General features: G+C 42.3%; 3 protein-coding genes and 1 non-coding gene across 4 annotated transcripts; 3 read left to right on the top strand and 1 right to left on the bottom strand.

Annotated features, from left to right (window-relative positions):
* Positions 1–2505: 2505 nt before the first annotated feature.
* Positions 2506–2720, top strand: LOC133453192 (small nucleolar RNA U3). Its single transcript, XR_009783316.1, has one exon. It is a non-coding gene; the product is annotated as a small nucleolar RNA U3 (small nucleolar RNA).
* Positions 2721–21937: 19217 nt separating this feature from the next.
* On the top strand, positions 21938–24502 carry LOC133452099 (immunoglobulin lambda-1 light chain-like). The gene is made up of 4 exons (XM_061731298.1): positions 21938–22018; positions 22108–22447; positions 23116–23150; positions 24007–24502. Exons 1-4 carry the CDS (start codon positions 21979–21981, stop codon positions 24330–24332), a joined length of 741 nt encoding a protein of 246 aa, XP_061587282.1. The 5' UTR covers positions 21938–21978; the 3' UTR covers positions 24333–24502.
* A 2746-nt stretch (positions 24503–27248) lies between these two features.
* On the bottom strand, positions 27249–32524 carry LOC133452098 (immunoglobulin lambda-1 light chain-like). Its single transcript, XM_061731297.1, has 4 exons — positions 32479–32524; positions 32066–32388; positions 28454–28490; positions 27249–27679 (listed from the first exon to the last, which is right to left on the bottom strand). Exons 1-4 carry the CDS (start codon positions 32516–32518, stop codon positions 27354–27356), a joined length of 726 nt encoding a protein of 241 aa, XP_061587281.1. The 5' UTR covers positions 32519–32524; the 3' UTR covers positions 27249–27353.
* Positions 32525–41741: 9217 nt separating this feature from the next.
* LOC133453070 (NACHT, LRR and PYD domains-containing protein 4-like) lies at positions 41742–55396 on the top strand. The gene is made up of 11 exons (XM_061732925.1): positions 41742–41767; positions 42354–42490; positions 42573–42770; positions 42900–43016; positions 43476–43554; positions 44874–45084; positions 49377–51144; positions 51455–51628; positions 52701–52874; positions 53346–53392; positions 53523–55396. The coding sequence occupies exons 2-11, from the start codon at positions 42402–42404 to the stop codon at positions 54050–54052; spliced, it is 3387 nt and encodes a 1128-aa protein (XP_061588909.1). The 5' UTR covers positions 41742–41767; positions 42354–42401; the 3' UTR covers positions 54053–55396.
* Positions 55397–71785: the final 16389 nt, after the last annotated feature.

The raw sequence follows: 71785 nt of genomic DNA, 5'->3' as shown, positions 1-71785 counted from the left end.
AATTAAAGTGATGAGGACACCGAACTTTATGATTTGATCGTTTAACGTTAGCTACCCAAAAATCCAACATTACCTGATACAAAATGGGAACCACAAATCCACGTTTCTGTGTCTGGAATCCAGTTGTTTCTGTGAATTGCAGCGAACCATTTGTCTCTCTTAAGCTTTTTTTCGGCAGTCTGTAAAACGATAACTCTGATTTCTTGCTAAATCTATGAGTACAGTCGATCGCACAACAGCTCTTTCACATTTTAGATGTTTTCCAGTTGCTCAAACTGAAAGTTTACGCTGACACTCAGTCTTTCTGACACTCAGTCTTTCTGACACTCGTAACCCGCTGTGAAGTCGCATCTGTGATGTCATGTGCATTCCCTCTGTTATCCAGTTCAGGCACACATGACGCTGCGTTTCCTCAGCGACGGGTAGCACAAGCCTCAATGTCAGTTTCAGGGGAGGCAGGTGAGGCGGCCTGTCGGGTAAACAATCCTACGCTCTGACGAGCCACAACCATCAGCACTACGCCTGTGTTGAAAAGATCTATTTTCTGATTCTAGATCGATTCTCATATTCATTCCTAAAAATCGATTTGATTGTCTAAAGATTGATTTTTTTTCATCATTACATTACAACTTTTGGTATTTTTTTGTTTATGCCCAAAAAAGGAATGTTTTGTTGGACACGAGAATAACTGGTGCCATGTTTTTGTCTTTAAATGTGTTTAAAGTTATGAAAACGTTTTCAGTTATAAATGCATAAATTGTCTATATCTCATTACTTTATACACTGTCTTGGAGTTACATTTGCATAAAATGCTATAAACCAAATTCTCAAAAATGTAAAACCGAAATAGACCGAAAATGGAAAAAATTAAAACGGAATGTGGGAAAAAATAAAACCGATTTAATACGTCCTCTGTTGCCCTGGATCTGTTTGGTAATTCTGACCCACGATGTTTCTGTTTGCAGTTCTATCAGCATTCTGGGAGCTGATTGGTCCTTACAGCATCATTAGCTGCAATACTTGCTGTTGAATCTCAATATAATACTAGTATTAATATGTTGCACAACTACAGTCATATAATTCATTCAACAGCTCAAAAAACTGTTTTAATAACACTAACCCAAATCAATATCGGAATAGAATCGGATTGAATCAAATCTTGATAATCGATTCTGAATCTTAAGAATCGGAATCTAATCGATTCTTGACATTTGAATGGATCCCCAGCCCTAATCAGCGTTATGTATAAAGTCTTTCAGTACCTGTGAGCAGGAGCTGCTCTTCAGCTTCCCTCCATCAAAGTGAACCAACGACGCCACCGAGTGGCCAGAGGCGTCACATCCCAACATCTGGGAGGAATCTTCAGGTGGGGGATTTTAGCCGCTGTCCTTTTAAAAAAGCATCCCATTTGATGATCGTGACTTTAAACATCAGAACTGAAGAGATTATTACCACAAATGTACACATCACGGCCTGCAGCTCCAATGGTTTCACATTTTTATGTTTTCTGCATATTGCTTGAAGACATAAATGTGTACTTTTACTAACCTTTACTCTTTGAGGAAGTCGGTAAAAACATAAATGGGGAATCTTTTGATGAGGTAAGATGCTGCTTGTGTTTCCAACCTGCTGCCATCAGTTCAACAGTATTTATTTTTACCCTAAAGAGGCGTGGTCACCCTGGGGGCTTTAACAGAGAGCAGAGCTGTTTCTCATCTTCTATGAGCAAAGCAGCAACGATATGGTTGAATTCCTGAATTACTGGGTTGTTTTTTTCAATTATTATTTTTATACGCTATTATAGCAGTATTTTTTTGACAACCTTGAATGAGGAACATATGACTGGAAAAAAAAGTATTTTATTTAAAAGACAAAATACAAAACAATGCTGTGCGTTTGCCCAAGTACAAATATTTTGCCACAAACTGAATAGTTTTTCTCATGTATGATTTGACTTTTTTCTTTTCCAGAAATTTAACAACTAAAATTAAATAAATAAATGAAAGTAAATAAGTAAACTATGAAAAAGTCCCAAACACATGCTCCAGCCTGAGGCCGGCGCGGTCGTCACGTGATCCCGCTGCACCAATAGGATGCGCGTTACTAGTAAACACAATATATTAATATTAATAACCCAATATCGCGCTACAGTTTGTCACCGTGACGTTTTTGTATCGCGAAATTCCGTGGCACGATACATGGTTACACCCATAGACATATATACGTATATATGTCTATGGTTACACTCCTAATATATTTTAAACTTTAAAATCCACACAACCGTAGTCGCAAAGGATTGTGGGTAATCTCAAATAGAGTAACACAATCTAATTTACTGTATTTGTTTCTGTACCGTTCAGACCGAAATAACATTGTTAAAGTTTGTTTTTAATTCTTTATTGTATATTAACTTGCCGTTTTGGGACTACTTGTCAACAGAATTGCACCCTTACTGAGAAGGATGTGTCCGTGCATGACCTTCTGTTTCCGGGTGCTGAGGGGGTTAAGACTATACTTTCAGGGATCATTTCTATAGTTCTTGACTTGAGAAATGTTTTTCTAAAGTGTTTGGTCTCGCTGTCCACGATGATGAGTCGTGATACCCCCTTTTGAGCGTGAAGCGGGCAAGAAATAATGATTTATTTCATATGTTTCTTGGCATTGATGACCGTTCTGTGCTCCTCCTGGAGTATTGAGGGAGGGGGTATGATCAGAGTGGTAGCTCATTGCTGTTAAATAAATTAATACAATAATAATATGCTTACCGGTGTATTGAAGATGTGATCCTTGATATTGTCAAAAGTTTTGTTTTCATAGGGATCTAAGGAATTTCTGTCTTAATTTCATGAAGGAGCATCATCATACGGAAGCGTAGTGTTGCTTGCTACCACAGAAAAAGAAAAAAATCAGTTTCACGTTATAACGTGAAAAGTTATAAAAAGTTATATTTTTCACGTATTACAATATACAAACTTATCACGTTATAACTTGATGATTTATTGTTAGAACAATATAATATTGATCACATTATAATGTGATATTTTTCACGTTATTACAATATACACACTAATGTTATAACGTGATAAATAGTATATTGTCCTAACAAACTATCACGTTATAACGTGATAAGTTTATTGTTATAACGTGATATTTTTCTCATTATTACAATATACACACTAATCACGTTATAACGTGATAATTTATTGTTCTAACAATAAACCTTTCACATTATAACGTGATACTGATATATTTTTTATTCTGGGGTGGCAGCACTACGCTTCCGTATCATCATGTAGTGATGTATATATAAAGATAAGATTCTCTGCAAGACGAATATGCTTCCATGTGTCATTGTGAACTAGTATTATTGTTTTTTATTTTGCCAGTCAGGCGTTAAAATGTCTGTCACAAGTATTTTTATTCCTTCATCCTTCACTTCAATTTACAATGTGACTTAATGGTGATGCCGTTTTTTAAACTGAACGGCTAGACTGGACATGTATATTTGTGAATCAGCATTTTCTAACTACTTTGATCTTTTTAAGTGTGCATAATATCATTCTTCCTAGATCAAATGTAATTATATAACATTACAGTAATACAGCAGTCAACATTTGAAGTGGATCAAAACTACACTTATGCCATGCAAATTTTTTAATACAATTTTTAACTTTAACTTTTATGAAACGTTCTTTATATATACACCGGTACATATATCTGAATATACAGTTCAGTATAGTACATTGCAGGTTGAAATCAAAAGTTGTCCTAAATGTGTCATACACTGTTAACCCAAATAAGTTCACAGAACTCAACATTTGTTTTAAGTTTCCACAACTTAAAACTTTCTATTTTCCTCAACTCATAATCTGTGGGAAATACACTCAAAATTTTTAATATTCCTCAGCTCAGTCAATAATGTTTGAAAAAAATGAAAGCGACACCACTGTTACAATTCAACCATTTTTTATTCAACAATGTGCCTTTTAAAAAAGGCATTGCACAGCCTTAACAATCAGTGCAAAATCTACAATTACATTTGTTTTTTACCATTTACATTGCAAGTGTTACTTTTATTCTGTGCAAACCAATAAAAAAGAATAAAAAAATAAAAGTACAAATCTGAGGTAGAAGAGGCAAACAGTGCAACAGCCATTTGTATACAGATAAATGAAATAAATGTACCTGGGCTTGGTGGGTTCTTCTCATGCCACACACTGATATTATACTGTATATCATCGGCTCATGGAGAGTAACTGCTCTTTATTACTAAAATACTGTTTTGCTGGACAGAAAACTTGAATGAGGTGGTTTGTCTTTTTAAGGTCAATTTTAATATCTTTGAGATCACTGAACACATCCACCAATCAGAAAACACAACGGAGCAGCTTATAAGATCTTATTTGTTGAGTGGTTGAGATTTGCAGGATTATGTGACATCACCGACTCAGATCATCCAGGATGTGGTTTGCACATCACCGACCTCAGGAAACATCCCACCCTGCAGAAGTGAGCGATGCACTCGAGCCGTTGCTGACTCCAACCCCTGAAACCAGCTGCCGTGAACAGAGCTGCAAAGACATGGTTGAAAAAGGAGCTGTTGTACTGTATCTGTGATATCATGTCATGAACATTTCATTAAGTCGTCATTTGAAAAAAAATTCTCTGTCAGCTCTTTTAACAAACTGAAAACTGAACTCGACAGCTATAGTATTTAAAAGCTCTGGTTATCAGGCGATTGTCTCAACGATCACATCTTTGCATTAGTGTTTTAATTGTCAAATTGGTTTAATTCACCGTACGAATTGTCACAGATTACTTTTGTAATACTGTATTTGACCCGGTCTTTGTACGTAGAAACGTAATTCTTGCCATTTTAAGAATGAGATGTACCTGCTGTACTCTGCTGCCCTTACTTTTTAACAACTTATTATTTTACCTCTTTTCTGATCATTTTATTTCATTTTATTTGTTATTTACTGTTTAATTGTCTTGCATAACCTTGAATAACCTTGTGTTGATGTGCTATACAAATAAACTTGCCTTGCCTTAATGAGACCCCTGTGATTCTTTGTGTCTGCTGCTGCCGTATCACCCACAATTGTGAGTTTATGAGTTTATTTCTTCAATCAGTCTCATTGGTCGTTCTTTTTCTGAAAATCTACGATGATTAAGCGAAAACCTTTTTCTCACTCCGAGTTCAGAAACTTGCAGACACACACTGGATCCGCTGTGTCATCTGTGAAGCGTCTCGGGGAGTTTTTACAGTCTCTGTAAACGTGGATCCACCAGCAAACCCCCAGACAGAAGAGGGCTGAGGGTTTTTGTGATGTTATGCATGCTGAAGCAGCAAAACGCACAAAAATGATCGGTTTTGAATGAATGAATGAAGTTTATTCAGTCATGACAACACAAAACAACACCAAAAAAACATTGTGCACAGCATTAACATTTCATACAAAACCAAAAATGTGTTGAACAATGACTGAAAAGGCTGAAGCAAACTGCGTATAAAAGCCTATCCTTTATTACCAACTTTCTTTTTGTGGCTACCGACCTCAAGAAAACCAAAAAGAGAACAGAAAAGCAAAAACAACAAAAGGCAAAGAAACAATAGAAAAGCAAATAAACATTTACAGATAGTCAATTGCACTTATAAGCTTCAAAAATAGCTTTACAAACCATTTTCTTAAAAACAAAAAGAGAATGACATGTTTTTAAATTTATGTTGGCATCATTCCAGAATTTAACTCCAGTGATGGAGACACATCTCCTTTTCATACCTTTTTTAGCTTTTTGTACAGTAAAATTGTAGACACCTCTGAGATTATAGGGAGTCTCCTGAATTGAAAAGAACCTCTGTATTGGGTCAGGGAGCATTTTTGATTTTGCTCTGAACATAATTTGCATGATTCTATAATAAAACAAATCATAAAATTTAATAACATGAGAATCTAGAAAAAGTGGATCTGTGTGAGCGTAGTAATCAGCCTTATTGATGATACGTATGGCTCGTTTTTGAAGTTTTATTATTGAATTTAAGGTGGTTTTAAAGGTGGATCCCCACAATTCCACACAGTAACATAGGGAACAATCAATGAGTAGTAAATCAAATGCAAGGCCTTGGAATTCAGTACATTTCTGGATTTATACAGGATTGCGAGTGATTTTGAAATTTTCCCTTTAATGTATTCAATGTTCAATGTTCAATGTTTTGAGTTTGTTTGTTCATTTCACTCCCTGCAGACTGTAGCTGCAGCAAACCCGTGGTGCAGAAATAAAAGCCCTCGCTGAACAGCACATAATCACATGGCCCCCTCCGTCGATGGAGCAGACGTTTAATCAGGAGACAGAAAAACCGCTGCAGACATATGATTAAAGTGAAGACAGGGACATGTTTTTAAACTCAGCCTCCTTGTAGGACCGAGCCCCATTAAGGTTTTTATGTTTTATTTTGTTTGGTTGGTGCCACTAGAGACAGAGGAGGTGTCACCGGTGATCACCGCTGAGATCGGCCTCTTTATTCACTGTGACACCGAGGCCTGATTTGGTCTTATTTTTGTCCTGTGGACGTACACATGCTGTTCTCTAGAAGATGATAATTTACCAGACATCTTCATTGTGCTGCTCTGCAGATAGTGCCTGGTGAAAGGGTTTGATTTGATGGAGTTTCTCTTGTTTTATTATTGTCATGTTTGTGTGTGGATCCCGTCTGTGACAACTTGAGTAATAGAAAAGAGGCCGAGTCCAACTATGTCTGCTTTTACACCAGATCATTCCAGCGGGACAGCCAAGCGCGGCTGTAAGAAATCCTCAGGGGAAATGAGATGGCTCTGGCCTGTCAGACACAAATCCTGCATCTATCCTCATCTCTGCTCCCAAATCCTCTTTGTCTTGTGTCACAGAGACGAGTGTTTGCAGTTCATCTAACCCTTTCCCCCTCAGTGTTTCCTAGAGGAACAAAGAGCAAACAGACCTGCCTTCACAACGGACTGAGCCATCACAGCTGTCTCACCGCTGGCTCGCCGCTGGATCTCATCACGTCCATCACAGGGGAACAATTAACACACATCTGTGGCCGTTTATGATTCCATGTCACACTTGGAAGGGATTAAATGTAATCCCTTAGACATGCTTATTTGAAAATAGTCTATTCCTGTAATGATTGTTTTGTACAGTGATTAATTTGTCTGTGGTGCTGGCGTGGAGGAACGGTGCCACCTGCTGGTCACCTGGATTTTATCATATGGGGACAGATAATTTGTGCTGATTACAAATAATATAATATATTACAAATAATAGCAGTGACCAAAACACCTGCAGAAATACTGCAGGAATGACATAGCAGCAGTTAAATGCAGCCTTCTGTAAGCTTTAAATATCCACTGGGCTTACATCAAATACATCAAAACACAACAATAAAAAACAGTTTTCTGAACTTATCAATATGACTCTGTCCTTCACAGGATAAGTAACATGGATCACTGCAAAAACTCAAAATCTTAACAAGAATATTTGTCTTATTTCTAGTTAAAATGTCTCATTTTAGTAAAAAAATCTCATTACACTTAAAACAAGACTCATCACTGGAAAAAAACAAAGATTTTCACCTGTTTCAAGTAGATTTTCACTTGAAATAAATAGAAAAATCTGCCAGTGGAACAAGATTTTTCAGCTTGTAATGAGAAGATAAATATTGTCCCACTGGCAGATTTTTCTACTTATTTCAAGTGAAAATGTACTTGAAACAGGTGAAAATTGTCAAATAAGTTATTTTTCTGGTGTTATTTTTCTGGTGATGACTCTAAATGTTGAAATAGCAGTAAAACGAAAGTTACGCCTGTAACTACGGTTCTATGAGTCCCGGATGACCGCCAGGCGGTGCTGTAAGCACTGGATATCTCCCCTCGCGCATGCGCATGTCGAGTACAATACCAACAATGTCACGTCACCCGTGACCCCTGCATGACCCCCGGAAGGGGTATATCTTCCGGGGTCAAGCATGGGATTGGCTCCTAGAATCTTCTCGCGAGAGCACGAGGATTCGGAGTGACCGGCAGGCCTGGCGGTCATCCGGGACTCATAGAACCGTAGTTACAGGCGTAACTTTCGTTCTATTTCGTCCCTACTGACCGCCAGGCGGTGCTGTAAGCACTGGATGACGAATACCAACAATGTCACATAGAATCCCGGTCACATACCTCACTGACCAGGGGCAGAAGGACCCGGGAGTAGAACCACGCCCAATGGTTGGGGAGTGGCGACATTGATCCGGTAAAACCTGGAGAACGTGTCCGGCGACGTCCACGAAGCTGCTGCGCAGATGTCCTCCAGAGGCACCCCCTTCAGGGCAGCCCAAGAAGCTGCAACGCTTCTGGTCGAGTGGCACCTCACCCCCACTGGTAAGGGGCGGCCACTGGCCCTGTAGGCGTGCTCGATGGTGTCCACCACCCAGTGGGACAGGCGCTGTCTAGAAATAGCACGCCCCCTGTTAGGGCCACCATGACAGATAAAAAGCTGCTCCGACCGTCGCACAGGCGCGGTGGCAGCAACATAAGCAGCAAGGGCCCGTACGGGGCACAAAGGGCTTGGCCCACCCTCCGCAGGCTCGGGGTTGAACCGGGCAAGCTGGATAGGCCGATTAGCATGATCGCGTGGCAGGACCTTGGGCAGGAACGCCACGTTTGGCCACAACGTAACCCCTGAGCCAACCGGGTTCCACCTCAGGCAGTACCCGCTGACTGACAGGGCATGTAACTCACTGACTCGCTTTGCTGACGTCATAGCGAGGAGAAAAGCCGTCTTCATAGAGAGACACTTCAGGTCCACCTGGGCCAAGGGCTCAAAAGGTGGAGAAGAGAGGGCACCTAGTACCATAGACAGGTCCCACACCGGGGCCCTTGGGGTCCTCGGGGGGCGCAGCCTCAGAGCCCCCCTAAGAAAGAGAGCAACCAGCCGGTGGCACCCCACGGTGGCATTCTCGACCAGGGCATGTCATGATGAAATGGCCGCCACGTACACCCTTAAGGTGGACTGAGCACGGCCATCATCCAGGAGGGACTGAAGGAACTCCAGGATCGTGGCCACAGGGCAAAGCATAGGGTCCTCTGCCCTGTCCGCACACCAGGCAGAGAATCTCCTCCACTTGCACTCATACTGGAGGCGGGTGGAGGGCGCACGAGCGTTCAAGATGGTAGCCCTGACGGGCTCAGTACAGCTTGACACTAACGGGTCGGGCCCTGCAGTGGCCAGACCCAGAGTTGAAGGCGACGGGGGTCGGGATGCCAAATCCGACCCCCCAGCTGGGACAGAAGGTCCCTCCGGTCGGGTAGGCGCCATGGCGTGCCGCAGCAGAGCCTCCGGAGTAGTGGGAACCACGGTCTCCCCGGCCAGAAGGGGGCCACCAAGAGGAGCCTGTGACCTCTCTGGAGGACCCTCTGCAACGTCGGCAGGATTAAAGGTAGTGGGGGGAACGCGTACAGGAGCCCGTCGGGCCACTCGTGCCCTAGGGCATCCTGACCCAGAGGACTGGTCTCCTCTGTCCAGGAGAACCAGAGGGGGCAGTGAGCCGAGACGCCCGAGGCGAAGAGGTCCACCACCGCTCTGCCGAAGAGGACCCAAATCATCCCCACTACCTCCGGATGAAGCCGCCACTCTCCTGGGGGAGGCTTGTGTCGGGACAGGAAGTCTGCCACCTGATTCCTGACCCCTGGCAGGTATATCGCCCGCAGGCTGAGGAGGCGAGGAGCGGCCCACGTCAGAAGGCCCCGAGACACCCGCAGCAGCTGTGCAGACCCGGTGCCCCCCTGGTGATTGATCTGGGAGACAGTGGACACATTGTCCGACCGAACCAGTACGTGCCTCCCCCATAGGTGAGGTAAAAAGTGCTCGAGTGCTCGGTGTACAGCACGGAGCTCCAGCACATTGATGTGGCGTGTGCGGTCCCGCGCAGACCACTGCCCTTGGGCAGGCCTGCCGCGCCAAACAGCACCCCACCCCGAGAGGGAGGCATCTGCGGTGACAGTCTCCCGGAAGGAGGTGATAGTGCCCAAGGGCACACCCCCCAGCAGGAATGCCCCGTCTTTCCAGGGTGCCAGGGCATGGACACACACCCGCGACACCCTGACTAGCCTGTGCCTGTGCCTTTCGGCATCCAGGCGAAGGCTGTTCAGCCACATCTGCAGGGGGCGTAGCCTCAGCAGGCCCAAAGGCACAACAGCCGAGGCGGCTGTTAATCTGCCCAAAAGCTGCAGGAACTGGAGGTAAGGCAGCCGTCTGCCCCTCCTGAATCGGGCGAGGAGCCGCAGGATGTCGCTCACACGCCGCGGTGAGAGACAGGCCCTCATGGTCACCGAGTCGAGTACCAATCCTAAGTAGGCGACTCGCTGGGAGGGAGCCAGACAGCTCTTCCCTCTGTTCACTGTGAGCCCTAGTTTGGCCACATGCGACAAAAGGAGGGCCGTGTCTGCCACCACTTGTTCTCGGGACGGCGCGCATATCAGCCAGTCGTCCAGGTACGGCAGAACCTTCATACCCTGTGCTTGCAGGGGAGCGAGGGCTGCCGCCACGCACCTGGTGAAAACTCTTGGGGACAGGGAGAGCCCGAACGGGAGCACCCTGAACTGGTAATGGCGGTCCTGATAGGCGAACCTCAGGAACCGCTGGTGCTGTGCCGCAATCGGCACGTGAAAGTAAGCGTCCTGTAGATCTACCGTCGTAAACCACTCCCCCTGACCGACCGCATGCAGAACATCTGCTGTGGTCAGCATCCGGAAGGGCAGGGCCTTCATGTAATCGTTGAGGCCTCTCAGGTCCAAGATGGGACGAAGGCCGCCGTCTTTCTTGCTGACGAGAAAGTAGGTTGAGTAGAACCCCTGGGGCTGCAGCAGGGGGTCTACCGGCACAATGGCGCCCTTGGCCAGCAGGACGGACAACTCCTGAGTCAGAGCCAGAATGTTCGCCGGGTCTCTGATGACAGTCATCTTGACCCGGCCGGAGGTAGGGGGCCGGTGTCGGAACTGCAGTACGTACCCGTGGGTTAAGGTGGAAATTACCCAGGGGTCCGACGAGCAGGCAGCCCAGTGACTGAGCTGCTGCCGGGAAAAGCAGCCGACGACCGGCCCCGTGGCCCTAGCGCCGTCTCCCCCGGCCTCTGGACGTGCCGGGGGGGCGATGGTCGAGGCCAACACCCCGACGCTGCTGGGGCGGTCCGCGCACAGGGGGGCGAAACCCCCCGGCAGGCTGTCCAACGGGCCGTTGGGAGCTGCGCTGGCTCCTGCGGGCAGGAGGCTGGGGGCGACGTCCAGGGGCGGACGAAGGGCCCCTCGGTGTACTGGAAGCGGGCGCCCTCCTGTGAAGGTGCACCAGTCGCTGCCTGGTCTCATCGGCCAGGGCGGTGCGGTTCAGAGCTTCCAGGACAGTTGCCCCAAACAGCTCCCCCGGTTCTGCCGGTGCCTGACGAAGAACCCTACGAGCAGTCTCCGTCAGGGGTGACTGCGCCAGCCAGACATGACGGCGCGTGTGCACCAGGGTGGACATCAGCCGCCCCAGTTCCCTCGTCTGGGAGGCAAAAGCCTGTAGGGACACATCACACAAGTCCCGTGTGGAATCATCCACCTGTGCATCCTGCAGGGAGGTGGAGAGAGCCAGTAGCAGATGAGAAAGGGTGTTCCCCAGCCGGCCGATGCGCGCCGCTGTTTCATAAGCCCTACAAATATGCCCATCAGTAACCCTACACTGGGTAGAGGGGCACTTGGGATCTGGCTTCAGAGCCTCATCAGGAGCCACTATCAGTGCTGCAATGGAGGGCTTGATGGGGGGCATGTGGTGGAGACCAGCCACTGCAGCGTCCTCCATCGCCGTCAGAGCACGGTCATCAGCTGTTAGCCTGGAGAGGGCTGTGACATCTCTCCAGCATGAGTGCAGCTCCCTCAAAAAATCCGACGAAGGCGGAATGGTGAATTCCACCGGAGAAGGATTGCGCCTGTGGAAGGCGCTAGAGGCCACCTCCGCACGCGGTGCATCCAGCTGCAAGTGTGCCAGGGCAGTGCGGATAATGCTCTGCACGGAGGAACAAACCGTCCCCTCCCGAGAGCTCTGGGCAGATGAGTGCGAGGAGAACCCCGAGCGCTGTGAGGCCGGGTCCCCTGATGACACGTTGAAGTGGCTCGCCGAGGCTGCAATGGAGATTGCGTCCTCTGACAGCGGCGGTGGCGACCCCAGAGCAAACTCTGGCACGGCAGGTTCCACCTGGCCAGTACCAGGTTGCAGATTGAGGAGGAGCGCCTTCATCTGCTCCATGTCGGCAGCCAAGCGATCTACCTTCGAGGAGAGCTGGCTCGTCATCCGCCGTCGTTTGGGGGCCCCCACCACTCTCTTCGCCGATCGCTTCAGCGAAGACCCCGGCTGGGATGAGGGGAGGCTGGCCGACGGCCCCGGCTGCTCAGGGCCCAGGCATGACACGCAGAGGTCCTGGTCAACCGCAGGATCCAGGGCGGCCATGCACCCTGGGCATGAACGCTCCATCACAGGGACCGGTGGGAGAGGGAGCGGACATGCTGCCGTCACCACGGATGTGCTGGCAGGAGAGAGGAGCGGACACGCTGCCGTCCACACGAATGTGTCGGTGGGAGCGGTCACGCTGCCGTCACCACGGATGTGCCGGTGGGAGAGGGGAGCGGACGCGCTGCAGTCACCACGTAGGTGTCGGTGGGAGAGGGGAGCGGAAACGCTGCCGTCACCACAGCGAGCACGCTGCCGTCACCACCAATATGAAGGCGGGAGAGGGGAGGGCCACGCTACCGTCAGCACGGATGTGTCAGTGGGAGAGGGGAGCGGAAACGCTGCCGTCACCACAGCGAGCACGCTGCCGTCACCACCGATATGCAGGTGGGAGAGGGGAGCAGCCACGCTACCGTCAATACGGGTGTGTCAGTGGGAGAGGGGAGCGGAAACGCTGCCGTCACCACAGCGAGCACGCTGCCGTCACCACCGATATGCAGGTGGGAGAGGGGAGCAGCCACGCTACCGTCACCACGGCTATGAGAAAAGGCAAAAAAGGCGTCTTTACTCAAAAAGAAGAGAACAATCCTCTCTTGTTTCTTTTCCTTTTTTTTTTTTTTTTTTAAGTAAAAAATAAAAAATAACTGCAAGGAAAAATAATAATATCACATCAGTAAGTGGGAGAGGGAGCGAATGCTGCCGTCACCCTGAACGAGCCGGTGGGAGAGGGAGCGGAAACGCTGCCGTCACCATGGCCGCAAAACAGGCAAAAAGGCGCTGTTCTTTTCCTTTCTTATATTATTTTTTCTTTTTTAAAGAAAAAATAATCTGCAAGGAAAAAAATAATGTTGTCACATTAATAAAGTGGGAGAGGGAGCGAAACGCTGCCGTCACCACAAGTGTGCCGGTGGGAGAGGGGCGTACCACGGCTGTAAGAAGGACAAAAAAAAAAAAAGGTGTTTTTTTTTTTTTTTTTTAGAAAAAAAAAATAATCCCTTTCTGTCTTCTTCTTTTTTTTTTTTTTTTTTTTAAGCAGAAAAAATAACTGCACAGAATATTCAGGTGTCGGGCGCAGCCAACAGCTTACCTTCTGCCAGCTGGCCCAGGGGGGCGGGGCGGGGAGACGCCGCCGCCGCCGCAACGAACACCAATAAATACCGCGTGGCCACAGCCTCTCGGAGGACGACAGAGATCGTTACTCCTACCTGACGGCACGAAGCTGCACCGGGGCCGGCGGTTTTAGGGAGGAAAGGAAGAAGCTTTCAACCAGCCTTCTATTTCCGTCCTGTACTTCAGCGCGATGCGAGAAGAATAAGGAGCCGATCCCATGCTTGACCCCGGAAGATATACCCCTTCCGGGGGTCATGCAGGGGTCACGGGTGACGTGACATTGTTGGTATTGTACTCGACATGCGCATGCGCGAGGGGAGATATCCAGTGCTTACAGCACCGCCTGGCGGTCAGTCGGGACGAAATAGAACCACATTCATTGATGAAATGAAATAAGGGATGGAAAGGGGGGATGGTTTGGTCCGTTTTTATTTATTTCAGGGGGGCCATCCCCCCTCAACTCCAGTACTGCTGGGAACACAGGGGCAAACTCTGAGAAGAGAACAGTTGAAAAGTGTTCTTTTTAGGTAATGCTTAGTCATCTGGCTCTAATCTGGCTGTACAACTCATTCCCCTCTCTTTCTTTCTTTCTTTCTTTCTTTCTTTCTTTCTTTCTTTCTTTCTTTCTTTCTTTCTTTCTTTCTTTCTTTCTTTCTCTGTCACAGGCTGACACAATTCAAAGTGCTGACTCAGGGGTTAGAAGAGAGAACGACATGACGGTGAGAGACAAGAGAAGGCACACAGAAAGAAAAACAAAGTTAAAAGCTAACCTATAAAGCTGTAAAACTACATATAAATAGGGTCATTCTGGATTCAGTGAAGGTTTTGATTATAGAAGTGAAACGTAGTACATCAGAGTGAAACAATGATGGTGTCTGATTATGTAATAAAGTAATAAACAGATTCAAGAGGGGAAATCCTTGATCCAAGGTTGGAGGGCATGAAAGCTGGGAAAGAGTTTCACCCAAATTATAATATAATATGATAAAAATGAATAAATAAAATAAAATAAAAATCAATACTGTTGTTCTTACATTTACTTGTCATTTCACAGGGTATGAAAACAACATCCATCCATATTCTACACCTGCTTGATCCTCTAGGCTATACAAGTAAAATTATATTAAACAAAAAAAAAAGAAAAGAAAATATTAAAAATAAATAAATAAATAAACAAGCATGTCAGGCACAGGAAAACTTACAGTTCGAAAGCAGGTTGCCACTAGTGATGAAAATGATTCCCAAGAACTTCCTGAAAGGAGCGACGTTGGTGACATTGCTGAAAATGAGAAGTTAAGACGGAGTGAAAAACCAAGAACTCTGACAGAGAAGGGCAAAGGAATGCTGGAGGAGAAGATTAAAGGTCTTCAGAGAAGGTTCAGTTTCACTTATGAGAAATGGAAATTCAGCAAGAGATTTGCCAAGAAGACACTTTCACAAGAAGAGCCAATAACTGATGAGGAGCTCCATGAAATAATTAGTGAAGACCATGGTCTATCTTCAGATGTGCAGCGTGCATATGAAGAACTAAGGAAAGTAATCACACCAGACCAGGAAACACGTCGAAGAGCAGATCAGTGCATCCAAGTATCTCATCTCATTTTCAACAGAGCCTCCAAACGACTTGGTGGACATGTGCCTGAAAAAGACGATTGGCCCGAAGGAGGATCTCTGTTTGCTTCTAGTGTCAATTCTCTCATCTCTGGCTCAAAAAGAAGCTCGTCACGTACGACTGGATCTATAGAAAGACGTCAAGAAGCTGCCGCCGAGGCCGCTGCTATTCAAGCTGTTATGAAAGTATCACAAGAGCAAGAACGTGAACGTCAAGAAATACAGCGACTGGAAGAAGTAGCTCAGAAAAGAATTGCTGAGGAAGAGGCAGCAGCGGTGAAAACGTCGCTTGGAACGAGAAGCTGAAGAGCTTAAACTTAGACCCCGTCCACACGTAGCCGGGTATTTTTAAAAACGAATATTTCCCCCCCTCCGTTTATAAAAAAATGTGCATCCACATTACATCGTTTTTAAAAAAAAAACCCTTCTACACATAACCGAAGATCTGCGTTTTCGACCACATTCATAAGCATTCAAACCTGTAGATCATCTGCGGCTCCCGGGGAAGCTGCACCTCCGCGGCTCTGCGGGCTCCGCGGCTCCGCGGGCACCCTATTCCCTACGGTGTAGGGTGCGCGGAGCCTACGGTGTAGCCTCTGTGTCGGTGTAACGCAGTAAGCGGTGGTCAAGACCAGAGACCATTTATTTAATAAATAGCTTGGAGAACAGATGCTGGATCATCTGTAGTAAACAAAAGTCGCACGTCAGAGCAGATTTGTTGTTGTTTTGGCGCATAATGTGACGTTCGAAAACGCAAAACTCCGGTTGTGTGTGTCTACACGCATCTACATAAACAGAGTTTTCAAAAATCTTCACTTTGCCCGGAGTTTTTTTAAACCTTCGTTTATTTGCGTTTTCAGTGTGGATGACAGGTCCAAACGTAGGAAAATATCTCCGGTTTAGCAGATATCCGCAGATATCCGGCTACGTGTGGACGGGGTATTAGAATCCAAAGAGAGGAGAACGAAGCTAAGATCAAAGCTCAGCTGATGGAAGAACATGCTGCTCTCCAAAGAACGCTTGATGAAAAGAAAAGAAAGGTACAGCAATTGGAGGCAGTCAAAAACCTAAATGCAGCACAAGCAAGAATACAAGTCTACGATCACATGGATGTCACAGAAGAAAAGAGAGACATACTAGAGAGAGAGCTGAGAACAGTAAAACAAGCAGCTGCTCCCACAAGTGTTACTTCGCCATATGTGCTCTCTGCCCCAAGAACCATGATCCCCTCCCCGGCTGATGGTATAGCAGAGCTTGTCAAAGTGCTAGCAGATGCTGTGAGTACCAGTAGAATCCCAATTCCTGAACCTACAGTATTCAGTGGGGATCCATTGATGTACAACGACTGGTGACTGTCATTTCAAACACTGATAGATCAGAAGAACATCCAAGAAAATGAGAAGATCTACTACCTCCGCGGATATGTGAATGGAGATGCAAAGAAAGCGATCGAAGGCTATTTCCTGATGGGCACCCCTTCAGCCTATGTTGCAGCATGGGAACTCTTGGATGAGAGGTATGGGAATCCATTCACCATCGCACAGTCCTATCGCGACAAGCTCCACACGTGGCCCAAGATAGGACCCAGAGATAGCCTTGAGCTCAGAAGATTCACAGATTTCCTCCGCAGTTGTGAAGCAGCTATGACTCACATAAAGACTCTGGGAATCCTCAATGATAGCAATGAAAACAGGAAGATTCTAGTGAAGCTACCAGACTGGCTAACTGCTAGATGGAATTGCAAGTCGACAGAAATTGAAGAACCCAGGCCAGTTCCCTAATTTCAGTCAGTTCGTTGCATTCCTTATCAAAGAAGTCAAGATCGTCTGTCATCCTATCACCTCTTTGCAGTCACTCAAGCAAGGCGACGCAGAGCAAGCAAGAGGCAGAAGTAGCCGGATGGTAGGAGCCAAGGTCCTGGCCACACGCTCAGATGACAAAGAGGTCATCACATGTGTCTTCTGCAAGAGGAATGGACACACCTTGCTTAAATGTTGGAAGTTCATGAAGGAAGAAGTTCAAGAGAGAACAACCTTTGTCAAAGATAATAAGTTATGCTTTGGTTGTCTCAGGCCTGGCCACCATTCGAAGAAATGCAGCAACAGAAGTGAGTGTGATGTGTGCCACAAGCAGCACCCCACCTGCTTGCACTTAGATAGAGCCAAAGGACACAACAGACCAGCTCAAGCTAAAGAGAAGCAAAGCCAAGAGGAGCCTGAATCGTCGCCTCCTGAAGAAAGTACAGCAGCTACTTCACACAGAGCAATAGTTGGGAATCCTGGCACACATACGTCAGCAATACTTCCCGTCTGGCTTTAATCTACGTTTCCGGAAGAAAAATTTCTTGTGTATGCGCTGCTGGACTCCCAAAGCGACTCGACGTTCATTTTAAGTGAAGTAGTCGATAAGTTAAAGGCTAACAAGGACCAGATCAAGCTCAAGCTCACCACGATGACCGCAACTACCACAGTCAACTCACAAAGAGTGAAAGAACTACAAGTACGTGGCTTCCACTCAAAAAAGATCTCTCTACCCCCAGCCTACACAAGGGAGTTCATTCCAGCCAACCGAGCTCACATACCAACCAACGAAAAGGCTAAAGCCTGGCCTCACCTGCAACACCTTCAGGAGAAGATTGCACCCCTACTAGACTGCGAGGTAGGTCTGCTCATTGGGTACAACTGCTCCCAAGCACTTTTACCAAGAGACGTTGTATCTGGTAAAGCCAACCAGCCTTATACACAACATACTGTCCTAGGGTGGAGCATCGTGGGATGTGGAAGTCCTTGTGTAGAATATGGAGATGCCATTGGTATGAGTCATCATGTAGAAGTGAGACAGGTCACTCCTGAGTCTTCTATCAACCTTCGGACAGTGAAAGAAGTCACTGCCACGGAAATCAAGAACGGTCCAATTCAGAGAGAATGCAAGGTGGGAGAAGTCAATGAAGATGACCCTGAACTCCGCAAGGCTTTTGTTTTCAAGACTGAGACAAAGGAAGCAAGATCTTTACTAGATAACCTGAAGAAGTTCTCTGACTGGAAAAGAGCTGTAAGAGCAGTGCCAAGATTACGGCGTGTGGTCAAGGAATACAAAGGTCTGAAGCAACACACCAATGAAGGGACAAGCATAGAAGAACGAAAGGAAGCAGAGCTTGCTATCATTAAGAAACTTCAAGAACAAGCATTTCCAGCTGAAATCAAAAGACTCAAGCAAAAGCAGGAAATTGCCAAGACAAAGGAAAACAAGCTACAAAGGTTAAGCCCTTTCCTTGATGAAGATGGAATCCTCAGGGTGGGAAGACGTCTAGGTCAAGCTGCACTACACCCACACATAAAGCATCCGGCAATACTTCCACAAAAAGGCCACATATCATCCTTGCTCATCAAGCACCACCATGAAAAGATACAACACCAAGGCCGTGGAATGACTACAAATACACTCGGAGCTAATGGATGGTGGATCCTGGGATGCAGCAGTGCTGTCTCATCGCACATTTACAAATGTATCAAATGTCGAACATACAGACGACACACTGAAGAACAAAGAATGGGCGACCTACCTTCAGATCGCATGGAAGCAACCCCACCTTTCACCTATGCAAGCATGGATTGCTTTGGCCCTATCTACATCAAGGAAGGAAGAAAGGATCTGAAAAGATATGGACTCATACTCACTTGTCTATGTTCAAGATCCATTCACATAGAGGTGATTGATGACATGACAACTGATGCATTCATTAATGTGCTCAGGTCGTTCATTGCCATCAGAGGAAATGTTCGCCAGCTCAGATGTGACCAAGGAACAAATTTTGTTGGTGCAAGAAGAGAGTTTGCGGAACTCATGAAAGGAATGGATGAAGAAAGACTAAAGGCTCTAGGATGTGAGTTTCTTATGAATCCTCCAGCTGCAAGCCACATGGGTGGTATATGGGAGAGGCAGATCCGAACCATACGGAGCATTCTTAGTGCGATTCTTGACCACTCATGTCTATGTCATGTCTATCATCAACAGCCGACCAGTTACCGCTGAGCATTTACTGTAAATGACCCAGCTGGACCTGAACCGTTAACCCCAAACCATATTCTAACGATGAAGTCAACGATCATTCTGCCCCCACCTGGAAAATTAATTGAACAAGATCTCTATCTACAAAAGAGGTGGCACCGAGTTCAGTATTTGGCCAACAAGTTTTGGACCAGATGGAGGAAAGAATACCTTCTGAACCTGCAATCAAGACAGAAATGGTGTAAAAGCAGAAGGAACTCTAAGGTCGATGACATCGTCCTTCTTCAAGACGAACAGACACCACATAATGAATGGAAGCTGGGAAGAGTCACTGAAGTCTACCCAGGGCTAGATGTTTTATGTTTTCATTTTTATCATCAGTATGAAAAGTTTATAGTGGTTAGTCTTTTACTTATGTATTGTGCTCTTCAATATAAAAGTGCAGGACCTCCCGGGGTTGGTAGAAGATGGCAATGCCCAGGACTGACTTGGGTAGGAGCACTGGGTGATAAAATGGGAAAAAATCAGGGATAAAAAATAAAACTAAAATGATCTGCATGACTGGTAGCTTGGCCACAAAAAAATCTGGATTTTTCAAAATTTCATTTGATGTTGTGAGTGTGGTCCATGTCCTTCCAGGCTCCAGCCTCCCTCCTCCTGTCCTCACAGTCTTCCCTCCGTCCAGAGCTGAGCTCCAGTCAGACCACGTCACTCTGGTCTGTCTGTCCAGTCAGGATGGACCTTTTGCAGATGTGAGCTGGTTTTCTGCTGGGAGTCCAGTGAGCAGTGGGATCTCTACCAGCAGCGCCGTTCAGACACCAGACCAGACTTTCCAGATCAGCAGCTCTCTGACCATCCAGACATCAGACTGGAACATGGATCAACTTTACACATGTAAAGTGTCTTTGGGCTCCCAGACTTCAGAGAAAACCATCAACAAGTCCCAATGTCCTGCTGAAGGATAACAGAGGACCAGAATCAACATTTAACTTCTGCTTCTTTGCTCTTTATGCTGTTTCTTGATTATTAGTTTTTCCCAGAGGTGTCAAGTAACGAAGTACAAATACTTTGTTACCTTACTTAAGTAGAAATTTTGGTTTTTGATCTTGATTATTAGTTTTTCCTTGTAAAAGAGATATTTCATCCTAATGTGACTTCCTAAAAAGAAAAAAACATTTTAGATTTAGAAACTGCTTGACTGCTTGTTTCAACTCTGCATATTTCACTTGATTTTCAAAAGCACAAATAAAATTTTCTTCAGTGAACAGATGTACTTCTTTGTCTTAATTTAACAGTTAATTTAGTCAAAAACATTTCAAGAGCAGACAAGATGAATGTAATGAAACTAGATGTTCATCCTCTGCCAGTGAAGCGTCATCTATCTGCACCTCCCTCTCTGTCCTCCCAGGATGCACCTGCACACTTCCTCCATATTTATAGCTAAATGCAAATCAAGTGGTCAAGTGTCAGATGTCTGTAAAAGTGGGAACGTAATGAGTTTTACTTTTGTCAGTGACACTTGATGCTTGTTATCCTTTTAACACCAGAACATCAGTGAGTCTTGTTTTAGCAAAATTAGAACTCCTTAATAAAGGTGTTTGTTACATGACACAAAACAGCAAAAACATTCTCTATCATTAAAGACGTACTAATCATCACGTTCTGAGGAAAACTGTGAACTTGCAACTTTTTAACAGTGAAACAACACTGGCCTGAAAGTAGAGCAGAACTTTGTTCACTTCTGTGCTGCTGTCAGTTTTTACTTCAAAATGAAATTAAAACACCCCATGTGTAAAAAAAATAGAAACAGTTTTATACAGATGAAAAGAGAGTCATATGCATTTTTAAATCATTTAGTTTAATTAAATTGAAGACTGACTCTGTGCTACATCCAATTACGTAACATGATTCAAATTTCAAGCAGAAAAACTGATTTCCTAATGTCTTAACTTTGTTATGAGCAACACGCAGCAATAAGAAGCAGACTGACAGGAGGAGGAGCTTGGAATGGAGTATTTCTTTCCTTTTTGGATTCAGAGACTTTTTGAAATTTTGGAAAGCAGTATAACAAATCAATAGTGATACATTACTGAGTTTGCTAGTCTTCGGGATAAACCCTCTGACTATTATATTTGTTTTAAAAATGATCTTTTGAAACGTTACTGGATTATATGATTGGAATTTTAGATTGATTTCAATTTTAACCGGATAATTATTCGTAAACCTATCTTCATGGATTTTGTTTATTTATTTATTTATTTATTTATTTATTTATTTATTTATTTATTTATTTATTTATTTATTTATTTATTTATTTATTTTTACTTATTTTTTAAATGCATTCATTCCACATATTCCTGTGAATGTGATCCATGTACATTTAGTCTCCAGTATTGAGCTCCAGTCTAACACACTCTCTGTGGTTTCTCTGTCCAGTCATTCTGTGCAGAAAAGTAGTAGAAAAGGTCAAAAACCATGTAACATTGCAATTCTTAATGTTTCTTTTTGTACATTATAGAGCTTAAAAGTAGTCTGATCTCCTCTCTCCAGTAATTTGAAGTCAAAGTTTAAATTTCTAAAGAAGAAAGAAAACAAATATTCCAAGCTCCTCCTCCTGTCAGTCCCTCTGAGTTTCAGGGTTGTATTAAATGAGTCCTCCAGCACCTCCTCTCCTCATCCTCTAAACTCTCTAATCTGTCAGCAGTAAGGTCTCTTTCCAAGTTCCAGCATCATTCTCACACTGACAACATGCTGGGGACCCTCTGTACTCTCATCACTGCTCTGATGTGTAAGATTCTCCTCTGGTCACATTCTTATCTGTTCTATATTATCAGTAATTAATGTTATCCTCATTATCTTTTTCTCTTTTGTTGACAGATGTTGATGCAGTGATAGTCTTGACCCAGACACCTGCTGTCCACACAGTCTCTGCAGGACTGGAAGCTGTTCTCAACTGCAACATTGAGAGATATGATAGCAATTATGTTAGCTGGTATAAACAGGTGCCTGGTGGAACTCCTCAGTATGTTTTGAGATTTCGCCACAGCCACAGATCACCTAACAACTTTGGAACAGGATTCTCCTCAGACAGATTTAACTCTAAATCCACATCAAACATAGATTACCAGTTTATCATCCAGAGAGCAGAGACAGGAGACTCTGCAGTTTATTACTGTCAGACATGGGACGACTCTGCTAAAGAGCACGTATCACAGTGATTCACACTGTGACAAAAACCTCTTGACATAAATACTTCTGCTTTCTGATCCTCTGACATCCAAAGTCAACCCAAAAAATAACTTATAGAATAAAATATTTTACATTGTATTGACTCGGATAAATGTATAGGTAAGAATAAGATAAATAAATGTAAAAATGGTGTTATGATTATTGTTTTTAATCATTGCTGACCCGTTATTCATTATCTGTACCTGCTTCTTCCTGTTTAGGATCCCAGGGATCTGCTGGAGACTATCCCAACTGTCTTTGAGTAAAAACCAGATGTAAAACCTGGACAGATGGATAGCCCAGAGCAGAAATTATTGATAATATCATTTTATTTTATTTTCCATAAATATGTGAATAACTATTTACACATACAGCTGTATTTGCTTCATTACAACTATGACATAAAAATGATAATAAAACACACAGACAACAAGGAGAAAAGTTAATCTCAGCCCAGTGAATCCCTTTCCCTGAAAATAAAGAAAAGTCATGAATAAAAACTCCAACTTCTATCCAGCAGTGTTTCGGAGTCTGAATCATGGTGAGAGTGAATGAGGTGTTGACAGTGAAAGTTGGTCTCAGCAGGATGTTTCAGTTCCCTCATCAGTGACAGTCAGGAGGTTTTTGTACGACCATGTGTACAAACTGAATCACTGTGGTATTCGGACCAGGAACCAAGCTGATTGTTACCAGTAAGTACTTTTATCTGATCATACAACACGATACATTTGTAGATTTGTCTTCAAAATGATCAAAATAATTGATTCATTTGTTAGTAATTCTTGTATTTATCATATGAAAAAGAAAGAAATGACAGGTTTATTTGTCAGTTTGGGTCTGGAATGACAGTTGTTTTCATTTTTACTTTTAAACAATGGATTTTTTTTTAAACATCACAAAATCATTAAATCTAGTTAAAAGTGCATCATATATGCATTATATATTGAGGTTTTTTTCATTTATGCAAGTTGGACGGCAGAACATGAAAATGGTTACAGATTTCACATTTTTTCAAAAAGTGACTGAAATTACAAAAACATGTTAGGATTGATATTGTAAATATTTATAGCTTAATACAATGTTTGAAGAAAGTTATTAAAAGCAAGAGATATTTGCTCAGAAAATAATATGATCTGCATGACTGGTAGCTTGGTCAAGTCATTGAATCTAGTTAAAAGTGCATTATACGTTTTGAAAGAGAAGAAACTATAGACATTTGTCTTTTGCACCACAAATGTGAAATAGTCGAGTTTTTTTAAATTTGTGTAAGTTGGACGGCAAAAAATTAAAATGGTTACAGATTTCACATTATTTCTAAAAGTGAAATTACAAAAACATGTTAGGATTCTCACAATATACTGTATGTTATAATAATTATATTGTAAATGTTTATAGCTTTAAAAACAATATTTGAAGAAAGTTTTTAAAAACAAGAGATATTTGCTCAGAAAATAAAATGATCTGCATGACTGGTAGCTCGGCCACAAAAAAAATCTGGATTTTTCAAAATGTCATTTGATGTTGTGAGTGTGGTCCATGTCCTTCCAGGCTCCAGCCTCCCTCCTCCTGTCCTCACAGTCTTCCCTCCGTCCAGAGCTGAGCTCCAGTCAGACCACGTCACTCTGGTCTGTCTGTCCAGTCAGGCTGGACCTTTTGCAGATGTGAGCTGGTTTTCTGCTGGGAGTCCAGTGAGCAGTGGGATCTCTAGCAGCAGCGCCGTTCAGACACCAGACCAGACTTTCCAGATCAGCAGCTCTCTGACCATCCAGACATCAGACTGGAACATGGATCAACTTTACACATGTAAAGTGTCTTTGGGCTCCCAGACTTCAGAGAAAACCATCAACAAGTCCCAATGTCCTGCTGAAGGATAACAGAGAACCAGAATCATCATTTAACTTCTGCTTCTTTGCTCTTTATGCTGTTTCTTCATTATATGTTTCAGCTATTAGATAAATGAATGTGTGTTTGTATTTAGTGTAATCACAGTTTGTATCAGCTTTGCATATGTAACTTGTTAATCAATAAAAAACGAACATACTTCAACAAGTACAAATATTGTTTCTCATATATTAATAGCTAACTCAGCCTAAAATGTTTTAAAATGACCTGAAAGCACATTGAACTAAACAAAACTGAATTTTCATCCTCTGTCAGTGAAGCATCATGTACTTAGACCTCCCTCTCTGTCCTCCCAGGATGCACCTGCACACTTCCTCTCCATATTTATAGTCTAATTTAAATCACTTTGTCAGTTCTGTTCAAGAGCAGAAGTCATCTTATCTTTTATATTTCCTCATGTCATTAATAATATTTGATTTAACTCTTCGTGGAGTAAGATTTCAAATAAGAACATTTGTGAAAACCAACGTCAAAAACAGGGAAACATCTTCCAAACAATGCCAGCTGACAATCAAGGTCTCAGCAGTTAAACATCCTAATTTAGAAAACTTTAATGTCGATGGATATGTAAGGTCTAGTAGGGAAATTACAAGGTCAAAAATAAAATAGAATAAAATTAATATATTTTCTTAAACTCCTAATATTACACAAGGTTTTATTTAGTGAATTTATGAATCATTGAAATCTAATGATGAGAATTAAGAGAAACGATAAATGAAGGAAATCCTACATTTTAACCACAAGAGGGAAGCATCTTTCAGTCACCTGAAACACAAACGTGACAGTAGTTACAAGTCATGTCAAATCTGATGCAACATATTTTATAAATCTTTAATTTAAAAAACATACACATGAGAAAAACCAAACCTAAAACAGTTTGTACTCTTCTTTAAACCGTTTGAGCCGGAAAAAACAAACATACAAAAAACAGCCTGAGAGCAGTTGCTCCCTCTGCTTTTCTTCTACTCTTCATTGCAGTCAGAAACTGTGAAATGTTTCTCTGAGCTCTGGAAAACAAATTCTGATACATGAGTGACCTTTGTCCTTCATCCCCTGTAATAACCTGCAGAGTCTCCTGTCTCTGCTCTCTGGATCATAAACTGGTCATCTATGTTTGATGGAGTTAAATCTGTCTGAGGAGAATCCTGGTCCAAAGCTGTGACTGTGGTCAAATCTCCAGGCATACTGAGGAGTTCCACCAGCCACCTGTTTCAACCTGCTAACATAAGCTGAATCATATCTCTCAAATATTTATATTATATCTACATCCTTACACAATTTAAGTGTCTTTGGGCTCCCAGACTTCATAGAAATCCATCAATAAGTCACAACGTCCTGCTGAAGAAAAACAGAGGACCAGAATGATCATTTCACTTCTGCTTCTTATTACTGCGTGTTGCTCATAACAACGTTTAGACATTAGGAAATCAGTTTTTCTGCTTGAAATTTGAATCAGGTTAATTGGATGTAGCACAGAGTCAGTCTTCCATTTAATTAAATTAAATTATTTAAAAATGCATATGACTCTCTTTTCATCTGTATAAAACTGTTTCTATTTTTTTTTTTACACATGGGGTGTTTTAATTTCATTTTGAAGTAAAAACTGACAGCAGCACAGAAGTGAACAAAGTTCTGCTCTACTTTCAGGCAGAGGTGTCAAGTAACAGTACAAATACTTTGTTACCTTACTTAAGTACACATTTTGGTTATCTATACTTCACTGGAGTAATTATTTTTCAGACGACTTTTTACTTTTTACTCCTTACATTTTAAAAACAGCTTCGTTACTCTATTTCATTTCGGCCTTTAAACAAAAACTATCCAGTTAAATTGCTCCATCCGGATAGAGTGAATTTGGTTGTGGTTGTTTCAGATGTTCTTGTCCAGTTTTGTTCTTACATCCGTTCCCTCAGATTCCTGCAACTAAACTTGGATGTACATTCCAATAAAGGTTAGGATAAATGATAACATGCCTCTGAAGTTTGACTTTTTACACCATTACAATACTTATAGGCAACTAGTCATCATATCTCCTGCTCTCTGAAACACATGTTAATGCTCAATAGTACACATATATGGTTCTTTAATATATTTGCATTATACTAAGATACATTCATTTTCAATGGCTTTTGTCCTTAATGGCTTTTTCCCCCTTACATTACTTTTACTTTTATACTTTAAGTAGTTTTGAAACCAGTACTTTTATACTTTTACTTAAAAAACTTGAGTTGATACTTCAACTTCTACAGGAGTATTTTTAAACTCTAGTATCTATACTTCTACCTGAGTAATGAATGTGAATACTGAAGACACCTCTGCTTTCAGGCCAGTGTTGTTTCACTGTTTAAAGTTTCCAGTTCACAGTTTTCCTCAGAACATGATGATTAGTACGTCTTTAATGATAGAGAATGTTTTTGCTGTTTTGTTTAATGTAACGACCACCTTTATTAAGGAGTTCTGATTTTGCTAAAACAAGAATCACTGATGTTCTGGTGTTAAAAGGATAACAAGCATCAAGTGTCACTAACAAAAGTAAAACTCATTACGTTCCTACTTTTACAGACATCTGATACTTGACCACTTGATTTGCGTTTAGCTATAAATATGGAGGAAGTGTGCAGCTGCATCCTGGGAGGACAGAGAGGGAGGTGCAGATAGATGACGCTTCACTGACAGAGGATGAACATCTAGTTTCATTACAATTATCTTGTCTGCTCTTGAAATGATTCTGACTAAATTAACTGTTAAATTAAGACAAAGAAGTACATCTGTTCACTGAAGAAATCTTTATTTGTGCTTTTGAAAATCAAGTGAAATATGCAGAGTTGAAACAATCAGTCTGACTTCAAGCATTTTCTAAATCTAAAACATTTTTTTCTTTTTGGTAAACTGCATTAAGATTAAATATCTCTTTTTCAAGGGAAAAAACTAATAATGAAGAAACAGCATAAAGAGCAAATAAGCAGAAGTTAAATGATGATTCTGGTCCTCTGTTATCCTTCAGCAGGACATTGGGACTTGTTGATGGTTTTCTCTGAAGTCTGGGAGCCCAAAGACACTTTACATGTGTAAAGTTGATCCATGTTCCAGTGGGATGTCTGGATGGTCAGAGAGCTGCTGATCTGGAAAGTCTGGTCTGGTGTCTGAACGGCGCTGCTGGTAGAGATCCCACTGCTCACTGGACTCCCAGCAGAAAACCAGCTCACATCTGCAAAAGGTCCAGCTTGACTGGACAGACAGAGCAGAGTGACGTGGTCTGACTGGAGCTCAGCTCTGGACGGAGGGAAGACTGTGAGGACAGGAGGAGGGAGGCTGGAGCCTGGAAGGACATGGACCACACTCATCAAATGAAATCAGCAAAACACACACTGATTTATTAACTAAACCACAATCCCAACAATCATGGACTTCATTTGGACAAATTAAGTTTTTCTTCAACTAAATGTTCTACACAAATATTTTTTCCGTGAGAAATTTTAAGTCAGTGTTTTCTTTTACACTTAACTGTAAATCCTATGAACATTTTACTGAAGACAACAACAACTTTGGATGAATTCAACATCATTTTCACATTAAACAACAACAATGCAACAATTACAGATTTTTTTTTTTTATTTATTATTACAATGTGATCATATAACAGTATTTTCTTTACTTTTTTTACTCAGACTTTTAGTAAACCGACACAAAAATAAAAACATCAGGGTTTTCAACAATCGTCAGAAGCTGAAGACTTTTCTCAGTTATAGATGTTCTCTGGTTGTAAACTAGTGAACAAAGATATAAAGACATATTTTAAACACCCACGGATTCATGAAATCCTTACTTTTTATCAGTTTCAAGAAGAATCTAAAAATTGATCATACTGTGTGATCAGTTAAAAAGTGCTTTAAAATTTAAGATAAATTACTCATTCATGTATCCTTTCCAAACTAACACAGCTTTCTCTTTTCATATGGAAACATGAACATTTATAACAACTTTAAATTTATATATGTACATGTTTTTGAAAAAAAATCATCATGTTCTGTTCTTCAGTTTGAATCAGACACAACAAATGTATCGTGTTGTATGATCAGATAAAAGTACTTACTTGTAACAATCAGCTTGGTTCCTGGTCCGAATACCACAGTGATTCAGTTTGTACACATGGTCGTACAAAACCTCCTGACTGTCACTGATGAGGGAACTGAAACATCCTGCTGAGACCAACTTTCACTGTCAACACCTCATTCACAAACAGAAAGGTTTGTGGACTTTTTTTGAAACATAACTTATCATATATATCAATGTTTATTCATCTAAATTGCTTTTGCAGAATATGAAGAATTTTTTTTTTTTTCAATTACATTTAAAGGAGCTTGAGGCTCCTTTTAAGAAATGAGACTCTCATTGGGCTTTGTCACCTCTAATATCTGTTCACAGTGCACAGAGAACACCCCAGATAATTATATGCATGCTTTATGGTTCTGTACACCGGTACAGAGGTTCTGGAAGGAGATTTGTGAGGATTTATCCACATGGATCAACCACAGAATCCCAGTATGCCCCACGGTATGTATATTAGGTCACCTGGGAGACACTCAAATAGATCCTAATTGGACACACCGGGTTCTCACTGCCTTATGTATCGCAAAGAAAACCATTTTAGTAAATTGGAAACAAAAATCCAGTTTATGTATCAACCATTTTAGGAATCTTTTATCAGATCATATTAGTAGTGAGATAATGTCTGCCTCCACTGAACAACATTCGGCTGAATTGCACTCTCTGTGGTCCCCGTTTATTGGCTTCGTTACCTAGTGGGGGCGGGGGGGGTGGTGATCTCGTAGCCCTTGGGGTTGGGGGTCGGCTTGGGGGGTCTGGGGCGCGGGCCTCTGGTGGCCCCTGGGGGGCGGTGGGGGGGGCCGCGGGGCCCTGTCCCTAGCCGGTGGGGGCCTTGGGGGCCTGTGGGGGGGGTTACCTCATGGCGGTGGGGGGGGGTGGCTGGGGAGGGCTCGGGCGGGGGGCTGTGGCTGGGGCGTCTCCGGGCCTCCCGGGGGGGGCGGGGCCGTGGACGTGGGGGTCCCACCCGGAGGGCCCGGCCCTGCCTGGGTGGGGGGTGGCTGTCTGCGCTGGGGGGGCATTGCTGCCTTGGTCCTCCGTCGCTGGGCGGGGGCCAAGTGCCCCTGCGGATGTGGGGACTCCGGGACCCTTGGGGTGTCCGCCGGGGTGGCCTCGGGGGGGGGTGGGGCCGGGTCCGGGGAGCGGGCTTCCCCTGACCGGGGGGTGCACGGGCGGGCGCGACGGCGGGGTGGCACCATTCCCAGGTATCTATGTCTTATGTTGTCAGTATGAATGGGAGGATGTTGGACCGTTTCCTCCTCCGTCTGGGGGCTCCGGCGGCGCCGGGGGCGCCCTTGGAGGTACGGTGGGGCCCTTGCCCGGCTCGGGGGGCCGGCCCCCGTCTACTGGACGGCCGGTGGGGGGACGCGGGTGTCTTATCAGGGCCGGCTTTGCTGGTCCTGCTTCCTGGCTTCGGCCTCCGCTCCCCCTCTTGCCCCCCCTACACGATTCATACGCACATAGGCGAAAGGCGGGGGGTCCGGGTCGTGGGGGGCACTGTCCCGCGGGGCCTGGCACTCCCCGCCTCACGGTTTTAACAGCAAAATAGACACTGCACATTCAACACTTAATAAATACATTTGACAAGGACACGTAGTTCGGGAGGGGGGGGGGTCTGTGTCAATCGATACTTGGCCCTCCCTCCTCCCTGTTTTTATGGCATTAATCACATGCACTCAACACAAGGGGCGGGAGGGGGTCCCACATCACCCGCGTTCCCTCACCGGCCTGGGCCTGGGACGGGTGGGTCGGGTTACCCGGGCCTGGCGGGGCCCGCCGTGCAGCCTGGGGTGCCTTCTGGCGGTGCTGGATCCCCCCGGGGAGGGGGAAACGGTGCGTGATTGTATGTCTGTGTCGGTGAGAATGCGGTATGGAAGGGTCCTGCCATGGAGGATTTGAGCCTCCATTGGCAGGACATCAAAAACTTAATAATTTATCAATATTATATTATACAAAGATGGTTATTATTAGTATTATTATTATTATTATGTATAGTATATTATATTATTATTAGTATAGGTATCGGATAGGTGAATGGATGAATGAATGGGATGCCTGGGTCTGGGGCCCTCCGTTGTCGGGCCTGCGCGGGTGTCGCCTTGTTGGGGGGTTCCCTCTCTCCGGGCCCGTCTCCGGTCCCCCCCGCTGCCTCTACGGCGGGGCGCCCCTCTGGTCTTGGAGGGCCACTTTCGTGGGGGACGGGTGCGCCTGCCCGCGTCGGCGGCCGGGGCGGCTCTGTCTCTCCGGGCGGGCTGGCCCCCTGCCGGGTGGGGGTCGCTGGCCTGAAGGGTGAGGGCCTCCTGGCCGCGTGTCCGGCCCGGACCGGGTGGCCGGGGATTGCCTGGGTCGCGGTCCGCCGCCGCGGGATCCCTGGCTGCTTCTTTCCGCGCCGTGGGGGCCCCGCCCGCGGGCCCCCTCGGCCGCCGCCGGGTGGGGGGGGGGGCCTCGCAGGCGGTGGGTTGCCTCCCTCCTACTTCTCCCCTCTGTGGGGTTGCCGGTGGCCTGGGTTCCGGGCTCTTCCTTGTCGGCCTCTGGTCTCACGGGTGGCGGGGTTGCTCCCCCCCCTCCCCCACTATAGATACACTTCAGGTGGAGCTTTGTTTGGTTTATTACACACACACACACACACACACACACACACACACACACACACACACACACACACACACACACACACACACACATATAGTAATTTAGTCACACGCATACACACACACACACACACACACACACACACACACACACACACACACACACACACACACATGCATGATCATATACATACACACACACACACATAGACATACACACTGGCTTGTTCACCTGCATGCTGGCTCTCTAGTTTTTGGGTTTAGGTAGCGGTAGCGATAGCTTAGCTCAGACTGCGATCAGATCTCAAGATTTAGGTCGATTGCTGTTCGTGTTTTGGATGGCTCCGTGCCGGTTTCGTGCTTTGTTTGTGGTTTTTTTTGTTGCAGATTTCCAGTGCTTGACGTGTGTCTCCGTGTGTTCCTGCTTCCTGGATTGGCAGTGGATAAAAAAAAAAAAAAAAAAAAAAAAAAAAAAAAAAAAAAAAGAAATGAGACTCTCTAGCGCCACCCTTCACCACGACGGCCGTCGGGGGTACTGCAGCCAACAGTAAAGCCGGCACAGGAGAACGGGGAGAACGTGCATGCAGCGTCATGTGACGTCACATCCGCAGTCCAGCGCGGGAAATTTGGACCCGGAATTGCAGCACATTTTGCAGCACACAGCCTGTTCAAGGCAACGGAGAGATACACTAGAGGAAACATTCTTTTTGGTTTGGAACGCTTCATCTGACATTATTACTAGAAAACTTAAAACGTATATGAATTTTACGAATTTTTTTCATAAATCCTGCCTCAATCCTGCCTCATGCTCCTGTAAAACTATGATTTTATAGTTTTATTTCATTTATTTATCAAATCAAGTAAAAGTCATCAGTTATATAAATGATGGAAGGCAGCTGTGTGTCAGGCAATGTGGTGCTTACATTTACTGTTTCCATACACAGGGACTTAAGAAAGCAGAAGTTTGTGGGACGAGGTTTTTGTCACAGCGTAAATCACTGTGATACGACCTCATTAGCAGAGCTGTCCCATGTTTGACAGTAATAGACTGCAGAGTCTCCCTCCTCCACTTTGCTGATGATTAAACGGTAATCTGTTGTTGACTGATGAGTACATGTGTGTCTTGCAGAAGGAAACCCAGTGTCATATATAGGTGAACTGTAGCTATAATGAAACCTCACTATATACAGAGGAACTCCTCCTGGAATCTGTTTATACCAACAAAGTTCATAGTTAGTAACAGTTCCCAGATTACAGTCCATGGTGACTGTCTCTCCTTTTGTCACCGTCAGAACAGGACGCTCCTGTGTCACCACTGTCACACCACTCACACCTGAAACAACAAGATGACATGAAGTGAAGAGAAACACACAGACTGATGAATCCAGCATGAGTCACATGTGCAGCCAGTCGGTCTCCTTACACATCAGAGCAGTGATGAGAGTACAGAGGGTCCCCAGCATGTTGTCAGTGTGCTGAGAATGATGCTGGAACTTGGAAAGAGACCTTACTGCAGACAGATTAGAGAGTTTAGAGGATGAGGAGAGGAGGTGCTGGAGGACTCATTTAATACAACCCTGAAACTCAGAGGGACTGGCAGGGGGAGGAGCTTGAAAAAACTGGAAAAACTGAAACTCCAACTGAAATCAGAACTCCTTAATAAAGGTGGTGGTTACATGACACAAAACAGCAAAAACATTCTCTATCATTAAAGACGTACTAATGATCACCTTCTGAGGAAAACTGGGAACTTTTTAACAGTGAAACAACACTGGCCTGAAAGTAGAGCACTTCTGAGCTGCTGTCAGTTTTTACTTCAAAATGAAATTAAAACACCCCATGTGTAAAAAAAAAAAAAAAGAAACAGTTTTATACAGATGAAAAGAGAGTAATATGCATTTTTAAATAATTTAATTTAATTAAATGGAAGACTGACTCTGTGCTACATCCAATTAACCTGATTCAAATTTCAAGCAGAAAAACTGATTTCCTAATGTCTAAACGTTGTTATGAGCAACACGCAGCTATAAGAAGCAGAAGTGAAATGATCATTCTGGTCCTCTGTTGTTCTTCAGCAGGACGTTGTGACTTATTGATGGATTTCTATGAAGTCTGGGAGCCCAAAGACACTTAAATTGTGTAAGGATGTAGGTATAATATAAATATTTGAGAGATATGATTCAGCTTATGTTAGCAGGTTCAAACAGGTGCCTGGTGGAACTCCTCAGTATGCCTGGAGATTTGACCACAGTCACAGCTTTGGACCAGGATTCTCCTCAGACAGATTTTACTCCATCAAACATAGATTACAGTTTATGATCCAGAGAGCAGAGACAGGAGACTCTGCAGTTTATTACAGGGGATGAAGGACAAACGTCACTCATGTATCAGAATTTGTTTTCCAGACCTCAGAGAAACATTTCACAGTTTCTGACTGCAATGAAGAGTAGAAGAAAAGCAGAGGGAGCAACTGCTCTCAGGCTGTTTGTTTTTTTCCGGCTCAAACGGTTTAAAGAAGAGTACAAACTGTTGTAGGTTTGGTTTTTCTCATGTGTATGTTTTTTAAATTAAAGATTTGCGCTAACTTAAATATTTCTTCTAATTTGTTTCTTAAAGTGAACACTAAATTGAATCTTTAATCAGCTCAAATAATCATCTTTTTCCATAAAATATGTTGCATCACATTTTACATGACTTGTAACTACTGACACGTTTGTGTTTCAGGTGACTGAAAGATGCTTCCCTCTTGTGGTTAAAATGTACGATTTCCTTCATTTATCGTTTCTCTTAATTCTCCTCAACATTAGATTTCAATGATTCATAAATTCACTAGATGAAACCTTGTGTAATATTAGGAGTTTAAGAAAATATATTTATTTTATTCTATGTCATTTTTGACCTTGTAATTTCCCTACTAGACCTTACATATCCATCGACATTAAAGTTTCTAAATTAGGATGTTTAACTGCTGAGACTTGGATTGTCAGCTGGCATTGTTTGTAAGATGTTTCCCTGTTTTTGATGTTGGTTTTCACAAATGTTCTTATTTGACATCTTACTCCACGAAGAGTTCAATCAAATATTATTAATGACATGAGGAAATATAAAAGATAAGATGACTTCTGGTCTTGAACAGAACTGACAAAGTGATTTAAATTAGACTATAAATATGGAGAGGAAGTGTGCAGGTGCATCCTGGGAGGACGGAAAGGGAGGTCTAAGTACATGATGCTTCACTGACAGAGGATGAACATTCAGTTTCGTTTAGTTCAATGTGCTTTCAGGTCATTTTAAAACATTTTAGGCTGAGTTAGCTATTAATATATGAGAAACAATATTTGTACTTGTTGAAGTGGGTTTGTTTTTTATTGATTAACAAGTTACATATGCAAAGCTGATACAAACTGTGATTACACTAAATACAAACACACATTCATTTATCTAATAGCTGAAACCAGGGGCGGAGCAGGGGTCCCAGCCTAGGGGGGGCCAAGCATTCTAGATGGGCCCTTGTGGCTTAAACATCCCCGTTAAAACATAATCGCTAAAAGAATGCCACAGATCAGCCCCTCTGACACACAACCACAGCAGCAGCACACGGTCAGAACCATTACATGAGGTTTCAGCACCATGGATTTACCAGTCATTATGTCAAACCTAATTATAAGCCTAATGCAGACTTTAAGATATATAAATATCAAACTGGAGATAAAAATCAAATAACATCCAGTGATGTCTATGGAAGCCCATTTCCGCCAGTAAAAGAAAAAAATAAGATGAAATCTTAGGCTTAAAAATAAAAATATCCCCAAGGTAAGTCATAATTATGAGATAAAAAGTCATAATTTCAACTTTTTATCTCATAATTATGACTTTCTATCTCATAATTTTGACTTTATATCTCATAATTATGACTTTATATCTCATAATTTCGACTTTCTATCTCATAATTATGACTTATCATGGGGATATTTTTATGTTTAAGGCTAAGTTTTCATCTTAGCCATAGATGTCGGATTCGCCGAGTAGCACAATTCAGACACACGTGTTCAACCTACAGAGCAGTGATGAGAGTACAGAGGGTCCCCAGCATGTTGTCAGTGTGCTGAGAATGATGCTGGAACTTGGAAAGAGACCTTACTGCTGACAGATTAGAGAGTTTAGAGGATGAGGAGCGGAGGTGCTGGAGGACTCATTTAATACAACCCTGAAACTCAGAGGGACTGACAGGGGGAGGAGCTTTGAGTAAATCCTAAATGTTACTCTTCTTTTTTACAGGTAAGTTATAATAAACCTATAATAACCCTGAAACTCAGAGGGAGTACAGTACGTTTACATGCAGCAAAGAAATCGGACTGTCAGCACTGACAGGAGGTGGAGCTTGGATCAATTCTGTATGGTTTGATAAGCATTTTTGCTGACACATGTTTTTTTCATATTTTGAACACAAAAATAATTGCAATTCCTCAAGTAGCAAAATTCAGCAACAGCAGAACTTCAAAAATGAGCTTTGATCAAATATTTTTATTGGTGTTTTTTTTTTCACCACTTAAACTATAACTTTAAACCAAGAGCAGATTATTCATAAGAAAAATATCAATCAACTTTTAATCTTTGTGATTTACAGGTGAACAGAATTTTGAAGGGGTTACAAAGTTGTAATCATTTCAGAATAATGTTCATGTAACAGAAAGTTCATACATTTTCTTTGTATGAAATCTGTACCGACTGACTGACTGGAGCAGAGTGTTTTTGTTGGTCTGTACGTCAGATCTGGAATGAATCATTCATGGACCAGTTTCTGAGAATGACACGAAGGAAAAAATTGGAAAAAAGAGAAAGAGAGAAAAAGTTCATATACTGAGTCTAGATCATTTTTACAACATATTATCATTTTGTGTATATACAATGCGGCAAAAACATTTTTAGTTAGCCACCAATTGTGCAAGTACTCCCACTTAAAAAGATGAGAGAGGTCTGTAATTTTCATCATAGGTAACTTCAACTAAGAGAAACAGAACGGGGGGGAAAGAATCCAGGAAACCACATTGTAGGATTTTTACTTAATGAATTGGTAAATTCCTGGGTAAAATAAGTACTTGGTCACTTACAAACAAGCAAGATTTCTGTATTTCACAGACCTGTAACTATCTCTGGAGGACAAAAGTTGTTCTAAACTGCAACATTGAAAAGCCTGAAAATTATTATGTTATCTGGTATAAACTTTGCCTGGTGGAACTCCTCAGTATGTTTCACCACAGCCACAGCTCACCTAACAACTTTGGAACAGGATTCTCCTCAGACAGATTTAACTCTAAAGCCACATCAGACATAGATTACCAGTTTATCATCCAGAGAGCAGAGACAGGAGACTCTGCAGTTTATTACTGTTTGACATGGGACATCTCTGCTAAAGAGCACGTATCACAGTGATTCACACTGTGACAAAAACCTCTTGACATAAATACTTCTGCTTTCTGATCCTCTCGTGTATAAACACTACCAAATAATATAAAAAAAATAACCAATTCTAGTACAGAAATGCATCACAATGTATTGAAACATGTAGTCAAAAGTACATGAATAAATTATTATTGATCCATCTATCCATTATCAATGCAGGCTTATTCCTAAAAGGACCACAGGGATCTGTTGGAGACTATCCCAGCACTCTTCATCTGGTAGAAAGGACTCAACCTTGGACACGTTACCAGTCCATTGCATCTGTCACTGTTAATATTATTGTATATACTGTAGTACTCCCTTATTTCCACGTTAATATATGATTCACTTCATGTACACTCAGCTTTATTTGCTGAGTTACAGCCTAAAAGCCTGAAAGTTGGTCTCAGCAGGATGTTTCAGTTCCCTCATCAGTGACAGTCAGGAGGTTTTTGTACGACCATGTGTACAAACTGAATCACTGTGGTATTCGGACCAGGAACCAAGCTGATTGTTACAAGTAAGTACTTTTATCTGATCATACAACAGGATACATTCCTAAATGAGTATTTGTTTGATATGTTTATTATGTTTTTGAGAAGAAAGTAGACCGGGTATTGGTTCGGTCTGAGAAGATCTCAATGTTTTACATTTTTCGAGAATTGATCAAAATTTTCATATTACATTAGAATGATAGTTTTCTTTATTTGAAGTGAAACAAAATCGGTTTTGAAGAAATATTCAATTCATTTGAACATTGTCTGACAAAATTGTATCACAAATGCCGAATTCTTGTTTTTCTGTTGTTGAAATGAAAATGATTTAGATATCTAAAAAGCTTCTCCTCAGCGGGCAGACCCTCCTCTGGGTCTGGGAGTTGCCCAGAGTAGGAGAAGTACAGGAGGTCGATCCACAACGGGCCGGCTCTGGGTCGGGTTGCGGTCCAAGATGATCCCTTCTGACTCTAAATCACATCTGACAGAATTACACAAAATTAATCAGGAGGGGAGGCGGGAAGGGGAATAGGGGGAAAAAATAAAAGTAAAAAATGTATATACATTTTTTTTACTTAAAATAAAAAAGGGAGGGGTGCTTTCCTTTCACCGCCGTCCTACCTGCCTCTTTCTGGGGCTCCCGGTCGGGCAACTGGAGTCTGGTGGGGGCCTCCTGCTCGCTTCCCTGACGCCCCGGTCTGACCTCACCCCCCTATTTCAAAACATAAATGACCAATTCTAACTCTAATAATTATTTCTGGCATTATCATGATGTATTGTTTCATATTATTATATTAAGTTATGAAATCTCATGGGATGTTAAACTATAGTATTATATTGTTATATATTATAGTATGGTGATATCATTTGGTTATATGTTATAATAATTTATAAAAATTATGTTATATTAGGATATTACTATATTATTATGCTACATTTATATGATATCGTGCTACACCACTCTATATGATAATTATTTATTTGTTTACTCTCAAATTAATATTCTCAATTTATGTATCTACTTTCATCATCTTATTTACACACACACACACACACACACACACACACACACACACACACACACACACACACACACACACACACACACACACACACACACACATACACACACACACACACACACACACACACACACACACACACACACACACACACACACATACTGAGAGCGCCCTCTAGAAAACTTTTGTCTGCTATAACTTTTGAATGGTTTGACATAAAGAGTCGTGGGTGGTGTCATCGGACTCGGTTTTGAGTCCTTAACCATAATTGGTGCAAATTAGCCCCGCCCCTTCTTCTTGATAGTTCCTATTTTCTGCCATAACTTTTGAATGGTTTGACATAGAAAGTCGTGGGTGGTGTCATTTCTGATATGCTTATGGGGGGCGGTGGCCATGAGTGCGAGGGCCCGGTCATCACTGCTTGCAGCTTTAATGGTGTATATTGTTGTATATTGTTGTGTATTGTCGTGTTAAAGGAGTTTTTGCTCCACCCCCCACTCCTCCGCCTCTAACCCTCACTCCTGTCTTTGTCTTTTGACTCTAACAGGTGAAGGTAGGAACTCGTTCTCATTTCTGATTTACCAGCAAACTTTGATCATTTTTGTGTCTGAAGACAAATGTACATGATTGTTAATGACAACATTTTTATTGGTTTTATTATTGATCAGAAACACCGTGATGATCAGCCGATGATTAGTTTTCTTCATTGATCAAACTTTGGTGTTTTTATTTCCTGGAATGAAGTCGTCTCCAGCATTAAAGTCAGACTGCTGTTTCCTGTAGAGCCTTGTTTTTAATCCAAGATTCGATTATTCTGATATTTAATACTATTCCAGATTAAATGATGATGTTTATAAATCAGACGCCAGCACAGTTATGTCTGTTTATGAACATTTGATAATTGGATGGTTTATTAACCACTGCCCTTTTGTACCAGGAAACAAGATGTTTATTCCTTATACAGGCTTTAAGATAAGATAAAATTGTCCTTTATTTCTCCCTCAATGGGGGAAATTCACTTTGTTCAGCAGCAGTACACTCAACACACACATGCAGGGAAAGGGTAAAAAAACTACAAAATATTTAATTACGAAATATAAACAGTATATACATTGGAATGAAAATTAAAAAGTAGTGCAGTACGGGAAAGAAAGGAAAAACATTGCAAAAAAAGTAGTTATGTGTATGAGGTAGACAGATATTGCACATGTTTTGAATATAAAGTGGGTCCCAGCAGGTGAGAAGGAAGGCAAAGGACATTTTATCAGCTTTTATCAGGGAATTAAATTAAGGAGTGTTTCCTTGATCAAGGTCCACACCAGAGCTTTTTCAGACATTCGGTGTGGTTCTCTGTGGGAATGTGTTTTGGTCTGTTAAAGGAGCTTGAGGCTCCTTTTAAGAAATGAGACTCTCTAGCGCCACCCTTCACCACGACGGCCGTCGGGGGTACTGCAGCCAACAGTGAAGCAGGCACGGGAGAACGGGGAGAACGAACATGCAGCGCCATGTGACGTCACATCCGCAGCCCAGTGCGGGAAATTCCGGCCCGGAATTGCAGCACATTTTGCAGCACACAGCCTGTTCAAGGCAACGGAGAGATACACTAGAGTGCTCATTCTTTTTGGTTTGGAACGCTTCATCTGACATTATTACTAGAAAACTTAAAACGTATACAAATTTTTTTCATAAATTCTGCCTCAATCCGGCCTCAAGCTCCTTTAAAAAAGGACAAGTAAGTAAGTAAGTAAGTAAGTAAACTTTATTTGTACAGCGCCCTTCACAGACCATGGTCACAGAGCGCTTCACAGTTACAATAAAAACATAGTTAAAAGATACATACAAATTTAAGTTTAAAAGGCCAAGACAACACATTGACGATCATAACAGCCCCAAGACAATTAGGCAAACGCCTGCACAAATAAAAAGGTCTTAAGTTGCCTTTTGAAGGAGTCAACAGACTCCATGGAACGCAGAGAGAGCGGAAGATCGTTCCAAAGCCTGGGAGCAACGGCCTGGAAGGATCGGTCTCCTCTGGTCCGGAAACGAGTACGAGGAACCATCAGCAGATTCTGATCCACAGACCTCAGAGCCCGAGCTGGGGTGTAGGGCTGGATCAGATCCTGATGGAAGGTGGAGCCTGACCATGCAAAGCTCTGAAAGTTAAAACCAGAATTTTAAAATTGATCCTACAGGAAACTGGCAGCCAATGAAGAGCTTTAAGAATAGGCGTTATGTTTGTCCTCCTATTAGAGCGGGTCAGAATTCTTGCTGCGGAAGTTTGCACTAGCTGCAGGCGAGACAGTTCCTTCTTGTTTGGACAAGAGAACAAACTATTACAATAGTCCAAACGCGAAGACACAAATCTGTGAATGATCAGCTCCAAATAATTTTGCGACAAAATTTTCCTGAGTTTAGAGTTATTCCTCAGATGAAAAAAGCAATTCCTTGTCAGCTGTTTGCAGTGTTGCACTAATGACATGTCTTTGTCAAACACAACACCCAGGTTTCTTAGGCTCGGTTTAACAGACTGGCCCAAGTCGCCCAAATACTGGTTAATCCCAGGAATGGAGTCATCAGATTGGAATGGAACTAAGGAATTTAGCCTGTGGAGCTCAGTAGGCTTAAAAGAGCAGTAAAGCTGAATATCATCCACAGGGCCGCTGCAAGGGGTGTGCGAACTGTGCGACCGCACGGGGCCTCGCGCCCCAAGGGGCCTCGCGCTATGGGCCGTTTTTTTTTTTTTAGTTTTTTTTTTTAGTTTTTTCCCTTATAAATATCAACAGTCACGTTCCATTACAGACCTAAATGTGTACTAGTCTGTGCATATCAATAAATATATGTGCAATGATGCGCGTGTCTGTTGTTCAATACAACTGATCAGACCAAGCGCAGACACAAGCTGCTCTGATCCAGACGGTGGAGTTGGAACAAACTGTCACACAATGTCGAGAGAACGAGACAGATTCAGGAAATTTCCATCAGGGGATGAAAAAAGAAAAAAAAATAAAGAAAATGGAAGAGTTTAATGCCTCTCTGAAAGGCTTGTTTGATAAATTTGTTACAAAAATCCCCGATCCGACCGGGTCTCAAGCAGCCGTGGGGCCCCGCGTCGAGGCAAGCCCAGATGATGATGAGGCAGGGGAAGGTATCCAGTAAAACCCCCACAAAAACAAAAAACCCAGCTATTCGCACAGGGCCTCGCAAATCTCACAGGCGGCTCTGATCATCCGCAAACATGTGGTAGGAGACATCAGGAAATCTCTGGATGATTTTTCCCAAGGGGATCAAATACAACAAAAATAATACAGGACCCAAAACAGAACCTTGGGGGACTCCACACAACAGATCTGCTGACCCAGACCTTATTTGGTTAGCTGTGACACTAAAGCTACGCCCAGAAAGGTATGACGAGAACCAATGAAGAACTGAACCTGACAAACGTTACTTGTAACCTTGGACAGAGATTACTGTACGAGAATAAAGAAAATAAAAATGCAAGATGAATAAAACAATTAAAGTAACACATTACTAAAGTTAAAACGAATAAAATCACACCTCACTAAAGCTGAATAAGACATGAAAAATGTCCTCCATATTAGTTTTCTAGTTTTGCTTTACTAGTAGTTTCCACCAGTTCTGTGTTTCTTGTATATTGTTGTGTATTGTCGTGTTAAAGGAGTTTTTGCTCCACCCCCCACCCCTCCGCCTCTAACCCTCACTCCTGAACTTTGTCTTATGACTCTAACAGGTGAAGGTAGGAACTCGTTCTCATTTCTGATTTACCGGCAAACTTTGATCATTTTTGTGTGTCTGAAGACAAATCTACATGATTGTTAATGACATTTCTATTGGTTTTATTATTGATCAGAAACACTGTGATGATCAGCCGATGATTAGTTTTCTTCATCGATTAAACTTTGGTGTTTTTATTTCCTGGAATGAAGCTGTCGTCTCCAGCATTAAAGTCAGACTGCTGTTTCCTGTAGAGCCTTTCAAAATAAAGCGTGGTGGAAGTTGTTTGCTGCTTGTGTAACTGTTGTGTGATGAGGCTGTGAAGGAGGAGGACGCGTGTCTCTGATGGAACAGGAAGGTTTTTAACTTCCTGTTTCTGCAGTAAAACTCTGTTAGTCACAGGATTTAATGTTTTAATCTCAGAAACAGAAAATGAGAGAAAGCTTCAGAGCAGCTCGGATCAGCAGATACGGCTGTATCAGTGACTTCCTCCACCTCCCACTGGTTTCTGACTGCATTCAAGTGACATAAACACTAAAGAGAGGAGCAAACCAGTGCAGGATCAGCTGATCTCTGTCCAACACCAGTGGTGTGTGTTTCCTCTGCAGATGAAGGTGTGTGTGTGTGTGAGCTGATGTAGACGTGAATTCAGCAGAATGGACCAGTGTGAGGACAAAGAGGAGGGAGTCCCTCCCTCTAAAACCTCTCTGTGTGGGGAACATGAGAGTCGGAGCAAAGCTCAGAGGTGAGATGAGCATCTCTAACTGTCCCTGACTCTTCTGCATGTCAGAACTCAAGACTCACATCACCAAACCTCATTATTACAGGAATCAACCTGGACCTGCACCTGGACCTGGACCTGGATCTGGATCTGGAGCTGGACCTGGACCTGGACCTGGAGCTGGACCTGGACCTGGACCTGGATCTGGACCTGGACCCAGACGCAGCTGTGTGTCCTTGAAGAGCGACAGGTCAATGGGCTTTTATATTGAATTCAAAGGAGACCAACGTTCTGCTGTAAAAAGGTGAGTGTATCCAAATGCTGCCAATGATTTATCTTTAATACTTTTTAAATAGACTCAATATTTTTATATGTATAACTTATTTTTCATATAAATACAATATTTACGTTTTGACCTTTTGTCTTCTATCAGGGTCCATCAGAATAGAGACTCTCTTGAACATGAACCCAGCTGTTTGTCCTTGAAGAGCGACCAGTCAAAGGAATATGTTATTAACTTTAAAGGAGACCAAGGTTCTTCTTCAGAGAGGTGAGATGTATTTAAACACATTAAATGTATTTAAATCAGTCCTCATGTTAGGAAATGTCCACATTTCTTCTTGAGTAGATCCATGTAGTCCTGGACCCCTGTGGTCCTCCATCACCTGATGGTGATCTGAGCTTACTCCTCATAGATCTTCATCTCCTGTCAGGAGCTTTTTCCTTTTTCCTTCCTTACCTTCCAGAGGACTGATCCTGATGATGATCCAGAGTTCCTCAGCTGCTTCATGTCTCCATCAGTTGTCCATTTTCCTGATCTTGTTGTAACTTTTCACTGAGGTCACATGTACGTTCTCAGTGGATCAGCAGGACTAGTAAACCTTCAGCACCACAGCCAGTCCTCTGATGGACTGTCCTCATCCAAACAGGACTTCATGGACCTTCAGCTGGTGTTTGTATCTGTGAGGACAGACATGATGTGAGCTAATTCTTCCTGGTTCCTCCACAGAGTGGACCAGCAGATCTCAGAGTCCCCCAGTGGTCCGTCAGTCCAGCAGCATCAGACACAGCTGGACTCCATCTTTCAGGTCTGTACATGAACAACAACTGGTTCTCCACCTGTTCTGTTGATGTTTGTCTCCATTCTGGTCTCTGGAGACCAGTGGACTGTCAGTCTGTCCAACATGGGTCTGACGTTTGTCTCTGGTAGGGCTGCAACGATTCGTCGATGTCAAAATTGTCGACAATGAATTCCATTGTCAACAATTGTCGCCAGACGTGTTTTTCCAACGGAGTGAGGCATCTCACTTCAATACGTTCTCTGCCGAGAGTCGTGCATGCGCGCTAGCGTCTCTGCCGACCGGTAGCGGGTAAACAATAATGACGGCGTCCCGTCCTGTAGAGCAGCTGCATGTAACAAAACTTCTAAAGTTTTGGAGCCTTTTAGCCTCGATACGGTAAATAAAAAGATGACTTGCAAGGTTTGCAAAGCAGACCTTGCTTATCACGGGAGCACGTTGGTAATGCGAGCATTTGAAGAGAAAGCACGTCGGGTCTGGGTGACGAGTTTCAACAAATGATACACCAGTTCAACCCAGAGCACGTCCTGCCATCCAGAACCGATTTCACCCACTTGATAGAGAAAAAATATGAGACGTTTTATTTTATTTTTTATATAACACATTTGCCTGTTCTTAAAAAATGAAAAATAATGGACAGAGGTTTATTTATTCATGGATTTATGTCTGATCACTGTGCCTGTCCTTGGTTTTAAATAGGACATTTTATTAATTTTTTGTATGAACAGGGGCAAAGTTGAATAAAATATCTACAGGACTGTCTCAGAAAATTAGAATATTGTGACAAAGTTCTTTATTTTCTGTAATGCAATTAAAACAACAAAAATGTCATACATTCTGGATTCATTCATTCTGATCATGGCTTACAGCTTAAGAAAACTCAAATATCCTATCTAAAAAAATTTGAATATTCTGGGAATCTTAAACTGTAAGCCATAGCAATATTAAAATAATAAAAGGCTTGCAAAATTACAGTTGATTTGTAATGAATCCAGAATGTATGACATTTTTGCATTGCAGAAAATAAAGGACTTTATCACAATATTCTAATTTTCTGAGACAGTCCTGTATTTTTCATTGAAGTACCCATCTTTCTCGTGTTTATTATCATTTGCCACATAATTAAAGCGACATACTAAATTTAAGAAAAAATTACTAATTATCCGATTAGTCGACTAATCGTTTCAATAGTCGGTGACTAGTCGACTATTAAAATAGTCATTAGTTGCAGCCCTAGTCTCCGGACTGTCAGTCTGTCCAACATGGGTCTGATGTTTGTCTCCGTACTTTCAGTCTGATTGTGTCCTTCATGTGGTCTTCTGTTCCAGCTGCTGGAGGACAACATTGTCCTGTTTGTGAAGAGCGAGCTGAAGAAGATCCAGAGAGGTCTGAGTCCAGATTACCCAGAATCCCTAGAGCATGTGTTACAGGGTGAGGATGAAGAGCAGAGGAGGAGCAGCAGAGATGCGTTTGTGAAGATCACAGTGAACTTCCTGAGGAGAATGAAGCAGGAGGAGCTGGCTGAGCGTCTGCAGAGCAGTAAGAGGATTTCTCTGAACATTTAAGCTGCTGGATAAATGTCCCAGAATTCCCCAAGAGATGAACAACATTCACAGATCAGCCACAACATTAAACCCACTGATAGATGAAGATAGGAACTCTGCTCATCTTGTTCCAACAATGTGCTGCAATTCGGCCTCCGACTTTTCCCGCGCTGTCCTGCGGATGTGACGTCACATGACGCTGCATGCGCGTTCTCCCCGTTCTCCCGTGCCAGCTTTGCTGTTGGCTGCAGTACCCCCGACGGCCGTCATGGCGAAGGGTGGCGCTAGAGAGTCTCATTTCTTAAAAGGAGCCTCATGCTCCTTTAAAAAACCTTTTCTTGACCCAGACATCTTAGCTGATTATAGACCAATTTCCAACCTTCCATGGTCCAGTTATGTGATTGTTTGTGTCAGGATTTGACGTTTCCAGTTTCAGTTTCAGTTCTGTCTTGACCCTCCTGTTTCCCATCTGCCCTGATTTTCTGCACCTGTGACTCGTTATCCTCTGTGTATATCTAGTCTTGTCTTTCCGCTGGTCCGTACTGTTTGCTCCCTCCATGTTCTCCTCGTCAGTTCTACCTAGTTTTCTTGTATATGTTCCTGTTTGGTTTTTTGATCCTGCAGCATTTTTGGGTGTTGAATAAATCCTGCTTTTTGTGCACTCCTGCCTCCTGCTCTCCTGCGTTTGGGTCCTCATCATTCCATTCCTCACAACTTGTATAGAAATGATCTGTTTGAAGTTTTTCAATCAGGTTTTACAATTCAATTCAATTCAATTCAATGTTATTTATATAGCTTTCCAGAGATCCAGAACATTAACATAAACATAAACATAAACATAAACATAAACATAAACCCCCGAGCAATTATCATGCATCATTGCACAGAGACAGCATGGGTTTGAGTCACGAATGACCTTCTTATGGCCTCAGATAAGGGATTAGTGTCCATACTGGTTCTACTGGACCTCAGTGCTGCTTTTGACACTGTAGATCAGCATCTTACTGCACAGGTTAGAGCATCTTGTTGGGATTAAAGGGACAGCTGTACGTTGGTTTAAATCATATCTATCTGACATATTCCAGTTTGTTCATGTACATGAGCTTTCTTCAGAACAGTCAAGGGTCTGTTATGGTGTTCCGCAGGGTTCAGTGCTAGGGCCAATCTTGTTCATTTTATATATGCAGCCGTTGGGAAGTATAATCCAGAATCACAACATACACTTTCATTGCTATGCTGATGATACGCAGCTCTATTTGTCTATGAAGCCGGATGAAACAGAACTTCAGGCATGTCTTAGGTACATAAAGGACTGGATGTCTGGAATTTTTTTGCTTCTAAATTCAGATAAAACAGAGGTTATCATTCTTGGTCCAGAGCATCTTAGGAAGGGATTAGATGGTGTTGCAATGGCTTCCAGTGCAACTGTGAGACACCTCTGTGTTGTTTTCAATCAGGATTTGTCGTTTAAACCAGTGATTCTTAACCATAGGGCCGCGGCCCAAGTGTGGGCCGCGGCCCTATGGTGCGCCATCTAGTGGGCCGCGAAAAAAAAATCAGTTTTGTACGTGTGGGCCGCGAGGGCCGCAGGACTGCATAGCAACTCCCGACCAAATGAGGAGAAGAAGACACTCAGCTAGCTGTACGTGTAATAGTAAGAGAAATGGTGTGTATTTATAGAGAAAATCATTCATTTTGCAGTAATGAGTAGGTAGGTTTAGATCCGCCAGGATCAGGGATCGATTACTTGGGTCTGCGCCCAGAGCGAGCGAGCGCGCGCGCGCGCGCGGGGTGATCATTTATCCTGACGCGTCCCCGCGGCCGGGGAGGTCGGTGCCGCTCGGGCTTGCGGGCTCCGTCGTTTACTGCTGAAGGATTGTACATGTAGATGTGTGGGCTGACGTGTCTGCTGGACTGGACTGTTGTTCGGGCTCTCTCAAAAGCATCGGAAAGTGACACGGCTGCAGCGGCCAGAGACATGTTTAAAACATGTTTGGGTCCACATACAGCTGTGAAGCAGCTTTCTCCACAATGAACATAATTAAAACTAAATATCGTTCCGGGCTCATCAATGAGCACCTTCACATGTGTATGAGAACCTGACACCATCCAGCCCAGATTTAAAGTCCTGGCAGGAGAAATTAGAGCTCAGTTCTCTCACTGAACGACAGAAAGTGGGGGCATAAGATTAAGGGGAAGAAAGAAAAACTGCAAAACTGTTCAATTGTTAAGATGTGTTTATATTAATTTATTATAAAAATGTGTTGAGACAATTAACAAAGAAAAGGGGAAATTCAAACTGCTGGTAAAGAAATAAAATAAGATAGCATTTGAAGAATAAAATAAAATGTATTTTATTTTTAAGAGAAAAAAATGTGTAATTGAAGTTACACATGTTAATGGGTAAATATGTACTTTTTTAATATAACAGTCAGATGCAGATGTTGATACAACTATGAGGCTACTTGAATATATATATATATATATATATATATATATATATATATATATATATATATATATATATATATATATATATATATATATATATATATATATATATATATATCAAGCGAAGGTCCAGAACATCATAATGACATCATAATAAATATAAATATTTAATAAATATATATATAATAAATATATAAAATATATATATATATATATATATATATATATATATATATATATATATATATATATATATATATATATATATTTATTATGATGTTATAAATATATATATTTTTTTTTTGGGGGGGGGGGTTATCGCAGCTTATGCTCCACCATCTATATATATATATATATATATATATATATATATCAAGCGAAGGTCCAGAACATCATAATGACATCATAATAAATATATATATATATATATATATATATATATATATATATATATATATTATATATATATATATATATATATATTTATTATGATGTTATTATGATGTTCTGGACCTTCGCTTGAGTAAATTTTCTCTAAATGGACCTTTTAAAGTTGAATACCCCTGCTATACAGTGTTAATATTTAACGGGCCCCGGGCCACTCTGTTCTGAAAAAATTGGGCCCCACGGTCAGAAAGGTTAAGAACCCCTGGTTTAAACCATATGTTAAACAGGTTTGTAAAATAGCATTTTTCCATCGCCGTAATATCGCAAAGATTAGGAAAATCCTCTCGCAGAGTCATGCAGAAAAACTAGATCATGCGTTTGTATCTTCTAAACTAGATTACTGTAATGTGTTGTTAGCAGGATGTCCAAGTAATTTGCTGAATAGGCTCCAGCTGATCCAAAATGCAGCACCCCGAGTGCTGACAGGAATCAGCAGGAGAGACCACGTCTCTCCAGTGTTAGCATCGCTCAATTGGCTTCCCGTAAAATTCAGAATCCAATTTACAATTTTATTACTTGCGTATAAAGCCCAAAACGGCTTAGCTCCGCATTATTTGCAAGACCTGATAGTGCATTATGTTCCTGGCAGAGCTCTCCGTTCTCATAAGTCTACTCGTAGTTCCTAGAGAGTATCCAAATGTAGATTTGGAGGGCGGGCGTTCTGCTATCAGGCACCGTTACTATGGAACCAACTTCCAATCTAGATTAAGGAGGCTGACACCACCTCCACCTTTAAAACTAAACTTAAAACCTTTCTGTTTAGTTAAAAGCCTATAGTTAGTGTTTAGTAAACCTCTAGTTGGTGTTAGTAAACCTCTAGTTAGTGTAAACTCTAGTGTATTAGAGTCAGTAGTCATAGCTGCAGCTAGAACAAGACTATAATAGTCTCAAACATAGCTTCTTGGTAGATATGCTGCTATAGGCCTCTGCTGCAGGGGGGCACCAACATGATCCACTGGGCGGTGCCTCTCACCCTTCTTCTCTTCTCCTCTTCCCTTCCTCTCTTCTCCTTTTCCATTTTTATTTATTATAAGTAACTCATAGCCATCATTTTTGTCCTTCATTCCTGTAGTTTCTTGTGCTTGTGCCCCTTTTTTCTCTTTTTCTCCCTAGAGGGGAGTTTTTCATTGCCACTGTTTGGCTTAAGGCTTTTCTCCCATTAGGGGAGTTTTTACCTGCCATTGTTTATGTAATAATTGCTCGGGGCTCATTTTCTGGGTCTCTGGAAAGCGCCTAGAGACAACTTTTGTTGTATTAGGCGCTATACAAATAAAATTGAATAGAATAGAATTGAATTGATCAGTGTCCGTTCACATCCTGATTCCTTAGGAGAATTAAATTGAACTTTAAAAAAACAATAACTTGTTTCTTTTTTCCACTTTTATTAAGGTACTTTTGCTGAAGTTTGTAGAAAGCGGCTGAAGTTTAAGCTGAAGAAGAAGTGCCAGTGTGTGTCTGAGGGGATTGTTAAAGCAGGAAACCCAACCCTTCTGAAGCAGATCTACACAGAGCTCTACATCACAGAGGGAGGGACTGGAGAGGTCAACGATGAACATGAAGTCAGACGGATTGAAGCAGCATCCAGGAAACCAGATAGAGCAGAAACAACCATTAGACAGGAAGACATCTTTAAACTCCCACCTGGAAGACATGAACCAATCAGAACAGTGATGACGAAGGGAGTGGCCGGCATCGGGAAAACAGTCCTAACACAGAAGTTCACTCTGGACTGGACTGAAGGAGCCAACCAGGACATCCAGTTACTGCTTCCATTCACCTTCAGAGAGCTGAATGTGCTGAAAGAGAGAAAGTTCAGCTTGGTGGAACTTGTTCATCGCTTCTTCACTGAAACCAGAGAAATCTGCAGCTTTGAAGAGTTCCAGGTCGTGTTCATCTTTGACGGTCTGGATGAGAGTCGACTTCCTCTGGACTTCCACAACAATGAGGTCCTGACTGATGTTACAGAGGCCACCTCAGTGGATGTGCTGCTGACAAACCTCATCAGCGGGAACCTGCTCCCTTCTGCTCGTCTCTGGATCACCACACGACCCGCAGCAGCCAATCAGATCCCTCCTGAGTATGTCTCCATGGTGACAGAGGTGAGAGGGTTCACCAACCCACAGAAGGAGGAATACCTCAGGAAGAGGTTCAGAGAAGAGGAGCAGACCAGCAGGATCATCTCCCACATCAAGACATCACGGAGCCTCCACATCATGTGCCACATCCCAGTCTTCTGCTGGATCACTGCTACGGTCCTGGAGAACGTCCTGGAGAACGTCCTGGAAACCAGAGAGGGAGCGGGGCTGCCCAAGACCCTGACTGAGATGTACATCCACTTCCTGGTGGTCCAGGCCAAACTGAAGAAGGTCAAGTATGACGGAGGAGCTGAGACGGATCCACACTGGAGTCCAGAGAGCAGGAAGATGGTGGAGTCTCTGGGAAAACTGGCTTTTGAGCAGCTGCAGAAAGGAAACCTGATCTTCTATGAACCAGACCTGAGAGAGTGTGGCATCGACGTCAGAGAGGCTTCAGTGTACTCAGGAGTGTTCACCCAGATCTTTAGAGAGGAGAGCAGCCTGTACCAGGACCAGGTCTTCTGCTTCATCCATCTGAGTGTCCAGGAGTTTCTGGCTGCTCTTCATGTCCACCAGACCTTCATCAAGTCTGGAGTCAACCTGCTGGAGGAACAAAGAAACACAGAGACTGACCTCTATCAGAGTGCTGTGGAAAAGGCCATACAGAGTCCAAACGGACACCTGGACTTGTTCCTCCGCTTCCTCCTGGGTCTCAAACTGGAGACCAATCAGACTCTCCTACGAGGTCTGCTTGAACCAAAACAAAGAAGATCACAGAACAATCAGGACACAGTTAAATACATCAAGAAGAAGATCAGTGAGGATCTGTCTGCAGAGAAAAGCATCAACCTGTTCCACTGTCTGAATGAACTGAACGATGGTTCTCTGGTCGAGGAGGTCCAACGGTCCCTGAGGTCTGGACGTCTCTCCACAGATAAACTGTCTCCTGCTCAGTGGTCGGCTCTGGGCTTCATCTTACTGTCATCAGAAGATCTGGAGGTGTTTGACCTGAAGAAATACTCAGCTTCAGAGGAGGTTCTACGGAGGATGCTGCCGGTGGTCAAAGCCTCCAAGAAAGTTGTGTAAGGACAAACACGGACATATCTGTTTTAATTACAATCACATGTTGTGTTCTTGGGGGAAACCAGTTAAATTCACTGTTCAACTAAGTTCAGGTTCATGTGGGACCAGTTCTCCTCAATGATTCATCTCAGGAAACTTTACATGCAGAGGAGAAAAATGAAGCTTTGATCAAGACTGTAGTGCAGCAACACTTTTTGATTAATAGTTGAATTGATCAGTCTTCATTTAAATTCAATGATTCATTCATTTGTTGAATGAAATGATCAATGTTTAAATTACATGATTATTTCTCTTTAATCTCCTCTGCAGGTTGAGTGGCTGTAACCTCTCAGAGAACATCTGTGCAGATCTGTCCTCAGTTCTCAGCTCTCAGTCCTCCAGTCTGACAGAACTGGACCTGAGTAACAACGACCTGCAAGATTCAGGACTGAAGAAGCTGTGTCCTGGACTGGAGAGTCCACACTGTCACCTGGAGTCTCTCAGGTCAGAATCCACCAAGTGTTCAACTGTTGACCGTTAGAACTGTGGTTGATATTGAAGGATTATTGATGAGAGTTTTAATAACTGTAACTGGGTCCAGATCAGGTTGAAGCGCTACAAACACTCACTCAGAACTGTGTGAGGATGATGAACGAGGAGAAGGGCTCCACCAAGTCCACATAAACGTCTGTTTGTAGTTTAGTCAGTTCCAGGTTATTTCAGTGATTGGGGGTGTTTTTTTCTTCCTTTAATTGAAGAGTATCAACAAGTTTGTCCACATGTGAACATCCCTAAGCTCCCTTCTCTAATCTGATCTCTTCTTTATCACTAAAAGTTCTCAAATAAGACGTTAATGTCCGACTTTGAAATGTTTCCTTTTTATTATTGTATTAGTTTCCATCATATGATCAAACTGGAGCACCAATAACTTTCAAATGGTCACGACCTCAGCAGCAGAAGTGTCTGCTCTTCTAACCTCGACTCGGAGTCTGTGTCTGGATGTCCACAAGGTGTTGGACTGATCAATATTCTGTCATTGATCCATTTCTGATCATCTGACCTTGAATAAAAACCAGCAGATTGTTTCTGGAGAGTTCAGAACATTTCAGACCAAACGACTTCCCTGGAAACACGAATGCTGTTCGGTTGAAAAAATAGTCAGAAAGTCAAATGTTTATTCAGCTCAAGTGAAGCTCATTAAAGTGATCTTTAAACACAGCTGACTTATCTGGTTGTAAAACTCACTAAAGTGTTGAGGACAGACACGTCAGTCATGGAGTGTGATGTCACATGTCCAGGTCACATTATGCTCTTCACACGTCTCTCTCCACATCTGGATGCGGTCGGCCTCAGCAGCAGTGGAACTCTTTGTATGTTGATGTTCATTCACAAGTTTAGTTCAGGCTGAAACGTCTCAGCAACATTTGTTGGATTCAGGGTGAATTCCAGTGTTTCTGCTGATCCTCTGACTTCTCCTTCACCGCAATCATCAGGTGAACACGAGGACAGAGTCAGCTTTAGTCTCAGAGCAGTTCTCTCAGAGTCTCTGCATGTGTGTTGTGTTGTGTGTCTGCAGGCTGTCAGGCTGTCTGATCTCAGAGGAAGGCTGTGCTTCTCTGGTCTCAGCTCTGAGCTCCAACCCCTCCCATCTGAGAGAGCTGGACCTGAGCTACAACCATCCAGGAGAGTCAGCAGTGAAGCTTTTGTCTGCTGGACTGGAGGATCCCCACTGGAGACTGGACACTCTCAGGTATGAACACAGAAGGACATCAGTGTGCTGGACTCTTCATGGTGTTGTGGACATCATCTTTGTGGCTCTCTGGAACAGAGATCTTTGAACAGAGATCTTTGAGCAGATGGAGCTGCTGCAGCTCATCTGGTGCTGCAGCAGAGCTGATAGATGCAGTTCACAACTCTGAGCCGTTCTCTCCCAGTAAACATCCCAGAACCACAGCAGTGTGGTTTTCAGGCCCATCAAAGCACAATAACAGCTGCACCTTCACTCATCCATGACACAGTCTCCTCCTGCTGCTGATTCAGCAGAAATGAAATCAGATGAAAAGAATGTGTTCAAAACAGTGCTGCAACGTGACGACCACAAGACAGGACCTCAGAGATGCTGCATTCAAGTGCATCTGTCCAAGTGTTGGACTGTTCCTTCATCAGTGTGTGAGAGCCATGTAAAGAGACTGAGCTGGTCTGACCCTCCTCCTCCTTTCAGGGTGGAGCCTGCTGGACAACCATGGATGACACCAGGTCTGAGGAAGTGTAAGTGTGTTTTTATTTCATTCACACATTCAACCATCTTCACACTGACACATCACTCATTCATGAGTCCATCAATGATCAATGTCAGATCAATAATAACTACAGCTGGGTTGTTTGTTCTCTCCATCAGATTCCTGTCAACTCACCATCGACACAAACACAGTCAACAACAACATCAAACTGTCTGACAACAACAGGAAGATGTTTGTGGAGGAGGATCAGTTATATCCTGATCATCCAGACAGGTTTCATTACTGGTGTCAGCTGCTGTGTAGAGAAGTTCTGACGGCTCGCTGTTACTGGGAGGTCCAGAGGAGAGGAACAGTTTCTGTATCAGTGAGTTACAGGAGAATCAGAAGGAAAGGAAACTCTGTTGACTGTGTGTTTGGACAGAACGATCATTCATGGAGTCTGTCATGTTCTGATGATGGTCAGTACCGTGTATGGCACAATAAGAGAGAAACATCTTCCTCCTCCTCTTCCTCAGTCTCTGACAGAGTAGCAGTGTATGTGGACGTTCCTGCTGGAACTCTGTCCTTCTACAGCGTCTCCTCTGACAGACTGATCCACCACCACACCTTCAACACCACATTCACTGAACCTCTCTATCCTGGGTTCTGGTTCTCGTCTGGTTCTGGTTGTTCAGTGTCTCTGTGTTGAGTTCAGTCTCAAGAGTCTCCTCCTGTCAGAGAACCTGTCTCTGTTGGGCAGATAGTTGAGTCTGTACTTGTCTGTCTCTGTTTCCATCAGAACACCTGAATCACATGTTGGTGAAACTGTTCTGAATGATTCCTTGGAAACTTCTTCCTCTTCCAGTCCTTCAAAGGTGGAAGCTGCCTTTATTCCAGGATCCACATGTTGTTCTTCTGTCTGTTTCCAGTCAGAGCTTCACGGTGAACAGCAGCATGTTGTTTCTCTGCAGCTCAGTTCAGCTGAGATCATTCACTTCATGTCAGCTGCAGGTAGTTTGCTGCACATGTGACCAACTGTGATGTCAAAGAGGAATCACTGAGCTGCAACCAGCCAAGATGAAGTTACAACCTGCTGACAGATCTGAGCACAAGGTTGCTGTGCAGCCAGGGTTCATCCTGGTCTTCATCCTCACCACTTCCAGTTCTAGCCATGACATCACTACTGGACTTTTGGCTTAAGGCTTTTCTCCCACTATGGGATTTTTTACCTGCCATTGTTTATATAATAATTGCTCGGGGGTTTATGTTTATGCTTATGTTTATGTTGATGTTCTGGATCTCTGGAAAGCGTCTAGAGACAACATCTGTTGTATTAGACGCTATATAAATACAATTGAATTGAACTGTCAGGTCTCTGTCATGGTAAATGGTTTGTTTATATGTGAGCTCTCACCAAGATGAATAAGATGATCCATCCATCATCTAGAACTGCCTCTTCATGTTCAGGGTCCCGGGGGTCGGTACTATGATGATTTTTATGTACATTTGTCAGTAGAAAGTGAAATTTAACAATAATAATGTGCTTCTATGGTTACTAGACTGTAGAAGAAGAACTGGGCAACCCCTCCATGACGTCATCTGTAACATTGTTTTTTAGCTCTCATTTTTTTCCCTAATGATTCAATGAGTCAAGAAAACTGTTGGGAAATAAGATATTTTAATTGCAACCGCAGATTTTATGCTTAATCATCCACTGGATCACATTTCTACCAAATCTGTATTTCTGTAGATACCAAATATACCAAGTTTTCCTCCATCAAAAGCTGTTTCAGCATCTAGAGTGCAGACTGCAGCTCAGGGAGGTGGTTTTGTGGATTACTGATCGATATTAAAGTGTTTATGATGTCACCACATGAGTGTTGGTTTGTCATTAAGCCCTTCGTATAAATAACATTCTGGTTGCTGCCATCTTGTCCGTACAAATCAACCATCAACGTCAATGCCAACTACTGTCCATACTTGCAAAAGGGGAACAAGTCCTGGTGTCGGCCTCTGTACAACTTGACTGGAACATATTTATGACCAAATAAATGTTGGAAACAGCCAGATCCAGACCTGCAGTTCCTCTGTTGACCACTAGGGTCCAGATCCAGACCTGCAGTTCTTCTGTTGACCACTAGGGTCCAGATCCAGACCTGCAGTTCTTCTGTTGACCACTAGGGTCCAGATCCAGACCTGCAGTTCCTCTGTTGACTACTAGGGTCCAGATCCAGACCTGCAGTTCTTCTGTTGACCACTAGGGTCCAGATCCAGACCTGCAGTTCCTCTGTTGACCACTAGGGTCCAGATCCAGACCTGCAGTTCTTCTGTTGACCACTAGGGTCCAGATCCGGACCTGCAGTTAACAGATCATAATCGTACAATTTTAAAGCTTAGATAATAACATAATACGTCTCTTTGTGCAGGTATCTTTTATTAGAGATTTCGGAAACCTCTTTTGTGTGTTCACCTCTTTTTGAGCGCTGCTGACCACAACTGCAGGATGCCAGTCAGGCATGTTCCGTTACCTTGAGATTCAGGAGAAAAATCCAGATATCCAAACAGAAATCCTGTAATGGAGACGGCACTAATTCAAAAACCTCCAGAATATCCATTAAACTCATTACACTTCCAGGAGGTGGTTTTGCAGCTAATAAGTGGAAAACAGCAGGGGTTAATTTGTGCCGGATCCTGCCGGAACAGGATCCGGCACCTCTCGATTTTGGCCTCCCTGTGTTCCGGGACTTATTTGGGCAGATCCGGCACCTCTCGTATACATATAAAACAATAATAATATAAAAAAGTTTTTTTTTAATGTATAAAAAATAATAATATGCATAAATTCATTTACAGAACAAATCCCAAGAATTTCATGTTGTTTATAAAGATTTAACGTAATTTGAAAGAGTCGGAGATTTGTTGATGCTATGAAAAGATGGGCCAGCAAACCACGCCCCTGACCAAAAAAACTTTGGAAATTTGCTGGATCTGGGGAGCAAGCAGCGAGCAACGCAAACGTGTCAAAAAGACAGCTGAATTTACTATCTTTTTTCAAAAAGAAGGAAGAGTTGCATGATTCTTCAAAACGAATCAGAAAAGCAACAAGCGGCAATGAGGGCAGCTGCAGCACAATCAATGTGGTCCTTGCGCCGCGGACCACATACACATGAATGGATTTGTGTCGGTTGCTGTGGATTATGTTCTCACTACAAATAAAAAAACGGGCTGAAGCCCCCCCAAATTTGATCTCAACCCCCCCAAAATTAAGAGGACATTTTTCCCTTTCCAACGATACCAATATTGTGTTTGTACAATTTAAAACGGCGTTATTTTGGGGTTGATGCAGCCGCATCTCTCTGCCTGCAGTCACTGCACTGTGTCCAGCAATGTCCCGCCCACAGCACCATCTGACTGGTTACACACAGAGACAGGCACGGGAAACAGCCAATCAGCGGTGAAGGCTGTGCATGCTCTGTGCTCACACACAAACAGAGGAGCGGAGAATAAGTTTTGCCGGGTAGAGAAGCTCCGGAGAGGTATCTATGTTTCCAAGGTAAGTTAAAGCAGCAGACACCCTATTATTGTTATTCTAGCTTTCCAAAGTGCACCAGATTGATGCACTTAAATGCATTATGCTCAAAAAATTTCCCGGGGGGGAACGCACAACCCCCGAACCCCGAACCCCGAACCAAAATGTCATTACTTTCTTATCCTAAGTTGGGGCTGGTCCGTTAAAGAACAAAAATGATACCCAAATATATACCCTCAAAACACAATGAAAACAAAACCAAAAAATACCTAACAAAACAAAACAGACATAAACGGTGGGAAAACCCCACTTAAAACAAACACGACAACAAAACAATACAAACCATTGCACTCAGGTCTTATCATTGTCACTATGCCTTACAATTACCTACTGATTTCTTAAAATCAAATTCTGTATGAGATTGCCATATTTTTAAAAAGTCTGAGGATTTGCCTTTGCTCTTGTAGTAAATATTGTCAAGTGTAAGGTAGCTTGAGAGTTCGTTCCACCAGTGGGCTAATACTGGGGGTTTAGATTGTTTCCAATTTAAGGTTATACATTTCCTGGCTGCCAACATAGCAAGATCTATATATTTGCATTGATATTTGTTCCACTTGTCTGACATACTAGTTCCCAAAAGACATAAACGAGGTGACAAAGAGACAACTACACGTAAACATTGAGATATCAGCTTGGTAACAGAATTCCAAAAAAAGGAAAGTGCATCACATGACCAAAACATATGAAAAAAAGTTCCTTTTTGTTTCTTGCAACGCCAGCATAGAAATGACATCTCACTGTTCATTTTATGCAATTTCTCTGGTGTAAAATAAATCCTGTGTATCATCTTAAAAATAGCTAGTTTATGCCTTAAATTGTAAGAACATTTATGAACTTGCCTACAAATGTAAGACCAATCCTCTTTCTGTAAATCAATATGGAGATCTTGTTCCCACCTACATCTTAAATTGTCTGTATTTATAACAGAACAGTCAACAAAAATATTATAGATCTTAGATATACTTTTTTCATTGTTCTGTTCCTTATTGTTTAATATAATATAAATTTTTGATGGTGTGGGTTCTTGAAGAGAACCATTTTCCTTATTTACTACGTGTCTTATTTGAAAAAAACGATATAAGTGTGAAGAAGGCAATCCATATTTCCGTTGTAGTTGAGCAAATGAAAGAAATGTCCTATTTTCAAACAAATGACAGAATTCCTGGATACCTTTATCATACCAAAATTTAAAGGTGTCATCCTTACAGCATGCAATACTTGGATTCTTCCAAATTGGGGAAAAGGGAGAAAGGGCAATCTTATAACCTAACTGTTTATGAGATAATTTCCAGATCTTAAGACTATTTAATATAACAGGATTCTTAATTATTTTATTCACATCTTTAAACTTAATATATGGTAAATGTTCCAAGCTGTACGGAAAGGTATCCAAGGATTCTATTCTTTTCCATGAGCATGAATTATTTAAAAACCATTGTTTAAATTGAGTAAGTTGAGATGACAAAAAATAATAGTAAAAATTGGGAAGTTTCAGGCCACCAGATTCATATGGTAAATTTAACACTGACATCCGAACACGTGGGGTTTTATTATTCCATATAAAAGAAGAAACTAAACTTCGTATTTTTTTAAAGAAAGATTGTGGTGGATTAATTGGAAGATTTTGAAATAAATATAAAAACTTGGGCAAAACAGACATTTTAACTATGTTAACCCTTCCCACAAGAGAAATAGGAAGATGTCCCATCCGCTTTAATTCTTCTGTTATTTTATTAACTAATGGAAGATAATTCAAATTAAAGGTATCATCCAGTTTTCTAGGTATAAACATACCCAAATACTTAATACATTTAATTGACCATTTCCAGTTATATTGACTCTTCAATAAGGTATAGTCGAAATTGGAAATTGGCATTATCTCTGTTTTGTCCCAATTAACTTTAAAACCTGATAACTTCCCAAATTTTCCAAATAATGCTAAAATAAATGGTAATGAATATAAGGGATCATGAATATACAACAAGATATCATCAGCATACAAAGATATAAGATGTTCTTCCTTCCCTATATTAATACCTTTAATACAATCATGAGATCTAATCATTGCAGCTAACGGCTCAATAACAATGGCGAACAATGCCGGAGACATCGGGCAGCCTTGCCTCGTGCCTCTAGATAATACAAAAGGTTTAGAATAGTTGGTGTTTGTTTTTACAACAGCCATAGGAGAACTATAAAGAGTTGATACCCAATTACAAAACTTAGGACCAAAATTAAATCGTCTAAGGACAAACATAAGATATTTCCATTCAACTCTATCAAATGCTTTTTCAGCATCGACAGAGAGAATAACATTCTGTGAATTTAATTCATTAGTATGATAAAGAATATTAAAGTACCTACGTAGATTGTCAGTAGAGGTACGACCGCGAACAAACCCAGTTTGATCTAGATGAATAAAACTAGGTAAGACTTTTTCAAGCCGTACTGCAAGAACTTTAGCAATGATTTTATAATCTGCATTGAGAACTGAAATTGGCCTATAAGAGGCACATAGGAGAGGATCTTTATCTTTCTTATGGAGGAGGGTTATAGATGCAAAACATAAAGACTGAGGAAGACAACTTTTCCTAAAACAAGCATTGATCATAGCAATAAAAAGAGGTAATAAATAATTAGAAAAATGTCTATAAAACTCAATTGGCAGGCCATCTAAACCTGGTGCTTTACCATTTTGAAGTGTTGCCATAACAGACACAAGTTCTTCTGAGGATATATCTTTTTTATATCTTTTTCTAAACTTAATCCATCATCATGTGTTAAAGTAGGTAGGGAGATATTGTCTAAAAAGGATTTACACTCATCCGGGTCATATTGTAAAGTAGAGGTATATAGTTCTGTGTAATATGACTTGAAAGTATTAATCTGAAGTGGGTCCATTGTAATGCATCCATCTTGTTTTCTAATTTTAAGAATTGTTCTATCTTCTGATTCCTTTTTTATCTGTCTAGCTAATAATTTGCCAGCCATCTCCCCTTGTTCTAAATAAGATAATTTTGATTTTATCAAAACCAATTCACTAGCATATGTATTAATAGAATTATATTTCAATTTAAGATCATCTAATTGCAATAATAAATTTGGATCATTAGTTAAACAATGTTGCCTCTCCACATTAATCATATCTTGTTCAATGCGTTTCAACTCACTTGTTTTATTTTTTTTTAGGGATAAAGAAAAGGCAATTACGCACCCTCTAATATAAGCCTTCAATGTATCCCATATTATTAATGGGCATACTACACTATTTTGGTGCACCTCAATAAAGGTTTCTAAATGAGCCTTCATATAAGTTGTAAAATCGTCTTTTGAGAGCAACATAATATTAATTCTCCAAGGTTTGGGATTTGACAATATTTTCCCAAATTCTATTTCAAAACTCAATGCAGAGTGATCTGAAAGAATCCGAGCATGGTAGAAGCAGTTTTTAATTTTTGACATATAATTAACTGGAATAAAGAAAAAATCTATCCTTGAATAGGATTTATGTACATGAGAATAAAAGGAGAAAGCTATCTCCTCTGAGTGAAGGGTTCTCCATACTTCACAAATTCCTAAATCTCTTGTATTATTTGTCAAGGCAATTGACATATTGGGTAGTGTATATTTACTCTGGGAAGATCTATCCAGATTTCAATCCAGTACACAATTAAAATCACCTCCCCAAAATACTGGAATATCATAGTGAAGCAATGAAAAATAGAGATCATTAATAAATTTAGGATCATCATGATTAGGACTATATGAATTCAACAATATGACCTCTTCTTGAGCTAAAAAACCTCTAACAAAAATATATCGACCATGTGGGTCAGTTTTAATTTCCTCTGGAAAGAAAGGTATATTCTTACTAATCAAAATAGCCACCCCTCTGGAACTGGATGTAAAAGAGGAGTGGTACACTTTCCCAAACCACCTAGATTTAAGCTGGTCATGAGCCGATGGTAAGAGGTGAGTCTCTTGTAGATAAGCTATATTTATTTTATTTTCCTTTAAATATGACAGAATTTTCCTCTTTTTCGCAGAATTCCCCAGTCCTTTTACATTCCAACTTAAAAAAGTATAATTTGGCATATCAAACAGATAACGTAATAAGTATAGACCTGAGATGCATCACAAAAAAGAGCACAACATATAAAACAAAAAACACACCCTAAATCCAACCCCACCCTCCCCACCATTAGACGCTCCCCGTTAATGTCCCCCTCTACCCATAAATAGAGGCGCTGCATGATGTGCAGTCAGCTCCCCCTTCAAATACATAACTAATATTAATATTCAAATTTGACTATGTCCTTTAAGTATTATCCTTTATGAATTAAACTAAACAAAATAAACACATTAGTCCAAACCACTCCGTTAGATCCTCCAGACAATCACCCCCCCTCCTCCCCCTCACGCCGCGGGGGAGAGAGAGAAGGATGAAAGGAAAAAAAAAAAAGTCAAACTTGTGCATCACGGAGGGATGGTTTGATTACCTGTTCATAATAAGTCATTGCCTCTTTAGCATTCATGAATGTCACCGTGGTCTTTTGGTGGGTGATTATCAGCTTACATGGATGTAGGATACCGTGCTTCACTCCCGCTGCTCTCAGCTGATTCTTGACATCTTTGAACGCTGCTCTCCTCTTCAACAGGTCAGCCGAAAAATCCGGGAAGATATGTATTTTCTTCCCCTGGAAATTCAAATTCCCCGCTGCTTCACCAGCCAAACGAATAATAGTTCTTTTAGTTTCCAGGCTAAACAGCCGCGCAATCATGCATCTTGAGCCGGTTGATTGGGGTCCGGTGCGGTGCGCAATATTCACCCATGGCTGCTGTCCAAGTTTGTCGGCACCAAACATTTCCCTCAGAAAGTTGTTCACGAAAGCAGTTGGTTGTCCTCCTTCAGCTTCCCTGGGGATCCCAGTAATCCTGATATTAAATTTACGGCTGTGGTCTTCAATTTGTTGAATTTTCTCTCGCAGTGTGAGGTTTTCTGAGAGTATATTGGCACATTTCTCCTCCACATCAGTCAGCTGCTGGTCATTATCTGTCACTGCTTTTTCCACCTCTCGCAAATTTGACGATGTTTCTTTCATTGTTTCTTGTAGAGAGTCAATTGATTCCTTTATCGGCTGCAATTTTAAATCAAACGCCATGCCAATCTCCTCTCGAATAACCTCTCGTATAATGGAGGTGAGCTCTATGCGGTCTGTGGCTGAGAAATTCATGACAGAGTTGCTTCGTAAATTCCGATCTCTCACCGACATTCTGCACTTCAGGATACAATGTCTTTTGAGAGTCCAATTTATAACATTGTATTGTGTTAAGGATTTAAATCAGTCCATTTAAATGTCTTTTGAAGAGGGAGCGACAGAGACGCGCTCACTCCATGCCGCCGGAACAGGAAGTCTGCTAACACACCAGATTTTGAACTTTTCAAGTCTTTGAATTTCACCCAGCAAGATTCTACGCAGCAAATTAATTGATATACATTTTTCTGTATCTGAATTAAACTACTCAATTTTTCAACATTTTATTTTCACCAGTATTTTTTCAGTGTTTTAAATTTCAAGAGTTCTTCCGAGAAATTAATTGCCTTTTTAGAGGCCTTAACATGCTTGAAAACTCACCAAATTTTGCACACACTTCAGGAGTCGTGAAATTTTATGGGCGGCAGGCAAGGGTCGACAAGAATGGGCTCCATAGCGCCACCTATTTTATGTTTTTGGACGAGCCCCATAATATGGTTTGACTTACAGCAGGGGTCACCAATCCTGGTCCTCGAGGGCCAGTGTCCTGCATGTTTTAGATGTTTCCCTGCTTTAACACACCTGATTCTAATTAATCATCGTCATCAGCTTGTCATCCAGGGCTGCACAATTCTGTTAATGACACAGTCACTTGTATCATGGTGCAATGAAGCAGGGAAACATCTAAAACCTGCAGGGACACTGGCCCTCAAGGACCAGGATTGGTGACCCCAGCTTTACACACTCATGTCTGTTTTTAAGGCAGTGCCGTCTGAGAGGTCATGGTCATTCAGTCTTGGTTTCTGGCCGTGGCGCTTACGTGCAGTGATTTCACCAGATTCTCTGAACCTTTTGATGATATTATGGACCATAAACGTTGAAATCCCTAAATTCCTTGCAACTTTGCTTTGAGAAAAGTTGTTCTTAAACTGTTCAACTATTTTCTCACGCAGTTATGAACAAAGTGGTGACCCTCGCCCCATCCTTGCTTGTGAATGACTGAGCATGTTTGGGGAGGCTCCTTTTATACCCAATCATGGTACCCACCTGTTCCCAATTAGCCTGATCACATGTGGGATGTTCCAAATAGGTGTTTGATGAGCTTTTCTCAGCTTTCTCAGGATTTTTTGCCACCTTTCCCAACTTCTACTGGACGTGTTGCAGCCATGAAATTATTTTTGTTTTAATATATTTTTATTAGGGGGTAAGGCACAGTAGAACAGGAATAAAAAAAAAGATATACAGTCTACCTCCTAGGAGGTTTTTTTTAATTCAAGAACAGAACAAAAAATCCACACAAAATAATGACAAATAAATGGAAATTATTTTAAGTAATATTTAAGTATTAAAGCTACACAGTATAAATTAAAAAATAGATGAATAAAAAGGGGGAGAAAAAAAAGAAAACAAAAAAAAACCCAAAGCAAAAAATAAACCACAAAAACAAAGTAAAAGTAAATAAATGAAAAAAAAGGAGGAAGAAAGAGGAAAAGGAAAGGAAAGGAAGAGAAAAGAGAGAAGGGTGGGAGGGGGGTCCGTCAATCAGGAGGCAGAAACTGGAGAGAGTGGAAGAATGTAAGAAAGGGAAGCCACTTATTATTATAAAATGTGTTACAACTACCCTTCAGTGAATATTTAATCTTTTCCAGCTTCAGAAAAAACATGGTGTCGTTGAGCCACTGGGTACTAGAAGGAGCCTTAGTCGACTTCCAGTGGAGAAGAAGATGGCGTCTTGCCAGTAAGGAAGTAAAGAATTTGATTTGAAGTAAACCGGCCATGGTCCTCTGGGAGCCCGAATATGGCAACATGGGGGGAGACTTTTATATTCACCGAGAGTATTTTTGACATGGTGTCAAAATAATTCCACCAAAAGCGAGAAAGTAGTGGGCAAGAATAAAACATATGGGTTAAATTGCAGGACGAGGCATGACATTTGTCGCATTCGTCAGTGACACTGGGATAGATTTGTGAGAGTCGAGCTTTAGAAAAGTGGACTCTAAACAGTACTTTAAACTGTATAAGTGTAAGACGAGCGCAGGATGAACTTGTGTAAATTTTTTTAAGAGCAGCGTCCCACCAGTCATCCTCCAAGTTTAGATCCAGTTCTCCTTCCCAGACAGCCCTAACTTTAATAACTGGAGAGAGATCGAAAGACAGAAGGTCATCGTAAACCTTAGAGATCAGTGATTTTTGAAGTGGATCATGGTTTAAAAGCACCTTCCACTGTAGAGTCGGCGGAGAAGACGGAAAAACTGGAAACAAAGCTTTAGCACAGTGTCTAATTTGAAAGTATCGAGATGAGAAAGTGGGAGATTAAATTCTCCTGAGAGATCTGCAAAGCTGCAAAAGATACCATTGTGGTGGATATACACACACAGGACAATTGTTAATTCTCAGAGTTATAATTCACGGCGACCTCGCCCATGTTACAATGCCTTGTTGTTTCCTTTTACTAGGGATATTCTTTCCTTTAATTATACTAGCTACTTTAAGAGTAGAGACACACCTCAGAGGTGCTGACGTCTTTACCTGCGCGACTGTTTTTCTGATCGTGGTTTTTGGTTACTCACTGTGTTAATTGAATTAAATGGAGTGCTCTCCAAAGAGGAATTAATCTCCGTCGTTTCTCTGCCTACATCAACCACACTCCTACATTGGTGACCCCGTTTTTCTCTCGGACGTTTCCAGGGATTACTGAACATGTCTGCTTCACTGAAGTTGCCCGAATTTTGGGAACAAAACGCGAGCGCATGGTTTGCGCAGGCTGAGGCTCAATTCGCCATTAAGGACATTACAGCAGATGACATAAAGTTTGATCATGTCGTGGCATCTCTCACCAGCACGACTGCAGGGAGAGTGGTGAGTCTACTAGAACGTCCTCCGACGCGGTACAAATACACCACTCTTAAGGGACATTTACTGGACACTTTCGGACTCTCCGAATCCGAGCGTGCATCAACCGCACCCCTACACCATCCTTGTAGCAGCCATGAAATTCTAAGTTAATTATTATTTGGCAAAAAACCAATTAAGTTTATCAGTTTGAACATTAAATATGCTGTCTTTGTAGTGTATTCAATTGAATATAGGTTGAGAAGGATTTTCAAATCGTTGTATTTTGTTTTTATTTACATTTTACATTTACAATTTCCCAACTTCAACCGAATCCGGTTTGTATAAATGCAGGTTGAACTAAAGCTGTGAGCTTGTGCGTTTCCTGAACAGGCCTGCAGATGGAAGCAGACTCTGGGCAGTGGAGAGTTCTCAGATGGGTGACGTGTGAACGCAGAGCCCCTGACTCCTGCTCCTGCTCCTGCTCCTGGGGACCATATTCATCAGGTCTGTTGTGGTTCAGGTCAGGTTTCTCCTCTGAGGCCGCCGTAACCCGGCCAGCCCTGAAAACCTAGCTCTAAATCAACAACCTGAGGTCATCTCGTCAACTCCACAACCCAAGGAATACGTTGTTGTTTTTTAATTTATAGTTGAGTCTCGGCTGTTAACCCTCGTGCTGTCTTTGGGTCAAAATGACCCAATTCTTCTATCCTTCTTTCCTCCTGCCATGCTCCCTCCTTCCTTCTTCCTTTCCTCTTTTCCTCCTTTTTTACCCTCCTTTACTCCTTTTTCTTCCTACCTCCCTTTCGTCATTCGTTCCTTTATTACCTTCTTTGCTTTTCCTTCCTTCTTTCCTTATTTTCTCCATTCCTTCCTTCTTCCATCCCTTCTTTCTTTCCTTTTCTCCATTCTTTCTTTCCTTCCTTTCTCCCTTCCTTCCAATTTCTCTCCCTTTTTTCCTCCCTTCTTTTTTTTCTCTTCCTTACTTCCTTTCCTACTTCCTGCCTTCTTTCCTCCTTTCTCCCTTCCTTCCATCTTCTCTCCCTTCTTTCCTCCCTTCCATCTTTTCTCCCTTCCTTCCTTTCCTACTTCCTTCCTACTTTCCTTCTTTTCTCCTTTCTCCCTCCCTTCCATCTTTTCTCCCTTCCTTACTCCCTTTCCTACTTCCTTCCTTATTTTCTCAATTCCTTCCTTCTTCCCTCCCTTCCTTCTTTCCTTCCTTTCTCCCTTCCTTCCATCTTCTCTCCCTTTTTTCCTCCCTTCTTTTTTTTCTCTTCCTTACTTCCTTTCCTACTTCCTTCCTTCTTTTCTCCTTTCACCCTCCCTCCCATCTTTTCTCCCATCTTTTCTCCCTTCCTTACTCCCTTTCCTTACTCCCTTTCCTACTTCCTTCCTTCTTTCCTTCTTTTCTCCTTTCTTCCTTACTTCCTTCCTTCTTTCCTTCCTTCCATCTTTCCTCCCTTCCTTACTCCCTTTCCTACTTCCTTCCTTCTTTTCTCCTTTCTCCCTTCCTTACATCTTTTCTCCCTTCCTTACTCCCTTTCCTAGTTCCTTCCTTCTTTTCTCCTTTCTTCCTTACTTCCTTCTTTCCTTCCTTCCATCTTTTCTCCTTTCCTTGATTCCTTCTCTCCTCCCTTCACCCTCCCTTGACCCAGAGACAGCACAAGGGTTAAACGTCTCCCAGCAAACCCGGCCAGTTGCTGCGAGTATTTTCCAGGATTTCATCAGCACATCTGTCATATTTCACATTGCATTCTGGTGATTTCTTGGGGAAGAAACAAACAACAAAAAAACAAAACAGAAAGTACTTACATGCAGGGTGGAGAGGCGTGTGAAACATCACTCCTGCTCAGGCAACGTGAGGCTGACCCTGAAGTCAGTGTTGCATGATGTTGGGGGGGGAACCATAAAAATGCTACACACTGAACAAACTATATTTATTTTATGAGTCAGGCTCTCTGACCCAGTTTTTGGGAAATCATAAACTTACACAAACACTAAAAAAACTGCTCAAAACGTGGACGTCATTGAGAGGCCACCATTATGAGCGAGATAAGATTTTACTGCATCTGTCAGGCAATTAAAAGGGATTTACAGCGGATCATAAAGAGGACGTGGAGTTTACTACCAAAGCTGCTGTACTTGTTTGGATTTTTTGTCTGTTCCTGGTAAAAACCACCTGAAACATAATGATGGATGTAAAACCAGAGAGATACAAGCCCCGCCTCGCTGGGAAGGACTAGATATGTGAAAATTCCCACGGCAGAAGCCAACCCCCCCGTGAGCCCGAGGCGGGGTCAGTAAGAGCAGCAAATGAGGCCACTGGGCAAATGAATAATTTGCACTTACATGCAAGCAAAGTCAGTGGCGCTGATGGGAAGCTTTACGGCACAGTAAAAAGAAATCCCTCGGCCATTTGTTCAAGGTTTCCGTGAGAAAAGAGCTCCTGGTGTGGATGTTGTCACATATCAAATGATCGCTATTTATGAAGGCTGAGAATGCCAGAAGAGAGGGATGCAGGTGATGGGTGGCGATGGTGCCATATAGTTATAACTGGTTGAAACATGACCGCAAGTGGAAACCAAGGTCTTACAGCAGCTGATCAGGTCTGAATCCCAACCATATCAGGGATCACCAACTATATTTGTCAGAAGGCCAGAATTTTACCGGACACTCACCTTGACCCTCAAATAAAAATTGAATAAAAATCCAATTTTGGCATAACATTACTATTTGACGTTTATTGTTTGTATTTTTTTTCCCCATTTCATTATAAAACCAGGGGCGGGGCTTCAGGGGGGGCCTGGGGGGGCAGTATTCCCCCGGCCCGGGCCCAATGAGGCCCCTGAGGTAGCAGGCTCCGCCTACAAGATTATAATTTTTTTTTTTTGTGGCAACACTTGGTTCACATTAAGTATAAAGTATAGTATAATATGTTGTGCTGAGATTTTCACACTCACAGTTAACATTAAAACAAAAATTGCAAGTGAATCTCCAAATGTATTGTAAAATCGTTTGTCTTCAACAGACGTCTATCAACGTCATATGTCATCATCAGTCACCTGTCAACAGAGCACAGTAATCCTTCAGCCTAAACATGAGCTGGAGTTAGAAACACAAAGTGGAGCGATAAAACGCAAAGAAAAAGAAAAAAGGGAGCAAGAAATAGCCAAATTGCCCAAGTTAGACGCATATTTTGTTGGCCCTAATCCTCCTCCTGTGGGAGATGAACCTGATGTTGTTAGCAGCGATTCATCCCCAGGGATGAATGATGAGGGGCTCCAGGCTGCAAAAGGCCCGGTCATCTGCCCCGCACCCTGGCCGGCTCTGATATGTTCCACCACTGTACAAAACTGAAGGCATTTTTAGCCTCAAGGCTGAGTTATGGTTCTGCGTCAAAACTACGCCGTGCCTGCGGCGTGTGGTACGCGTCGACGCAGACCACACGCCGTCACTGACGTGCACCTCCCGAAAATTGTAACTACGCGTCGAGGCGACGCAGACCACACGCAGACTGAGAGGGCTGTGATTGGTTCGCTTGGTAGCAACACATTTCCGGTTTCCGGTTTGAAGCAGTCGTGAACTTTCAGCGCTCTTTTCTTCATGTATGTGTGATTTTTTTTGTTTTGTTTTTTTGCACAATAGTTGTCCTAATCTCTTTGATTCACTGTGACCGGAAAAAGTCGGATAAACCATTCAGGAAAAGATTGCAAATTAGCGGTCGCGGGGGATATTGCACCGCGGCGAAATGGAGTGAAGGAAAAGTCCGAAGGTTCACAACGGCGTCACGGTGACGGCGTAGGCACTGCGTCGATTTGACGCAGAACCATAACTCAGGCTTAAGTCAGTCTCCTATCACCTAAACCACAGTCATCCACCTGGAGTGATAGAGATATTTTGCCTCAACTCAATTAAGTCAACTTTATTTATAGAGCACTTGAAAAACAAACACTACGGAAGTGATAGGAAAAGGGCTCTAATCACAGGTAAAACGGCTCTCAAAGGCCATGAAACGGAAATTTGATGTGGAAAACAGATCCTTTAAAGATGACTGGACAGAAAAGTTTGCATTTATCATGCCAACCTTCTGAAATGCGTCACCTGTTTGCCTCATTTGCAACGAAACTGTTGCTGTTGCAAAAGAATATAACCTGCGCCGTCACCACAACACTAAACATACAAATTTCAAGGATTCATATCCTGAGCTGTCAGAGGCCCGTCAGAGAAGAATCCAGTCGCGGGCCGGATTGGACGGTTCGGCGGGCCGCCAGTTGATGATCTGGTGGACGACATGTGTATTTTTTCCTTTGCAAAAAAATTTCAAAATGCATTTTACAGCTTGTTATAAGGGCTTTTCTATTCTATTCCCCATCAGAGTCCTCTCTGGATTCTGGATCAGCTGAAGGTTGTTCATTGTAATCTTAGAAACAGAGGATTTGTAGTCCCACTTGAAGTAACGCATGCATGGACTAGCTTTTCTGCACCGCTCTGAGGTAAGAGTTTAATGGATTTGATATTGTTCCAAACATGAGGGAAATTGAAGGACACATCCTGGTCAATATACAAGTTATTTTTCTGGTAATGACTCATTTTTAAATGAAAGTAACTGGGAACATTCTGGTTCTAGCAGAGTTCTGGTTCATGGATGAATGCGTCACAAATTGTCTCATTTTCAGAATCACATTGATCCAGTTTATGCTGTATACTAAGTTAGTTGCTTGTAGCATGATTTGTATCGAAAAGGGAGTTACTTAAAGTATCAGATGAGCCATATTTGCATAGTATATTAGATGTATGAGATAGATATTGATTTCCCTGTAGATTGTTTGGCTGAAACCAAATTCCTATATTCAAAAAAATCTTTTCATGAAATGTTAGCAAGGTGATCATGCAGCTCTGTGCATCTGTTTCCATTTAGGGACCTACAGGGATTTCTAAATGAATGTGGAAAAATAATGGGCCTCATATGTAAGGAGAGGCCCATTTACATCCTATAGTTGTGTTTTGTTTATTCAAACCATGGCATAGAGCATAGATCTTGGAGCTAAGACAACACATAAATACAGTGTGAGAGACATAGTAAGGAGACCATGAATTTTTCCTGAAGGACCAGCACACATTAACATACATCATCCTCACGCGTGGCCACTGCCGACCAAGTCAGGCCCCGTTTACACGTAGCCGGGTATTTACAAAAATGGATATTTCCCCCTCTACGTTTTGAAAAATTCCATAGTTTACACGAGATCGTTTTCAAAATCTCTTCGTTTACACGGATCCGCATGAATACGCTGTTAACGTCATGCCAGCCAATCAGAATCCTGGAAAAAAAACATCAACAAATGACACGTGTAACTTCCAGTTAAGGCTGATTTATGGTTCCGCGTTACACCAACGCGTACCCTACGCCGTAGGCTCTGCGTCGATTTAACGCGGGACCATAATTCAGGCTTTACTTCCAAGACGGAACGAGAGTCTTTGGTTTGGAGTGACAGAGAAGTGGAGTTACTTTTAAGTGTGACTTTAGAATATAAAACAGGTAAAATACAAGAAAATATTGACGGTGGCCAAACAAATTGTAAACACAGGTCGCACACATGATGCTGGTGACGTTTCTGTTGCATAATGTGACGTTCTGAAGCCTAAATCTCCGGAGTTTTTGAAAATCTCCACTTTGGCCGGAGTTTTCAGAAATGATTTTTGGTGACTTTGAGCTCCGTTTTCGTGTAAACGAACGGCCAAAACGCATGAAAACGCCTCCGTTTTTGCTCCGTGTAAACGGGGCCTCAGACCGCGGTGAAACATACACAGAGAAGTGTGAATGCTGGAAGCTTTTCTTCTCTTCTTCCACGCTGCCTGGCTGCAGGGCCATCGATGGATTCCTGATGCATCAGTCCTTTTCTGTTCAAACGGATGCCGGCGGCACCGAGAGGCTTGTGCAGAGCCTGATCGAAGGCTTGATAGGAAAACCCAAAGCAGAGCCCGTGTCAGAGGCCACATGGGCCAGGAGATTCTAAGCACATTAACATTCCTGAATAAATAACCCCAGGGAATGTTACTGTGGAGACGTTGAACAGGATTTTCCTTCCAGAGCTCAGGAGAAAAGCCAGGCATCACTCCTGCATCTCTATTGCCCTGACGTGGTGGTGGTGGTGGTGGTGGGGGGAACTACTACTGCTTCCTATTCCTCCCAAGAAAACACCCAGAAGTCTGAAAACGGATGTTAGTTGCTTGTTAGTTACTTGCTGTTCTTCCTGGTACAGCATTGTTGTTCTCTCTTTACGTCATTATTGTTTAAGGTACTTAAATCATATCACCAGCAATGAAAAGCTATTATTTCTATCATCTCTACATGTTGTAGAAACAGAACCTTAAGTGTCCAATGCATTCTTTTTATGATGATATAAAGACACATGCTTTTTCTACGGAAGAGAATTAGGGCCATGCAGGAGAAAAATATTTGTTTATTATGCACTTCGAGAAAAAAGTCAATGTCGAGAAAAAAGTCGAAATGTCGAGAAATATGTTGAAATACAATTTCAAGAATAAAATTGAAATTTTGCCTTTTTTCTCCACATTTCGACTTTTTCCTCAACATTTCAACTTTATTTACGAAATTTTTACTTTTTTCTCGACATTTCAACTTTTTTCTCAACATTTCAACTTTTTTCTTGACATTTCAAATTTATTTTTACGAAATTTTTACTTTTTTCTCAACATTTCAACTTTTTTCTCAACATTTCAACTTTATTTACGAAATTTTTAC

Source organism: Cololabis saira, chromosome 10, assembly GCF_033807715.1.
Source record: "Cololabis saira isolate AMF1-May2022 chromosome 10, fColSai1.1, whole genome shotgun sequence".
Classification (NCBI taxonomy): domain Eukaryota; kingdom Metazoa; phylum Chordata; class Actinopteri; order Beloniformes; family Belonidae; genus Cololabis; species Cololabis saira.
Note: the sequence above shows the minus strand (reverse complement) of the source record. Positions and strands in the feature narration are given on the sequence as shown.

What these genes read in the sequence shown, in the direction of transcription:
- LOC133453070 (XM_061732925.1), top strand. Translation starts at nt 42,402, where the DNA reads ATGGACCAGTGTGAGGACAAAGAGGAGGGAGTCCCTCCCTCTAAAACC. An exon ending in CAACGTTCTGCTGTAAAAAG is followed by an intron (nt 42,771 to 42,899) that starts GTGAGTGTATCC and finishes GTCTTCTATCAG; the next exon opens with GGTCCATCAGAATAGAGACT. An exon ending in AGCTGGACTCCATCTTTCAG is followed by an intron (nt 43,555 to 44,873) that starts GTCTGTACATGA and finishes CTTCTGTTCCAG; the next exon opens with CTGCTGGAGGACAACATTGT.
- LOC133452098 (XM_061731297.1), bottom strand. Translation starts at nt 32,518, where the DNA reads ATGCTGGGGACCCTCTGTACTCTCATCACTGCTCTGATGT. An exon ending in TCTCATCACTGCTCTGATGT is followed by an intron (nt 32,389 to 32,478) that starts GTAAGGAGACCG and finishes TTGTTGTTTCAG; the next exon opens with GTGTGAGTGGTGTGACAGTG. An exon ending in AACCAAGCTGATTGTTACAA is followed by an intron (nt 27,680 to 28,453) that starts GTAAGTACTTTT and finishes ATGTCCTTCCAG; the next exon opens with GCTCCAGCCTCCCTCCTCCT.
- LOC133452099 (XM_061731298.1), top strand. Translation starts at nt 21,979, where the DNA reads ATGCTGGGGACCCTCTGTACTCTCATCACTGCTCTGATGT. An exon ending in TCTCATCACTGCTCTGATGT is followed by an intron (nt 22,019 to 22,107) that starts GTAAGATTCTCC and finishes TTTTGTTGACAG; the next exon opens with ATGTTGATGCAGTGATAGTC. An exon ending in AAAGAGCACGTATCACAGTG is followed by an intron (nt 22,448 to 23,115) that starts ATTCACACTGTG and finishes CTGAATCACTGT; the next exon opens with GGTATTCGGACCAGGAACCA.